We start from the raw sequence: 72,089 nt of genomic DNA, 5'->3' as shown, positions 1-72,089 counted from the left end.
AAAGCATTCTACAGCTATGTCTATAATCATAATGGCAACACTTAGATCTGCTCTGAGCTACAGTACAATGCTACTAAATATACAGAACCAACAGATATTGCCAACATCCTGGTAGATAGGTTTAGTGCTAACTTTACACCCCACTCACCCTCAAAAGGGCCCTTCTTAATACCAGAAGAATGCAAAGCCCCTGTAATCATGGATGAACATGTAAAGACTGCACTCTCCAAAGCCAAGAACACAGCATCCATGGGACAAGACAACATCCCAGGCTGCATACTGCACGAACTACAGAATGAACTGGCACTCCACCTAAGTACCATGTTCAATCATAGCCTCACCTCAGGCTATGTGCCTACTGAATTTCACACAGTGATGGTTAGCCTACTCCACAAAGGGGGTACCACCATGAACCCCAGAAACTACCACCCCACTAGCCTGATGAACCTGGTCTGCAAGGCCGTGGAATGTATCATCTTGGAGCTTATAAACAAAGACATAGGTAACCTCCAAACCCTTGATACCACTCAGTTTGAGTTTGTAAAAGGTAGAGCATGTCTACTAAACCTGATTGACTTCCTTGAATCAGTCACTAGAGCCTTAGCCGAGGTCAAGGTAGTGCACACAGCCTACCTTGACCTCGCCAAGGCTTTTGATACCATCCCCCACTCTGGAATTACAGATAAACTCACTAAACTGGGCATTAATCCCTATGTCACAAGATGGGTGGCCAACTAGCTCACTGACAGAACCCACAGAGTAAAAGTAGCTGACTCCAATTCCAACTTCAGACCAGTGATGAATGGAGTACCACTGATTTCGGTCCTTGGTCCTCTCCTGTTCAGCATCTACTTCTCTGAAGTGCAGACCAACACAGAAGGTCTTTGGCTAACAAAGTTCACAGATGACTGCAAACTGGCAGCCATAACAAAATCTCCTAATGATATAGACATTCTACAAAAGGGCCTCACAGAGACAGATGCTTGGTGTCAAAGTTATGGCCTCAAGCTCAATGCCAAAAAGTGTATTGTCATCCCCTTTGGAAAAAACTTGGTACCCATGAACTACCACATAGGCAGTAGCTCACTAAATACCGAAAGTGTGATAAGAGACCTCGGGGCACAGGTGGATAGTAGTCTCTCCTGGGATAACCACATCACCACAGTAATCAGGAAATCCTTCTACGTGTCAAACTTCATCACAAAAGATTCTCCTCTAGAAAAAAGGAGGTCATTGTTCCTCTCTACTCATCCCTCATCAGACCCATTATAGAGTACAATGCCCAGTTTGGCATGTATCTCACAAGATACCTACAACAATTGGAAAGGGCACAGAAATACCTCACTAAGAGGATTACTGGCCTCAAACAGATGCCATACGCAGACCGTCTCAAAAAACTCCAGCTCTGCTCCGTCACATATCACCTACTCAGAGGCGGTCTCTGCTAACATACAAAGCTATGTCAAACCCAGAGCTGTTGGACATGCTACACTTAAAGAAATCCCAATCTTTCCGAACCACACACTCCAGGAACCTAAACCTTGTCACCACAATAAACAGAACATGCTGGAGGGATAGATTCCAGTCCCAGAGACTTCCCATACTCTGGAACAAAATACCCATTCATGTCAAGCAAAGCTCCTCATTGGCCCTCTTTAAGAAAAATCTAGATGACTGGATGGTAAATAGAAAATTCACCCTGGCGATCACTTCTGTTGCACTGCTTGACAGGGGCACAGGAAAATAATTTTCTTAGGTGGAAAAAGGCAAGGAACCTTTTTGGCTTGGCTTATATAGGCCCCAGGGCCAATAGCCTAGTACCTACTTATGAACCTATAAGGCTGCACTACATTCTGAAGGGCAGGATTTTTCTGGTTGGTGGATAAGAATGTGTAGAGTGAGAATTTGGTTATAGGTAAGCAATGGTGTTCTCTATAGTTGAGGTTTGTAGCAAACTTTGCTATTTTTTTGTAGCAGCTTGCCAATTTTGTGAGGTCACCCTTTTTTAGGTTAGTAAAAGTGAGTGAGGCATAACTTAGAGCAGAGATTAGATGGGTAGTTGCAAGAGTAGCTTCAGTACTATTTGTTAGGTACTGTTTGTATTGATAAAGATTACTGATTTTATTATTAAACTTTTTTGATGGTGTGGGTTATGTGTAGGTCGAATTTAAGTGAGCAGTTGGTAGTGACACCTAAGAGTTTAGTATGAGGTACTGGAGAAATTACAGTGTGATTAGCAGATGATATAGAGAAAGGAGGCAGAGGGTCTGGTGATTTTCCTGGGAAGAAGAAGAATATATGTTTTATCTTGTTTGGATTTAGGATGAGTTGTAATTCAGATAACCATTTTTCCACTTCAGAGAATGCTTCTTGGGTAATTATCTGTAACTGTTGAAGAGAGGATGCAGCACATATTAAGGCAGAATCATCTGGATATTGGACAAGGAATGCTATTCCCATGGCAGTATATAGTTTGTTAGTGAAGAGAGTAAATGATAGTGGTCCAAGGATGGATCCCTGTGGGACACCCAAATTCACAGGAAGTAATGGAGATGTACTGTCTTGCCATAATACTGCTTGTTGCCCGTTGCCTGTGTTGCACAACATGAACACAGTTTTATCGCACTGTGTAGGCTGTATTGAATCCAGCTGACACAGATATAGATATATCTATAGCAGCTAGATCTTTATCTATATAGGTATATATTTGTTTTCTAAATTTTATATAAGGTGCCACCAACATTTGTGATTAAGAATGGCATATTCTAAAAAAGTCAGCATTTATTTTCTCTAATTATTTTATAACTGTGAATGTAAATGTCAATGCTAGTTCATTACAGTAATCTGTGACACTTCATCAGTTGTTCATAAGAGTTTCCAATGAACAGAATCCCATATTATAACATATGTAAAACTGTATTTTTTTTTCAAAACAAGCCTAAGTGAGCCTTAAGTTTGTTATACATGAAATAAGTTTATATCTGTAAGCCTTGCATTGTTCAGATTAATGAGGAATCTTTTACAGAGAAATACTTTGCAGCTCATATACTTCATTTTTAGTGTGTCATGAAGTTCAGTCCACTGGTATAATAAAATATTTAAGTCAACCCAATAAATAGAATATGCAAACACATCCCCCAAAACACACCAGTTTTGTTTTATAAAATCTGCCCTTTGACAAAATATTTTGTAGGATACAGGACTACTGTATTCCTACTATTGAACTATATGGAAAAAAAAAATATATATATATATATATCTATATATATATATATATATATATATATATATATATATATAGTACAGATATACAATTAAATAAGTTTGCAGATGGTAGCTTGTGGCATAATGAATTGGAACAAGATGATTAACTGTTTTCATCCACAGCCAACATTCTCATCCTCCATTTAGAGACTGTAATTTTCAATGATTTGTTATGAACAACTGATTTTTATGATGTACATACTAAAACTATAAAGAAAAGTTAGGTACAGTCTGTGATATCAAGGACGGTTTCATCTTTGCTTTACTCAAAGACTTAGCAGACAATAAATTCTTCATACAAACCTACATTAGTCATGTAATCCAGATTGTAAAATAAGCAAATGACAGCTGTTAAATACAGCAGGCCCTCCCAACCACATTTAGTAAAGTCATCTTCAATTATTTGACATAAAACCACAGAGTTTATGAGGCACATGCCAAAAACATTAGGAAAGTCAGGGACACTTTTGATGTAAAGGACAGTTGCAAATCTGATTCAGAAAAAGTCTTGGCTGAAAATAAATAATCCAGTGTATTTCATACAAACACACAATAGCCTGACAAAGACAAATTTTAAAAGCAAACATCGTGGCAAGTTGTTTTCAAACATCCCCCCATTAAGTGTCTGCAGTTTTCAATGATTTATCGTAAAATATATTTTGTGAGACACAGACCAAAAATATATGGGAAAAGTTACAGATACACAGTGATATCAGGGACAATTTCAACATACTTTCACACCACTGGCAGAAAATAAATATCCCAACAGATTTCTTACAAATGCACAGTATTCTGGTGATGACAGATTTTAAAAATATGAAAAACAGGAGAGTAAGTTGCGTTCATCCACAGCTAACAATCCCTTGACCCATTTAGTGGCTGCAGTCCTCTATAATGTGCCAGAAAGGGTAGAGACCAAAACAAAGTCAGGGACAACCTGCAAAATCAGGGATTTTTCTAATACATGCAAACAGCAGCCAGAAACTATTAGTACCTAAAAACTACTGTATACCTTAAACTGAGCAAGCAACAAGTTGCTTTCATCCATAGCCAGCCTGCAGTCTATAGCTCTCAACCTCTTTGCTTAAAAATCAGGGACAGAGTAAAAGTAATTAGGGACAATTTTAAATATTATTATAATTCAATAAAGGTTTTGCATCAGCATGCATTTTTCTGAAGAATAAGAAGCACAAAGCTTTAACTGCAAAAGGACAGTGGACGGAGTAAAAGACCAATAACCAAACACTATATGCCATCAATCTCTGAGGAAGACCAAAATGATTGCAGACAGATCCACAAAGTATAGAAAAACAAAATAAGCAGTGAAAGCCAGATGTTTTATTAAGGATTTTCAGGATTAAGTGTTTTGTGTTTAAGTATGACTCTTTAACACCTATAATTTTATATAGACTGCAACCCTCAGTGATTTACCAGAAAACCAAAAGTTTATTTTATGAGGGGCACAGGAAAACCAGGGATGGCATTTTGCCATAATAATATTCCATCATTGGTCAAGGGGCCTTTGTCAAAAGAAAATTATATTAGGTAAATAGCCTTTGTCTGTTCCAGTTTTTAATATGGCTTATTTACAGGCATGTTTAAGTTTTCTCTAAGTTTTGGACATATGGAACTGCTCTCTTAAATGTGCCCAGAGATAAATTTGTCCAAAATACAGTAATGGCTACTTTTGAAACTAGTTTCAAAAGTATTAAAGAAGTGTGCCACTAATATATATTTTTATATTATGAGGGGTATAACAGCAAATAAGCATAAACATATATATTTGGTGTGGGTCTCTATCATATGCTTGAACGTCCTATTTAGCGAACGCTCATTAGTCGAACACTAATGAGCGAAAACACTAAATAGTGAATTTTCCTTTCAATGAAACATTTCACTTTGTTAAAATCTAGTTGGCCTACCCAGCAAACCACAGAAAATCATCAGCAAACAAAACCCATTTTAGTGGGGGGATTGGTATTTGTACTTTCACTTCAGTTTGATTGCTAGGCTAACATTGTCATGCATTCACATACTGACTGCATATGATTGCAATAAGGCATACTCTAGGACATTAAACTCCTTTTCTTTGGGACACACACACACACACACACACACACACACACACACACACACACACACACACACACATGTGTATAAGGGTCCAAATAAAAAAAAAATGTCCAGGCAGCAAATGGTGTAAGCAGGTACATTAATAGGTTAAGCACTTTTGTCTATTCTTGTTTTGTAGACTTCTTCAGAGCCATTCAAAATGTACTTAAAAATAAAATTTTTTACACATTTAAATACACACTCCTATATATTTGTGCCAATAAAAACACAAATCACTTAAATAAAATCCATGAAAAACTGAAACTGATACAGCAATAGCATTGCATACATACCAGTATTAGCCTATGAATAAATGGAAAGCATTCACATGCAATTGATTGCGAATCCCCTAAAAAAATATTCAGTCAAAACTCTGTCAACCTAAAAAGGATGAAGCAATAAAACCACTGCTATAGCACAGGTCATAGTATAACCACTGCAAGAGTTCGATGCATTCCTGAAAAATCTTTGAAAACCATGAAAACCTTAAAAAAAACATGTTAAATTAGTAATATCATAGCTAAATTGGATGTACATTTTAATTCCACTGAGGATCGATATGTCATTTAATCCAAATATTTTTGTGGCAGCAGCCTGTATTTGAGAGATCCCTTCATTGTCCCTTCATTATTTGTCATCAAAAGACCTGAACCATTTAGGTAAACAAATAAAAAATCTACCAATGATATTTCATACATACCAATATTAGCCTGTGATTAAATAAGACAACATTTATAAGTGGTTGAATACATATACCCTAAAAGGTAGCCAATCAAATCTCTAAAACTCAAAGAAAGGTTAATGACAGAATAGATATGGTAATACAAAACAATGTGTAAAATACTTTCATAGCTTATTAGCTCTGCATTTAAGTTCACTAGATATCGATATACTGTCATTAATTCCAGGTGGATTTGTAACGTTAGCCCATATTTGCCAGATCATTTTCCTATGTAAAAGTTTATTCTCCCAGTCACCAATATACCAGCTATATTTAGCCCTTTCCAACACTGAAAATGTAAACCTTTAGAGTTATTGATAGTATATCAATATCCAGTAAACTTAAATGCAAAGCTAATAAAGCTATGAAAGTATTTCACATCTTGTTTTTTATGATCTTCAAAGGCATTTAGAGCACCTATTGTATACTTGCATTAGGCTTATCAGGACTGGTGTATTAACAATAGAGTTACCGTTTCTATCCTGTCATTGGTCTTTCTTTGGGTTTTAGAGATTTGATTGGCTACCTTTTAGGGTATGTGTATTCAACCCCGTATAAATGTTTTCTTATTTAATCACAGGCTAATATTGGTATGTACAAAAGCAGGATAGTGGGGTCTGAGAATTTGCCTTTACTCTGCTACTGTGCATTCTTGGAGTTGGCACATATAATTAGCAGGGGGTGTGAGGGCACATGCAGGATTGCTCTCTTACAAAAAAAATCTTTTTTAATCTTTTTTAATAATTTGATCAAAAAATATTGTTCTTCTTTGCATACTTTCAAGGGGAAGCTCATTCATTCATGAGACACTATAATACATCTATTATTATTCTGGGTAGATATGATAAAACTGCATAGTGGGCTTGAGTGTAAAAGCTATTTGTAGCCAGTGCAGCACTTCAAAGGAAGCCTTCAGTGCACCAGCTGCGGAAGTGATTTTAGAAGACATGCTGAAAGCAGTCCGAGTACTTATCTATTCATTGTAGGATAATTACTCATTCTGTGCACTCCCATTGAATTCCAAAACACATCTTGCATGTCCAACACAACTTAAATGTGACAAACTGCAATGCCAACTTTGTTTCTGAATTCCTCAATGTATGCTATATGGCATCACAAGGAATGGAAGCTTTAATAGAGAATGTAATTAAATCCATGATAATACTGGCAAAAAAATGAAAAAAATGCTAGCTGTAGTGAATGCATTACAGCAGGTTGCAGTACTATAAGGCATGGATTAGGATGTGGCTGTCCACCCTTGAAGGCAACCAGCTAGAGTGAGACCAAGGCTGCAACTAAACCAGTTGTCAAATCGACACACAATTGTCAGGTACTGCTTAGACAGACAGCTGGTGCAGGCTATGTGTGACATGTGTGCACCACACGTCTGTGCATTCATTGAGAAGCAACTCCATCCTTTTTGAAACAAAATTATGTCTCACCCTAGGTGTACATACATCTGGGACATATCAGAAAAAACATGGGGGATGCTGTAGGAGTGTCACAGATAGCTGCAAGTCATATCCTGTCAAAATTACTGACAGCAATGTGCAGCAAGTTAGATGACTGCATACACTTTTCATCTAACCCCCATGGAGTGAAGAACTGTAAATGCATCAGCTCTATATCGTTGCAAACTTCCCAGCTGTACTTGGTGTAATAGGTTGCACCCATATCTCTATCAAGACCCCAGTTCATCTTGAAGCAGACAGATGCAGTAACAGAAAGGACTGGCCATCCCCAAACTGCTAGTTTGTGTGTGCAGCAGATAGCAGCATAACAAATATTATGGAAACAAGTGTTCATGATGCTGCCATAGGGAGGGAAAGTGGTCTGTGGGATGCATTCCAGCAAGTTGAAATACCTGAGGGACTTCTACTAGGTAAGTACAAGAACACAGCTAGGATGAAAGCTATGGACATCTCTCCCAACAATATGCAGTCCAACAGCATGTCTGTTTACTCCCCACAACAGATGACTGTTGTTATCCACTTCAGCCTTGACTAACAACCCATACAGAGAACCATCGAACCCTGTGGGCCTCCTCTACAAGTGCTATTACTAGGTAAGTACAGGAACACAGGTAGGATGAAAGCTAAGGGCATCCCTCCCAACAATATACATGGCAACAGCATGTGTGTTTATTCCCCATACCAGGTGTCTGTGGTTACCCACTTGAGCCTTGGCTAATGACCCTGTACAGAGAACCATCAAACCCTGCAGAGGAGACCTACAATAGACCACATACAACAACAACAAATACCACTGAATCTATGTTCAGTGTACTGAAAGCTAGGTTCAAGTGTCTGGATACTTCCAGGGGTGCACTGTAATACACACCTGAGAAGGCAGCACAGATTCTAACAAGAGTACATGGTGGTCTTCAGCTGCATGTGGGGGTTAACTACTCCAAAAGTCCCAGATGTCTGAAGAGGACATCCCACAGCTATCGGAGGAGGAGCAGGTGGACATAGGGAGGCAGAAAACACAGGTGTGAGTGACAAAGGGTGCAGGCCCAGGCAAGGTGGCAGCATCTGACACACAACTTTAAATCATGACAAGTCAGACATACAGAAGTACACACATTAAACATTGATGTTCAGGAGTTGCCCCACAAAAGCAGCACAGATGGCATCTAATGAACATCAGACAGAACAACATAATCATAACATACACCAGTATGAACATATACATGCCTATCATAACAGGGGTCATCAGCTCAGGGCACAGATGGCACAGGTATGCATACAGACTCATGTCTGTGTATGTCAGACAATAAGGGACCCACATCTGTGCAATACATTCCTATCTGTCCAGTACAAAAAGTTGCAAACTGGAAAACAAGTCAGGACAAAATACAGAACCATTGTCAATATCACTAGCAAAATATATGACTGTAAATTATGGCTAAAGTAATGTAATAAATGGAGTCAACTATGTTTAGTAAAGCTGTTGGACTCCCATAGTATCAGACCTTTCAATGAGCACAGACAGAGGACATTGTCAGTGTTCTGCACAACAATCATCATTGCCATGAGGTGAGAATGACACTGCCTGACAGAGTGGATCAACTGGCAATGTTACTCTAATACAGTCCAGGAAGCCCACACTGATGGCTCATACAGCAGCCTGGTCTGCCCCTACCATGTATGGAAGCACTTATCCCAGGTTTCTCCATAGTGTAGACTGATGCAGTAATGCCAGCATGGAGAGGTGAAGGAGCATGATTGAGACTTGACTGTCTGGTCATGACTGCCAGGCCCACAACAGAAGGGACAACAGCAGAAGTGTGTGTACATTGCAGCATAGACATTGATGCCTGAAAGGCATGGTTTGTTTTGCTGAAAATGGGCCTGCCGCTCCTCTGTGCCAATTTTCTAAACATAGTTAGGGCACACAGAACCCTGCCTGTAGTACATCACTGCTGTAGTACTGTCAAGGCCAGGAATTGTATGGATTGTGCCACAAATAATATACTTTCATTCTGTGCAGCCAATGATGCCATAACCTCACTATGTCTCCTGTCCATTATGCAGCACAACCGGATGGTGTGCAACATGATCTGTGGCAAGAGCCAGTGCATGGATGTCAGACCCATGACATCACTGGGAATTTTCATTTTCCTGAAGGAATATGCAGACACCCTCTGACATACGCCGATGCACACATGCCCACCAGCTTTTATATTGCCCCCTCTCACATTGGGCTCAATAATAAAATAATATAATAACACGCACTGAAGAGAAGGAAAACAATTGGATTATTTTGCTAAAAGCAGATAGAGGCTCAGGATTAAATGACAAAGTATCAATTAAACCAACACTCAGACAACGAAGACACATTAAATAATTTTAGGCACGTAATACAACTATAGACATTTCTATAGTAATATGTACTATATATTTGATTTCATACATACATTTTTAACATATTTTAACATGAATCTAGCATCCATTATACATATTTATACACACATATTTATACATTATTTATGATTTTATTACATATATTTTAATTGATATATACATACATATATTTCTTATATATACACATAGTTTTAGAATAAGTATGGGAAACACTTTAGATTGTTATCAGTAGGTTTACTACACAATAGGTTTATAATGTGCTATATTTATCTGTTGCTGTTTTAAATTTTAATAAGGATTAATTACTGTAATTTGTTGATTGGCTGATTTGAATTGATGAAATGTTTCTTTTTGTATTTAAACAGTTTGTTTTATTAGAGAACGTTTGATCTGAAGAAGCTATTACATTAGCGAAAGCGCTTATCAACTCTCTGCAATAAATATCGAATTATAAATACTTGAATTGTGCCTTGCTTTGCTCTTGTTTAGCACATGTATTTTTATTTCCTTGTAGAAAGACAATACAGTCATGTATGCAGACAATGGAATAGTGACATGATGATATATGACATAGTAACAGGGGCTACAGATGCTCACATGAAATACAGTGCACCTGTTGGCCAGATAGAAATATTGAGATCTCACTGGGGGAGGGTGTTCAATGGTATGCCCCCACCGGTGGCATCCTTTAATCTCTCATACCATTGTACTCTGTTGATTGCATGGAGGATCAGGCCAGAGCAGTATCGGCAAAAGGCCTCATGGGATCTATTCTGACTTCAAACCAAAAAAACGGGCTTACATGATGTCTCACAAAGTTCTGTTTGTTCAGGATGACAGCACTTACATTTATTATACTTCAGTTTATAGTTTATTAAAGTTTGCTTGTTTTTTGAGTTCCTTGGTTTGTGGATGTTTTTTGGTTTGAATCTATTGTTACTTTCCACTCAGGTTGTCCCAGACATCATTTCTCCATGCTCTCTTCACAGCCCATCCAAGGAGTCTTCATCTATATTGTTGCAGAGCATCTATTATAATCTCATTCTCCTGTGGGGAGAAATTGTCACCTCTAGGTCTGTTTGCCATCTGAAAGACAGCGATATGCACATGTTCATATTTGTTGGAAATGATTATGTGGACAGCTTATGCGACTATGAACACTATGCATTCCTGTGCAATGCAAAATTCCATGAAAAACTCAGTGTGACATATAGGAATGCGACATATAAAAACATGCTCCTACATAACACTCAAAAAAGCATTGTAACTTGTGATATCTGTAGAGATGGTCTATGGGATTTTTACCCCTTACAGTAGATACCTATAGAATGGAGGTTCAAACACAACAGCATCATGGCACAGGAGATAGTCTGCATGCATTTCACATTAACGTAGTGCGCAAATATGTGTAAAACAGAAATGTGTGATGGGTGTGGCTGTAATACAGTTGCAGCTTAAACAGACAAGTATTCAAAAGCAATCTGTCATATGACATTATTCATGATGTACTCAGATCAACACAATCAGTACTGAGTAGTGCATGCCATCCACACCAGCAAAGAGTATCAGTAAGTTATCAATTGAACAACTTACAGAAAGCACTGGAAACCATAGGATCTGTAAGCAGGCCACAGCTAGTATGTATCCTGTTCATATTTACCCAGGAGTTCTAAGACTTGTTTTAAGAACCATCAAGGAGTAAACGTCCATAACGGCAAAAGGAATGCATACAGAACAGTGACATATGGATGATGATGGAATTCATAGTTTTTGTACATACCCAATAGGGTGTATGAGTCACCTGCAAGATATACAGATAATCTGTAAATCCATCTGTACATACTGCTCAGTTTTGCTATGTACAACTGTCTGTACACAATTAACTCTATTTGAAAATATTACATGTCCTTGATGCAGATGTCAACACCTGTATGCTTACAGATAAATCACACACCACTCCATTAAGTTAAAAACATTTTTCATAATGCACACATTGTTAAAAGAAATACATTTGAAAATCAGTAATGTTAAAATAGATATATAATGAGCTAATACTCCCCAAAACAGAAATGCTAGCAAGTTCCAAATTACCTTAGCAGATACTTATGACTCAGGTATAACTGAAAGTAAGAGCAGCTATGTGCATACGTCTTTTAAGTGCTAGTTGAGCCATACATATTTAATGAGAGTCCTTAAAATTAGAGGCTTTGTAATCCCATTTACACACATCTGTGTAAGTTCTCAAAATTCAGTGCATAAATCAATACCTCAGGGTAAAGGGAAGGTGCTCAGTGCAGGTACCAAATAGGTATCATTAAGTGGTATCACTACAGATGCAGTGTTTGCTCCGAGAATGTTGATGGAGAAGTACAGAGAAGGTCAGAAGGAGTTGCATTCTGTTAAGTTTAATGAGACAACTGTGCATTTTGACAATGACTATTCTTCCATGGTAATTGCTAAAAGAAAAGTTTTTCTGCCACTAATAAGGGAGCTTAAAAAAGCACAGTTTAAAACATACCTTCTGTTTCCTGCCAAGCTTAAAATCTTCCTTCCTGATGGTCCTAAGGTATTCGATGATTTAGACTCTGCTTTACTGTTTGTCAAAGAAAAAAGGATTTTGGATAAAATAGAAGAAATGGAATGGGCTAGTTCTTCATTAAAGAGATTGGCAACTGAAGCTTCCTGGAAGACTTCAGAGAAGAAGAAGAGACTAAAAACAAATGATTTGTTATATGTTTTTTCTCTCTCATCATTTTAGTTCATTATTAATCTTTTGAATATAGTTCCTGCATTTCCAGAAAGCCACAAATATTTTGGAAAAGATTTAATCAAAGTTATTCTTTATGTGCAAAGAAATGTTTTGTTTCATAACCAGTCAAAATGCCTGAGGATTTAATGGCAGGCTGTGACTCGATTTGTTTTCTTTCTGAAAAAGTAAGGTTAGTAATTTGATACATTTTTTTATCTTTATCTTTTTTTTTTCCTTCTTCTTTTATTATTTTCTTTATTTAAACAATGACATTCTATTTAGATTATGTAGTGGGTAAAGGGTGGGGGAGGGCAGGGAGAGAACAGTAATGAAAATATCATTAATAGAATAATAACATATTTATTTCTTGTAAAAGTTTATAAGTTCTTCAAATGCTATTTATAATTATACTTTCTTGATTATACTGCTTATGCTTGTTTGTAAATAATCTGTCATGCTTTAACTAATAATAATCAGAACTAAATAAGAGTAAATAATATGTTTTATTTTTAACTCTATTAATATAAACAGTAAGTAACATTCCATTGTATATACTTCTTACAGCTTTCTCTTACATTTTTATTTCTGCCTCACTCCTTTTATTTTCTACTCTTTTTCTTTTCTTTATTAATATATAGAAATGCTTTTGACTGTGTGGGCACAGTGAATAATAGGATTGGTATGAAAATTGAGTTGGGAGAAGAATGCTGAGTTTTATTGCTTGTTGGTAATTTTGAGTTTAATTTCACTTGCATAGAGGCTGTGATGATCTGTGGAATACATTGTGGAGGTTCTGTCATGTTTAGATGCATTTACACTGCTAAATGAATGTTTGTCACTAGTTTTTAATAAGTTTCCCACCAAAATGTTAAGAGAGACAATCTGGGATATGGGCTGTCTTATGCACAATGTCCTTGAGTTACCTCAGAATCTTCAAATCACAGAATTCTTACAGAGAAACTGAAAGCAGTTAGTATAAACATTGACAAGGTTATCACACTGACACACCACAGATTCAGGAAAAATACACTGTTCATAAAATATGTCAGTTATAATGAGTTTAAATGATGTAGTTTCTTGTAGTAAGTAAATGTCTTATTTTAGAAGGCATAAAAATGAAACATTTATTTAAATGTTTTTGAAAATCTACTTAACAGCAGCATAATAATCTGTGTTAAAAATTTGTGTTCCAAACATATACTTTACTATAACTCATTTAATTCATCTGATTGACAAACATAAATAATCTTATAACTCTATTCTGGAAGAAATGTCATGTGATATATTTTAAAGCAGTAGGTTAGCATGATTGTAAAATCTGGTTACCAATATGTGTTTGCTGTGCATTATTTTGTATAAAGCAGACAGATTTATTCTAGGGACAGCAAGTAGGATAGTGCTCTACAAAGACACAACTCAGTGAGATCAGATATATATATATATATATGTGTGTGTGTGTGTGTGTGTGTGTGTGTGTGTGTGTGTGTGTGTGTGTGTGTGTGTATGTGTGTGTGTGTGTGTGTGAGTGTGATGGCTTTTTTTCTGAGAATCTGCATAACTGTCCAATATGATTTATAATAATTTCTATGAATACAATATTTTACTCTATTGACAAAATGAATGTTTGCCACAAGTTTTAATAAGTTTCTCGCCAAAATGTTAAGGGACACAATCTGGGATGTGGGCTGTCTCATGCACAGTGTCCATGAGTTTCCTCAGAAGCTTCACTCACAGAATTTTCACAGAGAAACTGAAAGCAGTTAGTATAAACATTGACAAGGTTATCACACTGACACACCACAGATTCAGGAAAAATACTCTATTCATAAAATGTGTCAGTTATGATGAGTTTAGATGATGTAGTTTCTTGTAGCAAGTAAATATCTTATTTTAGAAGGCATAGAAAATGAAACATTTATTTAAATGTTTTGAAAATCTACTTAACAGTAGCATAATAATCTGTGTTAAAAACTTGTGTCCCAAACATATACTTTACTATAACTCATTTAATTCATCTGATTGACAAGCATAAATAATCTTATAACTCTATTCTGGAAGAAATGTCATGTGATATATTTTAAAGCAGTAGGTTAGCATGATTGTAAAATCTGGTTACTAATATGTGTTTGCTGTGCATTATTTTGTATAAAGCAGACAGATTTATTCTAGGGCAGCAAGTAGGATAGTGCTCACAAAGACACAACTCAGTGAGATCAAATATATATATATCTATATATATATATATATATATATATATATATATATATATATATGTGTGTGTGTGTTTGTGTGTGTTTGTGTGTGTGTATGTGTGTATATGTGTGTGTATATGTATGTGTGTGTGTGTGTGTGTGTGTGTGTGTGTGTGTGTGTGTGTGTGTGTGTGTGTGTATATGTATGTGTGTGTGTCTGTGTTTATGTGTGTGATGGCTTTTTTTTAGGTAATAACGCAGGTGTTTCTGAGAATCTGCATAACTATGCAATATGATTTATAATAATTTTTATGAATACAATATTTTACTCTATTGACAATAATGAGTTTAAGTAAATGCTCATATACAAACAATTCAAGATTTTTTTGCAAGCTGTTGATAGAATTCACATGACAGAAAATAGATGCATCTTAATGCATGTAATCTCTGAATCATATTAGCCAAAGTTTTTGATTTAAATGAATGTTAGAACATAATTTTCTCTCCTCTTGATTTCTAACATTAAGATTATTTGAATGCTATTAGAATACAAGTGTTATATATTACATAGATCTATATAATAGTATGAACAGTTTTTAAAAAAAAAAAAAAAAAAGTTTATTTTAGTTTATATGATGCTGTTTTACCAAATGTGTAGTTTTGTCTTGACAGATAATTGAATTGAAAACTGTTAACCTCAGTTAAATATAACTAGTATTAAATTGATAAGGTGGTAGCTGAGGTACTGCTGCTTAGGGTAGGGGTTAACTTGAGTAGTAAATACTGCTCTAAGTTGGAGTTTTCAACTCCAGGCGGATGCAAGGTTTAATCCTTACATTATTTTCACTTGTTCATTGTTATATGTATATAGTTTTGACATCCACAATATATTTTGTACACTCATTGTCACTACAAACAAAATTGAATCCTATACAAAATCCCATAAGAGATTTAATAAATACAGCTATATTTAAAGGTACACCTAAAAGAGGAGATGTAACATTATTTATCTTGTTATTTGTTATTTCGATCATAAGATTCTTGAGTTTTAAAATGCCAAATGACATCTTTAAAAGGAATTTCTTTAAACATTAATGGATTGAATAATCCGTGTAAAAGGGCAAGCCTAATAAGATACATTAATCTACACAAGGCCAATCTAGTCTTCCTGCAAGAAACCCATCTCTTGAAAAAAAGATATTGATAAACTAGCCACTAATAAGTATACAGTATTGGTTAGTTCAGAGCACACTCAGAAAAAGAGGAGTGGCTATTTTATGGAATAAAAGTATGCCCATTCCTAAAACCATTAAGTCTTATCAGGATGACAAAGGAATGTTTTGTATGGTTACAATACAAATTAATGGGAAGACTTACACTTTAATTAATGTATATTGGATACCTGGAATTGGTATTAATACAGTGAAACATCATATTGATAAGATCATATCATTCTCTGTAGGGGATATTATTTTAGCTGGTGATTTTAATTGTATACTACATGAAAGTGATACTACCACTATAAAGAAAAGAAGAATTACATCTAATGCAAAACATTTAAATGATTTTGCTAATTCTTATCATTTGAATGATATTAATAATCAGATAGAGTCAAAATCATTACCATACACCTTTTTTCTAACAGATACAAAACTTATTCAAAAATAGATAGGGTCTTTATTTCTAACCAGATGGTAACAGATTTAATTAATTCCAAAATCATTTCATGTCCTATATCTGATCATAACTCAATTGTTTTTGAATTCATGATAAAAATACTCATAATGTTCAGATCAAAAGGATACCAGCATACTTAACTCAGCTAAAAGACTATAAAGAATATATACTTTCAGAAGTACAACATTTTCTAGACATAAATAATACTCCTGAAGTCTCCATTGTCTATGTTTGGGATGCCTTAAAATCATATCTATATGGACAAAGTATCAGATGGTATAATAACAAAAGGAAATCTTGGGATAAGGAATTGTTAGATATTCAAAGTAAACTAGACTCTTATAAACATAATAATAAAGAAAATATTATGGACAAGAAAGTTATTGAAGAAATAAACAAACTAAATGAGAAATACAAAGAAATTTTAACTCATAAAGTTAAAATAACTTTAGAGAAATACAAGTTTTTGTCTTATTCAATAAGCCCCAAATACTTACATAGACTTAAAAATAAAACAAAAAGATTGAATAAACAAAACCATATCAAAGAAATCTTTTATAAGGAGAAGAAGAATGTTTCTAGTATACCAGAAATACTGGATGAATTTAGAAATCACTTTCACAAGATTAACCATAACAACATTAACATGGAACCTAAAGATAAAATAAAGGAGTTTATAACCACAAACATGAATAAAAAGCTTAATAAACAACAGATTAAACTATTGGACAAGAGTATTTCATATACAGAAGTTATTACACAAATAAATAAGCTTAAATCAAAGCACCGGGTAATGATGGTATTATACCAGAGATATATAAAATCCTTTCTAAAACTACATATTCATTAATACATAAGGTTTTTATTCTGGCCCAAACTGAGTTAATAACCCCCCCCATCTTGGCAATATACATTTATTTCACCAATTTTAAAACCTAATAAAGATCCAACTAGATGTTCTTCATATCGACCCATCTCATTACTTAATGTTGATTATAAAATGTTTATGAGTATTTTTGCTGATAGATTGAAGACAATTATCCCCGGCATTATAGACATAGATCAGACGGGCTTCATTGTAAATAGACATACTTTTGATAATATAAGAACTTTAACATTAATTGTTTTTGCAAATAGGAAAAAGAAAGATTTAACACTTATTAGTCTTGATATTGGTTCAGCATTTGATTCAGTAAGTTGGGACTATCTGTTTACCTTACTGAAATGCACAAATTTCTCTGATGCATTTGTAAATTTAATTGAGCATTTATACAAAGGAACGCTGGCTTATATTAAGGTAGGAACATATGTTTCACAAAAAATACCCATTCTTAAAGGTACAAAGCAAGGATGTCCACTTTCTCCACTATTATTCACTTTAGTAATGGAGCCTTGGGCTAATTTGATTAGAAACAGTACTGACATAGAGGGTTTTGAAATAGAAGAAAATACAACATCAAAAATTCAACTTTTTACAGATGATGTTCTAATTACATCAGCAGGATCTAATTCTTCTATGCAGTCTTTATTTGATAAAATGATGAATTTTAAAAGTATTTCTGGTTTAATATTCAATGAAGAAAACTAAAATACTACCTATATATACACGAAAAATACTCTCATTAGTGATTTTACTAAATATGTACCCAACTCAGGTCAGATAACTTATTTAGGTATAATACTATCTAAAGATATTAAATCTATTATATATAATAACTATAATACCTGTTTTCTTAATATACAAAATCTTTTTAATACCTGGAATAATATGTTTTTTACTATGGAAGAGAGACTTACAATTATTAAAATGATAATATTCCCCAAGATTTTATACTTAATACAATCAATAATACTTTCACCTACAAAAATAACTGTCAAGAAACTGAATACACTAATGTTAAATTTCTTATGGGCACCTAATAGACCTAGGATTGCATTAAAGAAACATACTAATAGCTGGTCTCAAGGGGTATTTCTTTTCCAGACTTTAATTTATATATTATCTCTTCTATTATAAAAGTTATTACTTTATTAATAGATCGGTCATATGTCGCAAAATGGAAAGATTATTGGGAGCTAATTAGTATGCACTTCATGAAAATCTCCTTAACACATAAAAATATGATTATAAATAACTCCATGTTGTGGTTGCTAAAGGAATTTTGTACTTCACCTATTACACCTAAACATATGGTCTGTTACCCATTAAATATTATTATTAGTTATCGTAACTTTATATTCATGCACCCTAAGTATAGGGAATGGAATTTTATTGTATTCCCTATAATTTATACTCAGGGTATGCTTATGTCATCTACTTCTGAAGGAGTTCATTTAGCTATAGATAATAATCTAAAGTACTGGTATCAGCTGATATCTGATAATAAAGTTAAAATCTAGATTTCTTAAAACAAGAATTTGATCTAAGAGAAACTTGCTGGTTAGAGGTTCAGATCTTTAGACAACATCTCATTGATAGAATAGATCTAATGTCTATAACAGTTAAAGAATCTATTCCAAAACTGATTGATTACTTGATAATAAATTTACAGCATAAAGTTTCTGATAAAGGTAAACTTTCATATATACATAAAATTATCAGACAAGAAACTTTTTACAATGTAGATTCATACTGGAATTATTTCACCTCTATTAATGGGGACCCACCAACTCAACAAGATAAACAATATATATTTGGAACTGGCTATAGAACTCCATCTTCCCTTGTCTGGAGACTTTATACATGGAAATTTTACATAGATCTTTTTATACACGTTTGATGATGAATAAAATTAATAATAAAGATAATCTATGTAAGAGATGTAATGTAGAAATTAATGCTGACTGGGCTCATATGTTTTATGACTGTATGAAGTTGAAAGAATACTGGAAGTCAATTAATGAATTTTTGCAGGCTCTTTTTACAGATAATTTCATTATTTCTAAGTCTCTTATATTATTCAACACACCTGTACCTCAATGTGTTAAAAAGATTAAGCTTCCCCTGTTATGGTCTATCCTAGCAGTGGCTAGGAAAATAATAACTAGAAATTGGATTTCAGATACACCTCCTTTGTTCAATGAATTTAAAAATGTTATGAATATAATGTGTCATATGGAAATAAGCACAATTAGAATGAGAACAACTAGAAAAACATCACATTTTATTGTATGGGATAATTTGCAAAATTTGTTAAAAAAATTCTAATTTCAATAGCACAGTATTTTAGTTTAATTAATTGATCTGATTGTAGTGGATGTCTTTGTAAATACTTTAGTTGTTTTGTTGAATATTATAATAATACCTATTTTTAATTATTTGTATAAAATTGTTATGATATTTCTCTTATATGTTAAAACAATAAACTTGTTTTGAAAAAAAAAAAAGAAGGAGTTGCATTGTGTCTTTGTGGATTTAGAGAAAGCATATGACAGGGTGCCTAGAGACGAGTTGTGGTATTGTATGAGGAAGTCAGGCATGTCAGAGAAGTATGTACTAGTGGTACAGGGTATGTACGAGGGTAGTGTGACAGCTGTGAGGTCTGCGGTGAGAGTGACAGATGCATTTAAGGTGGAGGTGGGTTTACATCAAGGATCAGCTCTGAGCCCTTTCTTATTTGCAATGGTGATGGACAGGTTGACAGACGAGATCAGACAGGAGTCCCCGTGGACTATGATGTTTGCAGATGACATTGTGATCTGCAGTGAGAGTAGGGAACAGGTGGAGGAGACCCTGGAGAGGTGAGATATGCTCTAGAGAGAAGAGGAATGAAGGTCAGCAGGACTAAGACAGAATATATGTGTGTGAATGAGAGGGTGAATAGAGGAATGGTGAGGATGCAGGGAGTAGAGGTGGTGAAGGTGGATAAGTTTAAATACTTGGGGTCAATAGTTCAGAGTAACGGTGAGTGTGGAAGAGAGGTGAAGAAGAGAGTACAGGCAGGATGGAGTGGGTGGAGAATAGTTTCAGGAGTGATTTGTGACAGATGAGTAACAGTAAGAGTGAAAGGAAAGGTCTATAAGTGGGTAGTGAGACCAGCTATGTTATATAGGTTGGAGACAGTGGCAATGACAAAAAAGGCAGGAGTCAGAGCTTGATGTGGCAGAGTTGAAGATGTTAAGATTTGCACTGGGTGTGACGAGGATGGACAGAATTAGGAATAAGTATATTAGAGGGTCAGCCCAGATTGGAAGGTTTGGAGACAAAGCCAGAGAGGCAAGATTACATTGGTTTGGACATGTGCTGAGGAGGGATGCAGAGTATATTGGGAAAAAGATGCTAAGGATAAAGCTGCCAGGTAACAGGAAAAGAGGAAGGCCTAAGATAAGGTTTATGGATGTGGTGAGAGAGGACATGCAGGTGGTTGGTGTGACAGAGCAAGATGCAGAGGACAGAAAGAAATGGAAACAGTTGATCTGCTGTGGCAACCCCTCAGGGGAGCAGCCGAAAGAAGAAGAAAGAAGTGGTACCATGTGTATGCATGCCCATTATCTTCCTATGATATGATAACATGATAAGCACCACTTTTAAATACTGATTTTGATACATTTACTGACCAGACCATTACTACCTGCGATGTAAGCATTATTCAGATTTGTGTACTATTCCATTGAACTATCAACATTATCAAGATGACTTTCCAGGAGGCTTTGATGTGTCTGGGCGCCCAATTGAACAAGAGAGGATATCACCCTATGGTGCATTGGAACATCAGATGAAAGCCAGGCTACAGAATTTTGTGATGATCGACATTTTCAACAGGATTCTGAGGTAACACTGATGACATATTGTGATCTGCTGGACTGGGTTGTAGGTTCACCGTCACTATGATAACCTGGATCAGAGGGACACAGAGCAGCTTCATCAAAGGGTAGCCAAGGTACATCAACAGCTGGTGAATGCCTACAGTAAGTGTCACAATCCTACATATACCTGAACTTTACTACTGAATTTAGAGGTATAGCTGTGTCCCAAATTTATGAGTAATGCTTATTAAAACAATTAAGTAGTTGTCCTGACAATGGTGACTGGTGTCCATATAAGTAATGGTTCTATTCCAGTAGGGTTTATTTATTCAGTAATGTTTATAATGTATGCAATATTGCACATCTGTTTTCAAACATAACATCACTTCACACATCCACTGTAGTTGTGTATCGCTGATGTCTATAGTGCCTAGGCCACTGATGACTATGCATTTCTTAGTTCTCCATAAGACTTTGACAGTGTCACCTGGTCTACCTGTGTGTGTGGATAATCACTCAAAAATAACGTTGCTAGTCCATTCCTCTTAACAAAATGAACATTTTTATTACAGTCCCATTTGTTTAAGCCAAGATGAATGCCTGTCATACTGCCTACAGATATATTTTCATTTGTAATATGTGTTGGTAGCAGTTTGTGTAGATTATGATGGCCAATAGTAGTTATGTGTCAGATGTTTGCATATTCATCCATTATTTGCAGGAATATGGCCTCACACATGCATTAACTGCTGGTTAATGCGTAGCACATGCTGGCTGGTAGATTGGCCTGTAAACAAACAGGCCAGCATGCATATATGTTTGCATGCTTGGGTTCATTTCCACATAGGAGAAATATATTATATTAATATTGTTGTGTCCTTCATCCATTGTCAAAAATTCTGCTCTACATACCTGCTTATTGATATTAATGGTTATTTTGTACATGTTTGCAAATAACTCATTTGTTCAAATTTCTATGAATATCTTTGTAATCTATAATGTTATGTGAACAGCACATCTTGAAGTACAGGGTTATGTGTAAAGCTTGGAACAGGCTGCTATATTTCAGCCAAAAATCTTTTTGAATATGCTATGATTTGCAAAAGTGCCATCATGTGTAATTTTGTCCTTAATGATTAAATTCACTTAAAAAAACACCTCATTATTATCTTTAGAGGGAGTCAGATGATCAGACAGACAGCTGAAATGCAGAACTGGGAGATACAGTGATGTATGTATTTGAGCTGCGATGTGTACTTTGGCAAGGAATAACTTTACATGTAGTCTTCCCACATACAGTGCTGAGTCCCTGATGTATAGCACCTTGCATTTCTCTGTCAGCAGAAGCTATGTGATACATGAAACTGTCCCACTGTCTGAGAGATGAAAATTTGAACTTGCTGTCACTGATTCTGACCACTGTGCTGACATGAATTCAGTCTTACAAATTATTTACCTAAATGTCCAGGATATTATATTTTTTGGAAATCATAAGCCGTGATCCATATTAGTAACCCATCCCTGCACATTCTTTTTTTAAACAGCTTTATTAAGATAAATATTGTCAAATAAACATAAACTAGAGATATGTACATTTTGCAAAATGAGTGACATAACAAAATTAGAAAATTAAAAAAAGATTTTAAACTATATAAAATGCCATTCTCCACAAGAATCAAATATTAATAAACAAGTGCATTAAAATAAGAAGATTATAAAAGAATTTGCATTACTTCTTCAATAAAGCATATACTTTTTTCCACATATTAGATGAATTAGTATTCCTAGAAGATCTTGCAGTATTGGTCAAAATTTCTATGTTACAGACTTCAAGAAGTAAATTTTTGAATTCAATTATTGAGGGTGAAGTATGAGACTTCCAATTTATTGTAATGATTTTTCTGGCAATGGATAGAATTGACCAAATCAGAGGATGATTAGATTCACAGATGCAATTAGGAACAGGTGTGTTAAATATAACTAGTGATTTAGAAAGATAAAAATTATCTGTAAAAATAACTTGTAAAAAGGAATTAACATCTGTCCAAAAATTATTTAATTCTAAACAATCAAACATCATGTGTGCCCAGTCTGCATTAACAACTTTGTTACATCTCCAGCAATTGGTATCTTTTTTATTAAATTTACTTAGAGAAAATGGGGTAATAAAAGACCTATGCAAATACCTCCATGTAAAAATGTTCCAATTAAGTGATGAAGTGGTTACACTTGCTGACTGTATGATATTTATTTTGTCAGAGTCAGTAGGGGGATAATTATTAATTAAAGTAAAATAGTTCTAACATTTTTTTGAAGGGTCATCTAAATCAAATTTGATTGCTTTATATAAATGAGATAAAATATATTCAGATGTAGAAATATGTTGTAAAGCTGTTATCATAAATTGAAATAATTTAGGTATTTGTATTTTTTGTTGTTAAAGACATAGAATCCATTTTGTTTAGAACATTTTTCCTAGCTTCCTGTAAATCTAACCAAGAGAAAGAATCATACTCATATTGATTTTTTAATATGTTTATAGTTTTCAGATCATTCTTAGTCATCAATTGAAACTAAAATATTAGGTTTTTCTTTTGTAAAGAAAGCATTTTATTATAATCGGATGAAAAGATGACACCTTGTGTGAAAGCTATAGCAAAAAGAATATATATCCACTCTTTATAAATATTGAATTTATAAATATAATTTCTAAATGATTTCAGAAGAAGAATTATATAATTGGAGTTAAATTTTTGAGAGGAGTAAGATAAGAAATATTCTTTTAGAACCCAAATAAAGGAGTTACTTAGTATAGTTAATTTCTGAAGTTTGTTGTTATTTATAGAATTTCTATGGTATTTTTCCAGTTTGCCGTATAAGTATTACCTATAAGTTGGTAAATAGTTTTGCCCATTGAGGAAACAGAATAGATTTCCAAATTAGGCATTGCTATACCATCTTTTTCCCAGTTTTTCATATGATTAGATAGAGTTATCCTGGATTTAATTGGACACCATAAAAATTGTGTATCAAGGAATTACATTTTTTAATAATCTGATTAGGAGGAGATAATGAGATAGATTGTACAATATATAAAATTTTAGGTAATAGAATCATCTTTATTATTAAAAGTTTTTCATCCATGGAGAATTGAATTTTATTCCATTTTTAATAAGATTTTATATTGCCAATAAACTCATATTATAGTTTATTTTAAAGATATATTTTATGTTTTTTTGTAATTATAATACCTAAATAAAGTAGTTCATCAGATTTTGGTAGATATTTACTATAAGCGACTTGCATTTCAGAGTTATTATGACCAAGTAATAAGATTTGAGTTTTATCATCATTGAATAATAAACCAGATTTATTTTTGAAAAAGTTCAATATTACTAAAGACAGCATGAATAAATGAATCATTATCACCAGGGATAATAAGAATGTCATCTGTGAACATTTGTATTTTGGAAGATTTATTGGAATTTAATTTAAATCCTTGAATATTTTCATTATCTCTTATCAAATTGGCCCATGGTTCCATAATAAGGGTAAATAATAAGGGAGATAAGGGGCAACATTGCTTTGTTCCTTTAATAATAGGGATTTTTTGGGAAATAGTAGTACCTATTTTAATATATGATTGGCTATCTTGATATAATTGAATGATTCGATTTATAAAGCTCTTTGAAAAGTTTAATTCATCCAATAATATAAATACATAGCTCCAATTAACAGAATCAAATGCACAATTTATATCTAAACTAATTAGTATTAGATTATTATTTAAATATTTGACTGATTCTATTAGAGTTAATGTTCTTTTAATGTTATCATAAGTATCTCTATTAATTATGAATCCCGTTTGGTCATCTTCAACTAAAATTGGTACAAATATTTTTTAGTCTATCTGCAAATATTGACATAAGCATTTTATAATCAATATTTAGCAAAGAAATAGTTCTATAGGATGAACACTTACTGGATCTTTGTTAGGTTTAAGAATAGGAGAGATAAAAGTATACTTCCAAGAGGGGGAATTAACTTATTATTTTGGGATACATTATATACTTTATGAAGTAATTTTATAGCATCAGTTGTTAAAATTTTATATATTTCTGGGATGATTCCATCATTTCCTGGGGCTTTATTTAATTTTAAATTTTTAATCTGGGTTGGAATGTCTTTAAAGGAAATAGGCTTAATTATAGAATTAGCTTGTTCATTTGTTAGTCTTTTTTAGTAAATCTATTAATACATTTTTAATTTTGTGATTAGAATCTATTATTTTTGATTGTTGATTAATATTAATAAAACATTCTCTGAATTCAGCTAGAATGTTTTGTATGTCTGAAACCATATTTTTCTTCTTAGGGGAAACTTTTCATTTATATGATTCATTTTATTTAATCTTTTGGTTTTGTTAGCTAATAAATTTAATGGTTTGGGATTTGTGGAACATTTTTAAAAATTATATTTTTCTAATATAATCATGTTTTTATTGGTTAGGATTTCAATATATTTATTATTCAAAGAATTTTTTTAATTTTTCTTATCTTTATTATTTAGATCTGACTCTTGATTATGTTTTAATTAATCTAATTTAAGTTGAATCTCTAATAACTATTTATCCCAACATTTCCTTTTTATATGATACCAGTTAATAATTCTCCCATATAAAAAAGCTTTTAGGGCATCCCACACAAATTTTTTTGAGGTGTTATTATTATTATTTAGTTCTATACAATATTGTGTCTCCAAAGTTAAGAATTCTTCAAAATCTTTCAGTTTTGTGATATAAGCAGGTAGTTCTTATCTGTGTATTGTAATTTGAATTAACTGAAATTTCAAATATTATTGAATTATGGTCTGATATTGGGTAAGAAATAACATTGGTGTTGACCAGAGAGCCGAATAAGCCATTAGAAAATAAGATTCTATCTATTTTGAATATTTGTTATATCTATTAAAGAAAAAAAGTATAGTTTAAAGAATCAGAATCTGCAAATGAATTAATATCTTTTCAGATGATATGATTCTAGAAAATCTTTTAATGATTTGGCTGAAGCTGCAATCCTTCTTTTATTTAAAGATGTTGATTCTTTATTATCCAAAATGCAATTAAAATCCCCGCTATTAAGGACCCCCTGGAATGTTGTACTATGAGATCCAGATGTTGTTTTACTGTATTGATACCTATTCCTGGTATCCAATATAAATTCACTAAAGTATAAATTTTCTTATTAAATTCAACCGTGATGAAACAAAGCATTCCTTTATTATCTTTATATGTATTGGTAATCTTTGGGCAAGGTAAAGTATTATTCCACAGAATTGCTACCCCTCTTTTCTTCTGAAGATGTTCTGAACTAATTAATGTTGAATAAAATTTAGTATCTAGTGTAATTTAAGATATTTGACTAAACTTCCCCTCTTATTTGAGTTATTTAATCCATTAACATTAATAGAAATACTCTTTAGTGAAGTCATAAGAAGTAAAATTTGTGAAAAAGAGTGTATTTTGACCAAAAACATATCAAATAGTTAAATATTAAAGGAATATGAAGAAAAAGTTTAGATTGATAACATAGGAATAGATATGAAAAATATGAGTGTATTACTATACTATTACTTTGCATTGTGAAGAATGTCAAAAAAACTGTAACAAACTTTTATAACATAAACTAGTAACATCAAAACCCTTCATAACCTTCCTGGAGTAAAATAATCCTAATCCAAGTGACATATAATCACTCAGATTAACCCCTCGTCAAGTAACAACCTCTGATCAGCATCTGTCTAAGAGAAAAATTTCCGATCATGGTAAATCAGTCTTAGCTTCTATAGAAAATCAAAATGTTTAATAATTTTAAATTACTAACAAAAATATTATGCAAAATGCAAATATGATACAATATTTAAAGAGAATCACTTTGTGGTATAGTAGTATTACTTAATTCCTATTAACATAAATTAATCATCTTGTTTCAATAACCTTTAAGTGAAGAAAACTTCTAACTTCATAAAGATTTTATACATATATCAATCTTCATTATTCTATGATGTAGTTACTATTTATCCATGAAAAAATTACATTGACTATCCTAGAAGTGAATTTAAGCTCTATTAGTCTCACTATGAATCAAGATATTGAAGATAAATAACCATAGCATATAGTTGATATGATTGCAAATAAAAATAGTAAAGCAATTTATAAATAATATCTTTTCATATGTAAGTAAGGAATTGATACGTTATATACAACTAAATCATAAAAACAAGTAAATTAATATTCTAAAACTCTCATATTTCTTAATATGATATTCTAAAGAAATAAAAGAAGTTATAATTAATGATCTACTAGTGAAAGTATGGATTATTCTCATTTGTAATAACTTAAACAAATGTATTTACTTTAATTGTATTTGTGTATTAATAAAGATTTTGTAATAATAAGTGAGGTGTCAATAAATATTATTTCTAATTGATTGCTCAAAATATAAGGAATAAATTAGTTTTCATCTATAACATAAATATTTTATAGACAGTGTTGCTTATACTATTTCAAACCACCAATTCAATGTGCTTATTTGTTTCTTTATTTATTTTAGTAATCATCATTCTAATTAACTATGCTCATCCAAACCCTAGTAATGTTATCAAACCTATTAAGTTGTTGTGAGAAAGTATTATTTTGCTGCTTATTAAAATAATTAAACAGACAATTAAATATGTATGCAAGCCAGTCACAATAATTGGCACTTACATATCATCGCACCCAGAATTCCTACTTCAGAAGCATCTAATTTCAAATCCATTCATTTGTCAACAAAAAATACTGAAACTATCTAGGCAAGAGTGTGTCATTAAACTCATATTTTTCTGGGACCATGAGAAGTTCTGCACATATTATATTTTTCAAATGATCAGACTGTAACATTATTTGTGACATTTTCAAAGTAAGAACTACCACCAACCTATGTAAAGAAGTCTGAATGACACTATACCTTTTTGGTACCCCTCCGTTGAACCCCGACCACTCAGCGGCTCCATCTGTGTAAGCAATGAAATGTCTGCCAGATGGCAGGGAGTCAAAACTAAGAGGCAGCACAAAAACTGAAAAAGCATCTGGACTTTTCTAGCTGAAAAGCACTGCAAACAGTTCGAAGCATATCCAAGTTATTTATAGTTTTGGGTAACATTTTAGCTCTGAACCCTATACCTATTTTTTGAGTAGAGAAGTAAAGTATTATGCACATGTTGCAAAAAGCAGACCAACACAAAACAGTAGAGGTCCATCGGAAAAGCACCAGTTATTCTGCCCACATATTAAACAATTACAACCGTATGCATTTCAGCATGATGTAACATCACATTTCTTAAGAATTACTGACTTCAATAACTAATACAAGTATCTAAAACAGGCTGATGATAGCTCTCCACCATAGAAAAGTCAAAAAGCAAGCTGCTTATGCAGTTCCTTCCAAACGTGGTATGATAATACACAAGTAACCAATAAATTAATTACAGGTTATAATTATTAAACACAATTTGTTTGCATATAAGTAAATATATCACATCACCCATTAATAGCAACAATGTTTAATCTCCATTGTGTTTTTCTCTTTTTTCTTCCCTTTAAAGCGTTCGAGTGTTCTGAAGCCTCTGACACTTTATTTGTGGTATAGGGATTTATGGTTTCCATGGCAACAATCTAGAAGTAACTCAAGGGAGAATGTCCATATTAAGAGACTGATCGTGAAGTAGGTCTTGAGCTGAAGCTGAATAAGTGTAGACTTTCAAATTTTCAGCGGAAAAGATGAGTAGGAGACACTTTAACTTTAAAGCAACTCGTGTCACTGAAGTCATTCGCAGGTGGTGAAACAATGGTTTCTGAATGTACAGCAATCACAGAAGCCACTGTGCAGCTCACAAACTATTCCAAACTGCTTATCTAACCAGAGGCAACACTGTGAAACACAAAACACCCCAGTTTCAACCACAGAGAAACAGAGCAACACCATAATACACCAGCAAAAGACACATAGCCAGAATTAAATAAAAAAAAAGAAAAAGCAAACATTCTAAAAGGAGAGGAAAACAACAGCAGCAGCAATGTCATCCCCATATGACCAAATAACTCCGTACATTTCCAACAGCAACTTTTGAGCCCACCACATTCCCGGACATTACCAACAATAACCCCATAACACAAATTCAGTCCGGACATCATCTTTATCCACATATCATGTTTTATATTAGCTCCAGACACTACCAACAACAAAATTTATGTTAAAAATAGCTCCAGATGCCAATAAGAGAAAGCATATGCAAAAATAACTGTATATATATATATATATATATATATATATATATATATATATACACACACACTAAAATCATGTCTATAGAAACTTCTGAAGACAATATAAACTGTTTCTATCGATATAATACTAAACTAAATATAAGCACCAAAGCATTGAGACATGTTATTAAAGAAGATATTTATCTAAACAAAGTAGCAACCTATAGATATAACTGTACTTCAATATAAATGGCAACAAATAGACTACAATAATAACAATTTAAACAGTAAGCCATACCTATCAAAAATAAGAAACAACTAAATATTTGAATAATAAGCATCAAAACAAAAACAGTAAAGATTATCATTAAAAAGTATACTAAAGAGTGATAAAATCTTACCTGTTGCTCTGGTTATCAATTTCCCTGACCTTATGGGTCATTAGTATGTGTAGAACAAACAAACTGAATTTCCATTGTGAATAGAAGCATATAAGAGCAGTTTTTTTATTTTCTTAGCTTCTTCTTGTGCTCATGGGTTTTCCAAGTTTCATTTTCGGCTTATCCCTTCTAGTTAGCATTTGCACAATCCATTTCTTCTATTTTGTCCAAATGTTTGTTAGATTTAACAAAAATAAAAGCACTGTCCAGATCTTCAAATAATTTAGATGTATCCTGGTAAAATATTTTAAGCCTTGCAGGAAACAACAGGTGAGATTTTATTTGATTTTTAAGCTCTCTTATCAAAGGTAGGAAAACTTTTCTTTTTGCAATTACCACAGGAGAATAGTCATTATCAAAATGAACTAAATTATCTTTTATTTTAATTGGAGATTTTGCCCATGCTGTCTTTAAGACAATTTCCTTATCATGTGAGGAAAGAAATTTTACAATCACACATCTTGCAGAATTACTTTTTTTTATTTTTTGATGAAACCAAAGATCTGTGTGCTCTTTCAATACCATAAGAAAGAGCCTCAGGTAAATTTAATATTTCAGGTATCTATGTAGACCAGAACTTTTCAATGCTATTTCCTTCTATTTTTTCTGGCAAGCCAAATATTCTGATATTATTACAACGTGACCTGTTTTCTAGCTCATCTATTTTAGACAAAAGGTGAGTATTTTGTTTTAAAAGGAATTCAATATTATGCTCACCTTCATGGAGCCTAGAATCCGTATAATTTAGGGCTGTTTCCATACCTGAAATCTGTTCTTTCTGTTGTTTTAAGTCTTCATGTATAATGTTCATTTGTTTAGTACAGCTCTCCTTAAAACTATCTAATTTTAGGTCCATTTTATCTATCTTACTAGTCAGTTCTTGAATGTTAAGTAACAAAGATTATAATTCCTTTTTGAAATTTGTATCCTGGGGAGAAGATTTGTTGAAGCTCATCTTGTTGACTGGAGTAGTTCAGAAGATCTCTGATATTTTTTGACAGGAAAAAATAAAATAATCAAAAAGATTTTTTATACTATCCTTGTATAAGGTATAAAGTATACTTTTATTTTAAAAAATCCAGATTTCAGATAGATATATTTTAAAAATCCTGTCAGAGAAAATTGGAATAGACAGAGCTGAAGAGAAGTGCTGTTACTCTGAGTGCATCCTGGCCACAAACCCCCTGCACATTCTTAACCCCAAGTCTTTCACTGCATTCATGACAGACATTCTCAGGCAAAATGGATTAGCTAGGCAGATAAGTGTCAGGAGTAGAGTGTGGATGTAGCTTACAGTAGTTTGAATCTCAGATCCTTAACTCTGTTAAAGGATGTAAGGGTCTGTGTCTGTAACACTGCAAAATGTGGATGGTGATTTCTTATGTTCTTCAAAAGGAAAATGTTTTAGAACTTGTTCTAAGCAAATTGAAGGGCTAAATCATTCATAGCTGTTCTTTTCTTTTTGCAGGTGACCAGGCTAGGACCCAAAATCATGCCTTGTGCATTGAGTGGGTGCTCAGGCTGGAGAAGCAGTGGAGGGAAAGAGGTATGTTGCTTACTTTGTCTGTTTTGTTAAAGAAAATGTATCAGATCCTTGTTCCAGGCCAAGATTTTTTACATTACCACGTATATTGGTTATAATGCAAGAATACGCATCACTCATCAGTAAGATAAGTACAATAATCGCACTATAAATGTGCTTACAAATCTGATTGAAATACAAATATGTTTAAGTATCTTTTAGCAGTAAGCCATGTTTTCTTGAGATAGTTTTTGAAATGTATGCCACAACCTAAATGAAAGTCAGGTTTGAAGTAGATGTTTTATATATAAGTTTTTTGTGCTTTGTGTGCTCTTTATAATGCATGTGTTGGCACACTTGTATGTGTGGATGTGGTTCTCAGTAACCTGATCTGTTGTGCATAGCCTGCCTATTCATATAATGAATGGGTGTCTGCTGTGTCAGTGTTCATGCTGTCAGACTGTGTGGAGTGCCCTTCATTTCAGTATTGCTATTGCATCTGCCTACAACACCTTGGATGGTTCTTGTAAAATATACTTTTATCCTGTGTTTGTAGATACTTATGCACATAGGCATTTGTTTGCACAATTTCATAATCAGCAAGCTTCATAAGGATGCTTGCATTTTGCAGGATTGCTAATAAACGTAGGCAGGTCATGCATACAGTTGTAGACAGACAATATCATCATCCCTGCTGCACCCTGGTGGAGATGATACCAGGAACAACAGAGAGATGATTATCAGGAGCAGATACCACAGGTGGTAAACAATGTGCTTTCAAACACAGATGAGGGACATGATGGGGAATTGTTTTCAGGGTATAGCATGGGATATGCATGACTCATTTAGGGAAATAGCCCAAGATATAATTTGTGATGTTGACCCCATCAGGGTGGTCCCTCAAGTCCATAAGTATTATCTGCTTGCTCCAATTGTGTAATGCTGCCACAATGTTGTTTGCCATATAATTGACTGGAGTGTATATGCACTCTTTTGCATGTATGCTATTTAGCTGCCATGCTTATGTGTTACATGTGCAAACATACAATGCAGATATCATCATGTGACATTTAATTATATTTAAACATATGCATGACGCACATTAACACATTAGACTTTCCTTCGACATTCAGATGTCAATGCATTGTGGCAGTCAACATGAAACTACTGCTGCAACAATTACCCTTCAGACATGTGTTTTAGTGTCAGAAACTTGCAGACAACATATGTTGTCCATACTCCAGCACTACCACAGCAGTATGGTTAAGATTTGTATATTGCCATATCATGTATGCACAACAGAAGGACATGTTGTTGCCCATGGATTTTGGATGGCAGTTGTCATGCTGTCCCACTGGCATGGTGTCATGTTGTGTGGCATGTGCCGGGAATGCTGATGCAATTTTGGGCCATAGAGTAATATGCCATACATATGGGCCGTTCTGCACAGAATGCCAATTTAACATTCATGTATACCCAATGGAAATGATAATTTATTCAGTAACACTATAGTATACTGTATTTGGTACTGACAGAGGTGTGTGCATGTCTGTAAGTGGGTGAGTGTATATGTATGTGTGAGTGTCTACCTGGGAAGTCGCAGTAAGAAGGTTAGAAAAGGGGAAGGGTAGGTAGGTGTGTGTATGTGTGTATGTGTGCATGATCGTGTGTGTATAAGTGTGTGCTCGTGTGTGTATGCGTGTATGTGTGTGTGTGTGTGTGTGTGTGTGTGTGTGTGTGTGTGTGTGTGTATACAAACGTCTGTTCATGGGTGGGTATGTGCTTGGAAGAGTAAATGATGGAAGGTGCTTGTGCTGACACGATGCATCAGCTGCCAGTGTTAAATATTCCTGAAGTGCTGATTAAAGCTCACAGTGTATGAGTCTTTTGGCTTTTCCCGGTTAGGGGTCGCCACAGCAGAACTCCGGTCCGCTAATGATTGGAAGTTGATTTTTACATGCTGAGTTGCCAGCCCTGATGCACAACCTTCAACGAAGGTACGCCCATTCACGCATGTCTCCACGCAGAAGACGCTCTAACTGAGAATCGAACAGGACAGCATCTTACTGTGAAGTGACAACACTACCACAGCACTACAATCCATCCAAATTAGCTGATAATGAGGTATTTCTTCTTTGCTGCTAATGTGTCTCTAAATCTATTAATGCTGCATCACAGAATGCCTTAACATGAACACTAAGGTTATTTCTGAATCCTTGAGTATATTACCCTGAAAAATATATTATGATAGAAACGTATGAAAGTTTTAGACTCATCTAGTGAATCATGGTTAACTAAATCTTAAACTCTTCCTAAACTCCCAAAAATCAAGGTAATTCTCTTCACTCCAAAGCAAGCCACAGATGAAAAAACTAACTTCACAATCATCTCCTCAAACAACACCATAATAGAGGTTATCTCTCATACCAAGCTGTTAGAATGAATCCATGGACCGTGGTCTGCTCTTCTCCCAAACGGTACAAAACCCATCATTGCCTGGCATCTGATTCACTTTCCTGGCTCCTTTTCTCTCACTATCCATCTCTATCACAGCTACCCATGCTCCACAATCTCATCTATAATCCTAACCACCGTCTTGGCCACACTAGCATTCTATAACTATGTTCCCCCAAGAGAGCTCACCATTCCACAGACAAATCATTCTTTGCAACAAAGCAAATATGCATACCAGAAACCATCTCTACTCCAGTCATGTCTCTAGGCAGTGGAAACATTCATCTTTTGACATCAAAGAAATAAAGACGTGTAAACCTTTCAAGATCAGACTCAAAGAAAACCTAAAAAGCAAATGGCCATGGGCTCTGCTCCAGCCTTGACCAGTCCAGTATCCTCTCTAACCCAGCTTCACATTTCTTGTCCCACTCTTCCTCTACATCCATGCCACTGCCACCCAAATTTCTGGGTGCACCTAATCTATCTTCTCACTACTACTTATCCAATTCTGTAGCTGTGACTCTAAATATACAGTCTATGTTCATTGAAATGAAACTACCACTACTTTGTTACACATCTTCCACTACCATGTAAAATACTGACTGCATCAGGTACCAGCTAACAAATACTCCTTTTGTGTGCTTACAGCATTTTTTTTTATTTTTGAGTTTTGGTTATTTTCCCAAGCCTATCTTAATCTATAAAATGTTGTCTATTATTACACCAATCTATAAAGCTGCATGCAGCAACCTAACTATGTACAGAAATCTATCAACTGTCAGAAAAGCATTAATACTCTGAATGTTTACAGAAATGTCACTGTTATTTCATGCTGTGTATTGTATTGTACTACTTTTGTTAAAATTTGAATAAAGCTTTCCTCCATGAGCCTCCACTGGGATGGAGTACCTATATATAACCAGTTGGACCATCCTGGTAGACAGATAATAAAAATATAATGAAATCTATAAGTAATATTTGGCCAGCAACATGAAATTAGGAATAGAAGAATAGAAGAAATTATTTTATGCTTTTCATGAGATCAACCAGCATTTAACATTTAAAATTCACACTTGTATCCTCTATTTTATAAATGTAATGCTCTCATCAGCACCTAAGGCATCCCTCCATTTATAAGACATTTTGGTCTTCTTGCTAAAATGGCAAATTTTTCTCATCTTATCCATACCCTAGCAGAGGCCTGACTATAGTGGGGTGAAGGGACCAGCAGTGATGCAGTCACAGTCAGAACTGAAACCCTGTAGCACTCCTTGTTTGGCATAATCTGTAGCAGCTGCTTCATTTGCTACAATTTAAAAGGAAAGGTCAGATATATTTTTTGGCTACTGAAGTTGCTGAAGGGGTGCCAGATTGGGGGACAGCACTTAGTTGTGAGAACAGCTAGTTACACCTCTGCTAAATAAAGATCAATTGCTTGGCTTTCAAGCTGTAAAATTCTGTTTTTATTAGCTCTTCCCTGCCACAAAAAACTAATAATGTTAGCAAAACTAATTCCAGAGATGTCATCTTAATCACAACATTAAAAGAATTTCTTGGTGGGATAAGTTTATTATACAGAAGTTTCTTCTACCTGTGGGACAGACTTCCCTTGCATGCTAAATGGAGTAACACCTTAGCTTCTTTCAAGTTAAATATTGAAGACTGGATGAGTTCACATAAACTTACCCAAAGGATTGGTAGTAGATCTCCATTAAAGGAGGGATGTATATATACAAATAATACTTCCTGTGGTGTCTGGTTTGGTTATAACTGTTCAAACAGTTTGTCTAATATTAACCTGGGTACTTAAGAACATACAAGATTTGAACCTGCTGAATCAGTGCCACAAAAAAAAAAAAAAAAAACAGCGAAATGTAACATCAAGATTTGGGGAAATCATACTGAGAAAGAATAAAAAGTATGTCAATCTTCTTTTATTTACCATCAGAGGACATCAGTGAAAAGACAGCTGTGCATCTGCAGAGTACCATGATGACAGTAGGAACTAAATAGTATTCGTGACTGAAATTTTTCTAACATTTTTCTTTTTTCTTTTGATTAATTTATTGCCTTGTAAGACATCATTCATATGCTTAATTTCAAAAAGGATGACAAGCTATTTTTTAATGCTTTCATTTTCCATTGCCTGCTGTCAGCCATACCTTTTCCTTGGGAGCCATCATATAGGCAGCCATCAGGGGCTTTGTGGTTATTAAATCCTTAATGCTGCCTATCCAGTAACTGATATGTGCACCGTCTCCACAGGGGCATACTTTTAACTCAGATGTTCTCTACAGTATTATGATATTTGGCTGCAGAGTTGGGAGTGTGGGAAGCACTTGGTGCACCTCTGTATAGAATGCAGTCCTGTGTGCACTTCATAATGAATGTTTCATACTTCTTCACACCATTATATGGACTGTAATCCAGGTCTGTGAATCATGCTCCACAACTATGCAGTACAAGGCATGTTGTGCCTTGGAGCAATATGTACATGGTTACCAGGATAAGTGTCTTTATTTCCATGATTATATTTGATTTTTCTGCTTCTGGAGAAGAAAAAGAATGTGCATTTCATTCAATAAACATAAAATTATTTTATAAAAGATGAATGGTTACTTACTTTAGTGGTATTAAGTTCAACACTAAATTAATTCTGTTGTTATTATCTTTTCAGTTTTACAGATGAACCATACTTGTTTACACATGTTGTATTCAGTATGAATTTTATGCTCCATTTCCTTGGCAGCATTTCCTATGTTCTTTCGATCAGTTTGCGTATTGTAAAGATTGTATTATACTATGCCAACTGGATACAGTATGGCTGTGCATTCTATGGTGCCACTAAATGGCAAACTCTAAGCTATTTACCACTGTGTTATAAACTAGTTTGCCATTCTCTGAAACAAACACGAGTTGTTTTATTTCTATATATGCAATTCAGAAATAACTGTTCAGTAGATTCTCAAAATAATAATTGCCTTGTATAAAAATAGAATTGAAACTAACTTTTATTTTCTGGGAACATAAAATCTTGATATATACCTGTGAACACTGAAGAATGAATTGCAGTGTAAGGAAATGCTCTTTTTATAGCATGAGGGAAAAGTGAAACAGTAGAGATAAAACACAATGAAAAGTTGTTTGCTTTAGAGGTATTGCATTGTGAAAGATTAAATTATGGCTGGTATGTTTGCCAAACCATTATGAAATACTGGCCATATCATATCTATTTATAAAATGTATAAGAGAATGTTATAACTACAGGTTCTGCCACAGAATAAAAATCAAAAAAATAAAAATGTGCAGTGTGTGTTGTATATCTACAGGTAATCAAGGTGAAATTTTTCAAACATCAATTGCCCAAACAACAAGACACCAAGGAAAACAATGTTGATCATTGTTTTGCATAAGAAAATCATTTTCATATGTGGTTTCTAAATGTTCATTGGGAGAGATTCCTTTCTTTCTGGGAGATTTCTCCCTTCTTTGACGTGGTGCAACTATGCTGTTGGTGTATATAAGTTTGAGGAAAGTAAAGGGTTTTGCCCCACATGAGAGGGTCTAGGGGCATGCCTCCCTGCAAAAACAATTGCACATTACTTTTGTCATCCTTCTGTTTTAAAGCATTAGTTTTTAACATTTCTGAAGCTCAAGATGTTGATGTTCAGTATTCTGTAGCAGAATCTATGCAGATCAAATCACAGTTCTTACAGACAACTGGGAAAGGTAAGGAATGCTGAAAGCCTGAGAAGAGATTGGCATGTATAATATGAAAATGAGGTATCTGTTCATATCTAATTGTAAAATGTATAAAACAAATCAAACCACACATCACATCAGATGCTCCAGATGTGAGATATTCAAGATAAGAAAGTTCAGATATGTCATATTGAATAACTTGTTTTTTTCAGTTACTTTATGTTCTGTCTGGCAATGAAGTTCTGTATACTTTATTGCCTTAATAGTTTCAAAATCCTAAGACATAATTATTGTGCATGTACAAGATAAACCTTGGGATTCATGAAGCTTGCGCCAGGTGCTGGAGTAGCGTCATTTATCTACTGCCAAAAATGGCCGCCGAGCGATTCAGGTATGAGCTGTTTCCACGTGCACTACCAGCGTACGCCAGAGCTGCGTAGCTCCCAGTGCATGTATGCTAATTACCCCATGCACAGTAGTGTAGCATGCAAATGAAGGTATATAGCGATTCATGAAGTGGTGCAGGCGTAGCATAAGCATGAAGAAATGTAAACCAAAAAAAAAAAAAAACGGTTTACATTTTGTCAAACATAAAATCGGAGCCATGAAAGCAGACCAAACTTACGTATTATAATGTTAATATATGCCAATGGCTAAATATATAGCCAATGGCATAAAATAAAATGCACAACATATAAAAAATAATATGTAATGTCATGGCCACACTAAAGCAAAGTAAAACCGCAGTGCATCTGTGCGCAAATGGGATCACAAGGAAAATATATTTAGATGTCATAAAACTGCAATGTAACACAATTCATGATATCCCCATAATAGTCAATGGCATGCATGCTACACCAGAACAATGGCGCAAGGGTTGCTAAGGGTCTGTGGCAGTGTTCTGTGTAACTAGGAATTAGTAAAAACACAAAAATAAAACTAGTAAACAAAATGGGTAGCAGCAATGCCAAAGCACACCGATAAACACAAAGAAAATTTTAATAAAATAAAGTGGTTTTCATTTGCTACTATTAGCAAACTTCTTCAGACAATATACCAAATCACATTCAGGTTATATATACCTCCCCCTTTTTACATTAATTAACTAATTGTTTAATTAGCTTACCAAAAGGAATACTTCTCTACATTACTTCACAAGTTCCAAAGCCATCCACTGACATAAATAAATACAAAACTATTGTAAAATACCTTGATAAAAAACTAATCTAGACTAATAAAAAATGATAACAAATAAACCAAAAAGTGATATTTATAATTAGTGTTTTAAAAAACATATTTCCATATGAGTCCTTTAAAATCTTATTAACATTTATAATCATACTAGTGTAAACTTCAATATAAACCACAAATATTAGCATTTGTTTTTTCATCATGGGTATTTAACCAATATTATTACTTTATCCTAAAATCATCTTTTCAAACTTTTAAGCTTTAACACACTACTCAAACTGCAATTTTCATTTATGCCTGGTAAGTTGTATGCATTAAGCCTAATCTGTCAAAACAACTCCAGTTCCTCTAATTTCAGTGGTGTAGGGCCACCTCTTACATCTAGGTCTGGTTGATCAATCACTAAAAATTTAATGCAATGCCCAGGAAACTCCGCTACATGTTTAGCCAGTGCATTATCTTGTTTATTCCTGCTGATGGCATAAGAATGCTCATACATACGATCCCGGAGTCTTCTCTCCATCTTACCTATGTAAAATGCTTGGCATCCCTGGCATTGGGCCACATACACCACCATTCTAGTGTTACAGTTAGCCCTACACTTCAACTTATACTGGACATTGTGTACAAAAAATCTATTAGATTCCATTACTAACTTACAAAAGTTACAATTTTGGCATTTGTACATACCAGCAATTATTGGCTGTTTTTTCTTACGTTGTTCATATAGTGCCTTCAAGTTCATCCCTTTCCTAAATGTAGTGCCAGGATATTCTCCTAATTTGTTTGATATATTAGGGTTACTTGCAAAAATAAACCAATTTTTTCTTAGTATGCCTATACAATGGTAACTAAATATGTTGTAAGTTGTAATAAACTTTGTTTCTGGTAAATCAAGTGTGGCAAGGGCTCTCAAATTTGTTAAAGAGGAGTTTCCCATGTTATTTAATATGACTTTTTGTATGGTGACCATCTTGTCCATAGACAAAATAGGTTTGTACATTCCCTTTGCACGTTTGTCACTTACTTCCAAAATCAATCCTGAGATTAATTCCGAAGGGTAACCTCTCTGTGCGAACATCCTTCCCAAGAGTTGACATTCCTCTTTGAAATCATTCTCTGTGGAAATTATATGGGCTGCCCACACTAGTTGGCCTTTGACAACTGAGCGTTTTTGAAGAAAAGGGTGGCAGCTCGTGAAATGTAAAAACGTGTTAGAATATGTTTCCTTCCTATATATTTTAGCCTCATAACATTCCTGATTAAAATTTTTTGTTAAGCAGATGTCTAGGTAGGCTATTTTATAAGTGTCAAAAGTGGAAGTGAAACGAAAAAAATCAGTTGAGGTATTAAAGGTGTTTAGTATTGCCTCACCAAAATTTTGTCACCATCAAGCAGGATACAGATGTCATCCAAAAGCCGCATATAGAAAACTAGTTTAGTTTTGATATTGTCATTTTTAAACACATACTCAGACTTCCAGTGAGCCATCACTAAATTAGCTATACTAGCTCCACATGGAGAGCCCATAGCCACACCTGTTTTCTGAACAAAGAAGTTGTCACCAAACATGAAGAAATTATTATATAAAACTATTCCCAAAAGTTCTTTCACAAGTGAAATTTCCTCTGTTGTAGCCCTATTCCTAACCATAACTCGGGTTACCCATTCTATTCCAGTATCTTGTGGTATACTGGTATAGAGATCCTTAACATCCACAGTAAGGAAGTTATGGTTAGGGTTAAAATCTAACTCATTCAACTTCTCTAAAAATGACCAGGAATCTTTACAAATTTGTGGCTCTAGTTTCATAATCTTTTGTAAAATTGAACCAATCACCTTTGCACAGGGGTAAGTAGGTGACCCACGTCCGTCCACAAGAGGTCTCATAGGTGGATTCTTCAAGTCTTTATGTATTTTTGGAATTCCAAAAAGGTAGGGGTATCTTGGAAACTGCATGGACATGTAATTAAATATATTTTGTTCAATTCGCCCCTTTATATACATATCTAATAAACTGTTCTTTATTCCCAAATATGCTTGATTAATCTCTGAACGAGAACTAATTTCATAAGCGGGGTCGTCTAACAAGTCTACCATTCGATTATAGTAGTCCATATTGTCGAAGATTACCAGTCCCCCTCCCTTATCAGGTTTACAAACTCTAATGTCATGTAATTTAATGAAATCCAAAAATCCCTTCTCCTTCTGTAAAGTAGGGTCATTAGTATGAACTTTACCCCTGTGTTTAACATTAAAGCGAATGTCTAGTTCGCACATTTGTTCAAACACTTGAATAAGTGGATGAAGGGGTGGATTAAAGGTACTTGAAATTCTAAACTGGTCATTTTGTACGGTGGTTAAATTTGAACCCATCATCAGGTTAAAATTCAATTTCCTCGTGAAAGTTTTAAGATCTATAATTGTTCTAAGCCACAATTTTGTTTAGGAACATATGTGTTACCCTTGGAAAGGAAATCTACCATATCTAAACCTATACTGGTGGAAGAAAAATGATAGACTTTAAAGTCGTTTAGTCTATTAGTAATTATTATGGGTTCACTTCCCATAGGTGCTGAATCAGCTAAACATGTGTAATGACTAGTAGACACAGTCTCAGAATCTTCGGAGGGTAGAAGGTCACAAAAATCTTTAACAATCCGACTCCTATATTGCACTGGATTGTCATACTGTTCATTAATCCCATATGACATTGGAGTCAAATCTTGTTTTTCTCCTAGTTCTATTTCTTTTTCTTTTGATTTCTGTTGGACCATTGCTTGGGTCTCGTCCCCATTTGATTCCCCTCGCGAAAATTCTGTTTTTTTGTATTACGCTGATTATTGGTATTAGCCAGTCTTTCACTTCTCCTAATTTCTGTTTGACTTTGCCCGTCAGTTTGGTTAACTTCTTCATTTTCTTGTGCCATAGTGTTAAGCAAACAGCTAGTGTGTTGAAGAGTAGGGAGCTGATTAATATAACCAGTAGTGGAACTTCTTTCAGGGGAAGTTTTCCATACTTGGGCTGTAGAAGGAAGTGGATAAGCTTTCCCTTCCTTATACGCTGTAATATCTCTATCTAATTTTTTAGTCTTATTATTTTTAAGTTTCACCAGGTACTGATCAATACTTGTAAAAATACGACTGTATTCATATTTGTACCTGGAAAAGTCACTATCAAGTTTTATTTTAGCGTCTAATTCAGCCACTTGATTATTCAATTCCTCCACCCAAATGGTGTAATGCTTGACTATACACTCAATCAACTCAAAGCCTTGGCGGTCAAACAGCCCCAAAAGTTCCTGATGGAAAGCTGAATTAGGCACCAACCCAGTAGGAAATTGGTGGTGCCTTAAACCTTTAGGCACTATTCTACATTTCAAGCACTCTTTAAAATATGAAATTTCCAGGTGCAGTTTTTTAACTTTCAATAATAAATTGTCAAATGCTTTAAGATGTGATACAATGTCAAAAGTAAAGTTATTGTTACCTCCTTCCCCTGCAGACTGTCTCTCCATTCCAGGGGAGGCCATGGTGAAAGAAAATCTCTCCGCTAACCAAGCAGAAAGGTCAGGCAACGCTAAATAATTATTCCCTTGCTGGATATCCATGTTGACTCTCGGTACTGTTGAAGCGCGTTGGTTAAAAGACAATGCTATGTTCGATGGGTTGCCTGCAAGATTAACTGAAGAGTTACATTCTTGTCCATTAAGGGGCAATAATCCTTTCGAGTTGTTAGTGGCATGTAAATCCTCCATTGATGTTGGTAAGGCTGTTAGATTAGCTTGGTTGGTATTAGGATCCAACTCCTTCCTGTTAGTCGTTTCAGTGGATGCCTGTACAATTGGGCACGTAAGTTGTGTTCCAGTAGTGATAGAATTATCAATTGTTAAAGGTGGCAAGCTCTGTTGAATTGCTTGCTGTTGTTTGTCCAAATAGTCGAGTCTCAAACAAATTGACTCGACTCTGGTAAGAAGAAAATCTAGTTGATTAGCATTAGATTCTTTTTCTGATGCTGGCTTTGCTCCTGCAACGCTATAACAGCTCTTCAGCATTTCTGGTGTTTTGTTTGGTTCAAAGCTGTTGGTCTCATTGCTCGCTGACCCAGAAGCCATTCCAAACTCCAACAAGTAAAAACACGAAAATAAAACTAGTAAACAAAATGGGTAGAAGCAATGCCAAAGCACACCAATAAACACAAAGAAAATTTTAATAAAATAAAGTGCTTTTCATTTGCTACTATTAGCAAATTTCTTCAGACAATATACCAAATCACATTCAGGTTATATATACCTCCCCCTTTTTACATTAATTAACTAACTGTTTAATTAGCTTACCAAAAGGAATACTTCTCTACATTACTTCACAAGTTCCAAAGCCATCCACTGACATAAATAAATACAAAACTATTGTAAAATACTTTGATAAAAAACTAATCTAGACTAATAAAAAATGATAACAAATAAACCAAAAAGTGATATTTATAATTAGTGTTTTAAAAAACATATTTCCATATGAGTCCTTTAAAATCTTATTAACATTTATAATCGTACTAGTGTAAACTTCAATATAAACCACAAATATTAGCATTCATTTTTTCATCATGGGTATTTAACCAATATTATTACTTTATCCTAAAATCATCTTTTCAAACTTTTAAGCTTTAACACACTACTCAAACTGCAATTTTCATTTATGCCTGGTAAGTTGTATGCATTAAGCCTAATCTGCCAAAACAACTCCAGTTCCTCTAATTTCAGTGGTGTAGGGCCATCTCTTACATCTAGGTCTGGCAAAGTTTATTACAACTTACAACATATTTAGTAGGGTTATTTTTGCAAGTAACCCTAATATATCAAACAAATTAAGAGAATATCCTGGCACTACATTTAGGAAAGGGATGAACTTGAAGGCACTATATGAACAACATAAGAAAAAACAGCCAATAATTGCTGGTATGTACAAATGCCAAAATTGTAACTTTTGTAAGTTAGTAATGGAATCTAATAGATTTTTTCTACACAATGTCCAGTATAAGTTGAAGTGTAGGGCTAAATGTAACACTAGAATGGTGGTGTATTTGGCCCAATGCCAGGGATGCCAAGCATTTTACATAGGTAAGACGGAGAGAAGACTCCGGGATCGTATGTATGAGCATTCTTATGCCATCAGCAGGAATAAACAAGATAATGCACTGGCTAAACATGTAGCGGAGTTTCATGGGCATTGCTTTAAATTTTTAGTGATTGATCAACCAGACCTAGATGTAAGAGGTGGCCCTACACCACTGAAATTAGAGGAACTGGAGTTGTTTTGGCAGATTAGGCTTAATGCATACAACTTACCAGGCATAAATGAAAATTGCAGTTTGAGTAGTGTGTTAAAGCTTAAAAGTTTGAAAAGATGATTTTAGGATAAAGTAATAATATTGGTTAAATACCCGTGATGAAAAAACGAATGCTAATATTTGTGGTTTATACTGAAGTTTACACTAGTATGATTATAAATGTTAATAAGATTTTAAAGGACTCCTATGGAAATATGTTTTTCAAAACACTAATTATAAATATCACTTTTTGGTTTATTTATCATTTTTTATTAGTCTAGATTATTTTTTTATCAAAGTATTTTACAACAGTTTTGTATTTATTTATGTCAGTGGATGGCTTTGGAACTTGTGAAGTAGTGTAGAGAAGTATTCCTTTTGGTAAGCTTATTAAACAATTAGTTAATTAATGTAAAAAGGGGGAGGTATATATAACCTGAATGTGATTTGGTATATTGTTTGAAGAAGTTTGCTAATAGTAGCAAACGAAAAGCGCTTTATTTTATTAAAATTTTCTTTGTGTTTATTGGTGTGCTTTGGCATTGCTGCTACCCATTTTGTTTACTAGGAATTAGTAGTCAATGCCATGGAAATGAGTCAAGTAATACTGAATCGCAAATGCCCCAACGGCGTAAGGATGTACCGCACGGCGTAGCGGTACAACACCGAGGAGTGGCCTGGAGGTAAACATGACATCAAGAGAGGGGTGCGCCACCGTAGCTGTAAGCACATTGGATCATTGCTAATCCGGGTTGCCTGTTACTAAGCAAAGCCACAGGATAGGGGTGTGGAAGCAGCCATAGCTTTGCTTAGCTGAGAGCACACAAGGTAACCAAATGTTCATGTGAACGTGGATGAAAACGCGCTCGAAACCCAGTAAACGGCTGTGCGTGGCACGCACCACAGCTGAAACAGGAAGGATACAGGAAGACAATAAGGAAATGCTGCAGCATGGTAATTGGAGTACAAATGAGTAATTATCACCTAGGAACTCACAGTGAGCCATAGACAACAGCTAACAAGGCTACTAGCAGCTATCTGCAGAACAGGAAAGGGGAGGTGCTGTACAGCAAAGAAAAGAGAACTGTCACAGCAGAACAAAGCAAACTTGCAGTAGATCAGCTACATAACACATTTCCCAACACAATCCTGGGTTGTGAAAGTACAAAACAAGAAAGCCAGCAGCTGGATGCATGCCTGACAAAGGGAGGGGAATCGGGTTGAAAATTGAAGTAAAGGGCAATCGATGCATCATGGCAGCCAAGCGTCAGTCAACACCAAAGGCCCCACAATAACAGTACCTGCTGTGAAACCAATAAATAAAATAGCACAAAACACCCAATTACACCAGCATCATCCATTGCACAATAGTATAACGTATGAAAAGCCCCACACACACACTTCTGTATTCCCAGACACTGTGCACCATTGGTGTATACAGATGGGGATCTTTTAATATGTACATGTTAGGGGCCGTCATAGCTTTGATTCACCAGCATGTCTTGGAGACTGACGGTGGTGTGGAGGATGATGCTGACAACCATTTCAGGCACCGGAGGAGGAGAAGAGTGTTCATACCCAGGGTAATGCTAAGCCCGATGCAAGGCTATTATTGAACATGGTGCATAGGTGGGGAGCCAGTACGTTCTGAAGTCCATGTAAAACGCAGCCCGGGATGCTGTGATTTTTGGCTTTAGAGTGTGCAGCTTTGAGAGGGAGGGGGTAAGGTACCACTGTACCTATCTGCCAGGATGTTGCCAATATCAGTTGGTTCTGTAATGTTCGTGCCTTTGTGCTGTAACTCAGAGCAGATCTGGTTGTTGACATCGAGATATGTGACATAGATATAGAATGCTTTGTGGTTGTTGTTGGAATTAGTGGTGGTTTTGTTTTCGTAGCTAGCTTTGGAGGATCTTATGAGGGATCTCACCTTCTTACTGAGGCTGACCATGGAGCTCCTCCACACATGGGATTGTACTCTCATTTGCAACAGTGTCTTTCTCCTGTAGTACAGTTTGTTTATGGCAGGGGACCACCAGATCGGTTTCCTTAATTAGGAGTATAGCGTCTTGGTTCTGTTTGGGATAGCACAATCCATGTACTCGTGTAAGTGCTTACAGAGTTCATTTGTGTAGGATTCAGCAGTTGCAACAGTATTGTCCATCTGCATGGGTGTCATGACGTTCACCACATCTGTCTTAAGAAGCATGAAGTTGGCTTTGTAGACATATTATACTGTGGTTCCCTTAATAGGTGGAGGGGCAGGATGTGGATATCAACGGTGTTCCGCTCATGGTTGGATCGGACCAACAAGGAGCTTACTTCACGTGTGGAGCACCAGTCACTCATGTTGTTAATGCCTAGGTCTAGGATATTGTTGCCCCTGGTGGGTGTGTGGATATGTTGATTCAGGGCATTGATGATTATGAATTCCAGAAAGCATTGAGCTAATGAGTTGGTACACGAGTAGTTTTCCCAGGTAATGGTGGGGTTGATTCAGTGAGACTATGTGATGAGTGTGGTGTGGTGCGAATGTTTACCTTCTCCACATGACTGTCAGGGTCAGGCTTGGTTGGAGAGAGCTTTACCTCCAGTTTGGCTAGATGAGTGCATCTCTCACAGGTTATAGTGTTGGGTGATAGATGGAGAGGCTTGTCTGTGTACATGAGGCAATGTGTACATTGCCTCAAGATGTCCATATTCATCAGATAGACAGGTGAGAACACTGGCAGTTGACTCTTGGACATGCCTGAATATAGAACTACTTTCCCCTAGATAAGTGAGGAAAGTGAGTACAAGAGCTATTTTACAATAAGCAAGTGAGAAAAGTATGTACAAAACCTGTTTACCTCTAGGTAATGAAGAAGACTGGGTGCTATAGTAATTATTAGCTTACGTAGTGCTTAGAAGTTCTGAACAAGTGCTGAGCATGAATAAGCATTCCAGATAGGGTGTTGGATAACATAAACACACCCCCCCAACATGTGCACAAGCATATATCCATGTACACCACAGGGCCCCTGTACCCACAACTATGCAGGTACAAGCTGCACTCAGGCTACATGGGACCTGTCCACATCACAGGTTGTATCATACACATATGACAAAACAAGATGCTCTCCATGGACACATCATGTAAAACATAGCTCCATGTCAGGCTGTGCACACACTTAATGGTGCACACCAACAGGTATCATAACCTACAAAGGGGGAGACACTACTGATAATGGGAAGTACTGCACTACTACCCTGCTGAGTCTGGTCTGGAAGGCCATGAACCATGATCAAATAATTGATGTCAGCAGTACAGATATAGATGACAGTAAGGTTGATGTCACAATGCATATCATAACCTTGCCAGGTCATAGGACATCATCACCCATACTGTGTACCATCTACACTCAGTATACTAGATGTACATTCCTATGTCACAGGAGTGTTTTGCAACTGGGACTGCTGGCAGAACCAACACTACAGAATGTGTCTGAATAATACATGCTCATCACACCAGTGGCAGCTACAGTATGTCAGGGTTAATGAATTGCATTCCCCCTCATTGTAGTCCATACCTCACAGACAAACAGAAGGCATCTGCCTATTGAAGCATGCTAATGACTATGACCTAGGAGCAATAGCCGACTCAGGAGTATTGTGGACAACATACAGAAGAGGCTTTGTGGGTGAGGTGTGTGTGACATATGGCCACAATCTGACAGCTACATATTGCTTTGTCACCCCTATGTTAATAACCCTGTACCCATGAACTACCACCTAGGCAGCAGTCAACATAATGGACACTTGTGTGTAAGGGATGCAGCTGGGCAGTTGCCTTTCCTGTGATAGCTACATCACCACACCTGTCAGGTAGTCATATGTGGCAGCCCTAATAATGACAGGGTGACATCCATGAATTTAGAGATCATTGTCCAGCCATACACAACACTCAAGTGACCCATATCAGATCACATATTTCCTTTAAGGGGTATTGGCCATGTGCAGATGGCCTATACCAGCCTTCCCATTCTCCATCTCCACTATGTAGCATGATGCATACCCTGAACAAATCCATGTCCATCCCAGTGATGTTGGACATGCTACACGTACACATCCTGATCTCAAACACATACTTCATGGACATCCACCTTCCACATGCTGGACAGATCCTTGTCCCATACACTTTACATAGTCCTGCCATACTATGCATTCCTGTCCATCAAAGCTGCACATCGCTCCCTCTCAGACATGGTGTGATGACTGCATGGTAAATGTATCATTAACCCTGTGGATCAGTAATGTGGCACTGCTCCACCTGTCCCCACAGACCCACCTGTCGGCTACTGCCAGGTAACCTTTCATCCTAGATTCATACATGGCCCATGGCATATAGCTCACTAGTTGACTGTGACTGTACATGCTATAGTTGATATCCATCCCTGCAAATACCATCTGGCTAGCCAGTGTCCCATGTGTATCACATGTGCAACACAGGTGATACATGGCAGGATGTTGAATTGCTGTACAGTGCCGTGTAGATGTATATGGCAAAACACATACATGTAAAACCTTATTTGAGCAAGTCTGCAGGGTTACAGGTCATGTCTGTTAAGGCAGTGTAAGTCTTTATATGTGACATATACACAGAATCAAGGTTGACTGCATTAATGTGGACACATCCAGCCATGTGCTGATAGGTAGGAACACCAGTACAGGCAAACAGACATGCCCACATCAAGACAGCATCCACATGGAGTATGAGCAATGTAATTAGGTGACACACACACATATATGGTGAAAATATCCACTCACCATTGAGTGTCACATGTGTGTGACACAAACACGTCAGTGTCATGTAGGTTTGCAAATACAACTATTTAAACGTAATAAATGTGATACACATGTATGTTCAGCTGTAGCTCTGTATGTCTCTGTGAGTTACTGTGACCTGTCTCCATCATTATATCTTCCAGGTATGCCATGTGCAAGGCTACCCCCTTTTACCCACTTGGAGGATGAGGCCCTCATCCCATACATACTTGACAATCATGATATCCTGTTCAGCCATGTGCCACAGGATGCACAGCAGCAGAATGCCCTGTGGATGGAACTTCGCAGGAGGGTTAATGATGTGGGTGGCCACAACCGCACATACCAGCAGGTGTGCAGACACTGTACAGACCTCATTAGACAGGCGAAACAGCGTGCAAATGCAATCGCCAAGGAACAAGGTGCAACAGGTGGTGGACCACCAACCCAGCCCCCACTCACACATACCTAGGAGCTACTGGACAACCTGGGGACACCTGCAGAACCACATCCACAAGCATTAGCTGATATTGTAGAGGTGGGTGTCTCTCAAACACTGAGCCTGGAGTTGCCTGATAAGTCAGTACTGCACCTATAACAACTATATTCCATATAGCTGCATGTGTCACTGTACAATATGTAATGTAACATCATATGCAAGGCATGTATACACACATGCCACATACTATAGTATGCTACTCTGTTTATGCACACATGTGCATACACCATAGTATAGTCTAATGTACTCGTGTATGTGTTAACATGCACATTGCACCCTTTAGCCATTATACAGGCATGGATAATGCTCATACTGCTGTGTTACTCCTATTTAGGTACCTCTGATGTTCCGCTGCGACAGCAGCCTGTTGCATGTGATACTGTTATTATTTATCAGGAATCATAATGCATAGATCTATCTGCCATGTGGCCATTTACAACATGTACACATAATATATGGTCTTGTCACAATATACAGGTCGGACCTGCAATGCATCACAATGCCTACCCATATGCATCACTTGCAAACTATGTGAATCAGCTCACCAACATGAATCCTCACAAACTGTCATTGCCAGATGTGTGGACAGCTGTGCATACAATGGTGGAGGTGCTGTTCACTGTCGGGACATGTACTATAGATCAGAACTACACATGTGGAGAATACAAATGGTACTACACAGTGGGCTGGAGTATGGCCAGCTCACAGGATTCACTAGTGTGGATCATAGCCCTGCTATGAATGTCACACAATGTGATGTGCAATCTTGACATGTCCATGACATCTAGTGGCCTGGCTGCAACACTGCCTACCTAACCTGAAAACATATCCCACATACCACCCTTTTTCTGCATAACCCTGTCATCAGTGGACCATATGACATCTATGGGTGTATAACATATGGGACAACACAGACATGAGAAATAGATGCCCATCACAAAAATTTGGCCAACACATGTACACACGTGGCCATGAAGGATGGCCAGAAACATGGAGCAACATACACAGTAGACGTGATGTGCTTGTGTGTACACCCTGTTGTACAATGGCTACACATCATCCAACTATGGCCTTTGTGTAATGGTTATATTGTAGATGTGGAACACTAGACATCCTACAGGCCTGTGCACATCTTGTGTAGGCGTAACATCAATCTACCACATAAGATGTGTTGAACATCTTGAGGGTGTCACAACATGACAGCAGTCACCTGTACAGTATCCACATCAGCCCACAGATACAGTACATTCCCCTTGCTGGTGTCAGACATCAATGTCATACTTGCTCCTCGTGTGTGTGTGTGTGTGTGTGTGTGTGTGTGTGTGTGTGTGTGTGTGTGTGTGTGTGTGTGGTACACAGATGTCATGTGGAACATGGTGTACTGACGTGTTCGCCATGTCTGGCTATAGTTGCCAGGCAGCAACAATATGGTTGCAGATGTGTAGGGGTGTCATCCATATACCCATCAGTGACCTGTGTCACAACTTCCACATCATGGTTTAGTGTGTATACACCTCAGTGACATGGGTCACATTCCACAGTATATATGTACTGTATCTGAACACAGTCATGGCTATGAACTGTGTCTGTAACTCACACTGTATAGCAATAGAGACACCTCATGATTCCCTGCAATGGCCATGCACATCAGCTAAATGTGCAGTATATCTGTAGGGTGGACAGACAACACTGCATTTGGAAACCATTGACCCACTGTATATTTGACAGCACACCATTGTGTTACACATGTATGCTTGTCATTGCACACATCAGCAGATCACATGTTATACTACATGTTATTGTCATGGTCATATGCCACACATCAGGCAGGTGTACTGTTAACCTGTGCTGATATACATGGTGTAACACAGGGATGTATGCTAACTACTACTATGATTGTGTAATTTGCATGACATCTGCTATGACACATGCATGCTGTTGTGTGCAACCCAGGGATGTATGATAACTACCACTATTATTGTCTGCGCTGCATGCCATCTGCCATATCACATGCATGTTGCATGCCTTCTGTCATATCACATGCGTGTGTGTCTGTGTGTGTGTCTATTGTATAGATTGTAATGTACAGTTCTTGTCTGCCCTCACAGGTGATGTAGGTGCGTTGCCCTCCTGTGGTACATCTGATCTTAGTGTCCCCACAGACTCTAGCAGTGATGATGAACGTATGATTGAGTCACAGGCAGAGTTGTCAGGGGCTGAAACTTTGCCATTGGTTGCCATTCCAGCTTTATTTCCCTCATCCCTGCACACAGATCCTATGCCTGCACATACCCCATCACCAGTGGCTATAGAGGAAGGACAGTTGGTGCGTGGTAGCTTGGAACAGGAAAGGGTGGGGGGCTATGAAAGTTGTGCCTGCACACCATGGTATCAGCCAACTGACTGGTAGTGCCCCACACAGGCACGTGACCAGTGCTGCTCATAGGAGGACCTCTGGCCAACATGCTCCTGCAAGACTGAGCGCAGCAGCTGGTGTCACCAGACACATACTTCAGGCTGTAATGGAGGCACAGGCATGTGCTAAATGGCACAACAGAGAAGATCAGAGGCTTCAGAGGGCTGCTGTCTGTTCTTAAACAACAACATCCAGGCAATGGTAAATGCTCAACAGCAGATTGCTGAAGCTTTGGATAGATGGTTGGGTGACATGGTTGGAGTCCTGGACCATGGCATGACAATCCGTGAGCATGAGCTGTCTGTGTTGGAACATCTGGTAGGAGTGAGGCATTGGGCATGTGGACATAGGCCTGCTACATCACCTGTTTCAGGTCTACGTGTACGAGCGACTTCACATGTCCGCTCCCATAGTGGCGGTAGCAGCAGCAGTGCATCTGGTGCTGTGCTGTCCACACCATGACACAGCAGGCCACATGCACATGGCCTGGGATGGTCCCAACAGGGACACGGTTCCAGTGGACAAGTGACATCAGACAGTACCCAATCTGCACCTCTGCCTGGTAGTGCCCATGCACCCCCTGGCAGACACAGGTCACATGTCCGTGGCCGAACACTGTGAACTGTAAAATCTCACCTGTACAGTCTGCAGCTGCCAATAATACCAGAGACATGGCAGAACTGTGTGCATACATTCATGCACACACTGGAAACATATGTAGGGCACCGCAACACACACATGCATAACATCCACACATGCCCAATTAGATCAAAGGCCCTAACCCACAAACATGATGTCATCCAATGGTGCAGCCTAGGCCTCTGGCAAACATTATCACCCTGTGCATATGATGTTGCCTGTGCAGCATCCCTGACATCCACACCATCAGTGCAGGGACATGCTCATATGGTCGGATGCACAGGGTGAACAGACTAGGAAGATAAGTGTAGTTTACAGTTGTTGAGTACTGTTGACAGGCAGCAGAAATACCATGTACTACAGATGTACAATGCATTTTGTACTGTTAAAAGTATGTGTCTTGTGTAACAACTGTAACTGCATGTTGATCATGATGTTCTGCTGTCCTCCTTCAGGTCTAATTGCACTGCTGGTGGATGTCAGTGTTTGCAGTTAGTGTCCCATATGTCAATGTGGACCACTCGCAGGTATGTATGAATATACCAGCATGCATCGTGTAGCTGACACATACCAGTGAGAATGTCCCACATTACAAACATGTCTACTGATCCAAGAGCATGATAGCTGTGTATTAAGCTACTGTGGTTACAGACGTGACATCCATAAAGGGTGACATCACAGGTACAGTTACATGGAGTGGTGAGGTAAGAGAGTGGTCTAGCTGATTACAAGGGTAGAGGCCAGTGGGAAGTGTGATGCCTCATTGGGAATCAGTAATACACGTTCCCATGACAGGATGCCAACACACAACTGCACCCACGCACTCAGGTATTGACACACATGTATTCAGTGACACAGTAAAACACCCACACCTTCACGGATTCACCGACACAGTAACACACACTCACACACAGTTGCTACTGGTGAGGTGAGGACCCCTGTCTATGGGAAAATCATCATTACAGTACTGCGCAGCTACATGATCCACCACAGAGAATACACATGTACAGGTAGTCAGTATGGCCTAAGATCAAGGACATCAACACGAATAGTAGAATGCATCACCTGGATGGGGGGAGGGGTCTTATCAGTTCAGTATGGTAACATACATACACACACTGTGGCATTCAGTATTGAATACACCTATGTCACGCACATACAAATGCCTCACATGTGTGAGATACACACCCCTGCCTATGTCCTGCTTTCTACATTGCAGTCTGTACAGATGTGTACACTAGTGTACAGGAGAGTGAGTAAAAATTGAGATGTATTCCCCACCATACATGACATATATGGACACACACACAACCACACATGCCAATACTGTGAATCTCAGACCTGCCTAGCTCATGATATTTATGACAGACGTACAGCAGTATTGTATGTGTTACAAACTGTACTGATGCTTCCTGTGGCAACAGTGCTAATGTATGCGCATGGGACATCTTAACTATTAACAGGTGTCAAGTGATCTACCTTTGCTGTCACCCTGACCACTGTCTAAGCTGTGTGTTATGTCTTTCAATTAATGAAGCCATTGTTTACTGGTTACACAGGTGATTGTAGGACTGCTAGTGACACACCTGTGAGCTGTCCACAGCAAACATCCATCTGCAAAGATGCCCCACTACTTAGTTATTTCCACACATCTGTCAATACCTGAGGGACATCTTTCCGTACATTCAGCATATCACCATATACAGTTGGCAATGTTGAGGCTGCATTACAACTGCATGATGTACTAGGATACATGTCACCTGCATACATCAGCAACTGCATATGCATGTTATCTGAATGCACAACACTACGTGTACAGGTGTGTAGGTCGTACAATCCTGACATTTAGGCATGTGTGTAAGTATTGCAATTGGTGGACATGTGTAATGACATACATGACACATGGACTGTTGCATGATATGATGGGTGTAATTTGTGACTGGTACAGAGGGAATGTTACCTCTGTCAACATTGATATCACACCTTATGTACTGTTAGCATTCAGCAGCCATGGACCTACATTCCATGTGCATGTGTGTAATGGCTGTAGCCACCTGTTTGCACAAAGGACAACAACAGCTATGCTATTTACATGTATGTTTTGTGTGTGTGTGTGTGTGTGTGTGTGTGTGTGTGTGTGTGTGTGTATGTGTGGCATGTATATACCTAGGGCAGGTACACGTATGTCATATCCATACATGAGGGTGTGTACTGGTGTACAGCAACAATCATCTGCTAATGGTGGAATTACCGAGGGCCCCCTGGTATGTGTACAGCTGACCTGGTTACAGACAGTGGTATCATTGCATTGCATAACACATGATGCAACTATGTCAGTACATGGGTACTCTCTACAGTTGATGTACAGTTTGGTACAGTACACAGGTCAAGGGTCACATGGTGGTGTACGCTTATATGTCCTACAATATGTATGGATGAGTGTTGGTGGTCCGAGGGCATGGTGGTGTCTGATGTTTACATCCTAGAATGCAGCATGTGACACTGTGTCCTGCACATGATTCATCTGTGATGCCTTTCGTGGGGGTACTGGTCAGTACATGTGAGTGGCCTTAAGTATGTGGGGACACCACCTGGAGTGGTCCATACTTGTGTTATGGCCCACATGTCTGGTTCTGGAGTATATGGTGGTAGTGCCAGGTTCTGAGGTATATGGTGGTAATGCTATTGTGCACTACAGAGCCATCAGCCATCAGCCAGGTGTTCCTCACTGCACAGATGTCAGTACTCCCCATTATTGGATCAAAAGTCACCAGCTGTGATTATGGACGCTACACATCTAGCACTGGTTAGCATAGGAAAACAATGCAGTTGTCCTGTAGGTGTCAGGGAGTTATCCTGTGTTTAGGACATTTGCCTTGAAATGGCACTGTGTGGGTGGATGCGACTTGGGTATTATCTCCACTACCTTAAATCATGGATGCATGTGATATGTGTCAAAGGCCTGTTTACTGTCAGCCATGTCATCCCAGAATGACAGCAGATGTTGTGTAAAAGACCGGTGTCAATTATATGTAGCGCAGCGTTCCTGCTAACAATGACAACTACTGCCATCAGAGCCCATTACAATGTGTTCTTTATATCTACCTGTAATAGCATGGCCACTGTGGCCTTCCATGTTTACTAAGTGTATGAGCATGCCCAGTATATCCTTGTGTAGATGGACACATAGTAGTGCATTCAGAACAGCCCTGTGCTGCTAGATGTGTGAGCATGCCCCCTGTGCTACTAAGTGCATGAGCATGCCCAGTATATCCTTGTGTAGATGGACACATAGTGCATTCCGAACAGCCTTGTGCTACTAAGTGTGTGAGCATGCCCAGTGACACCTTGTGTCGGTTATGTGCCTCTGTGTATGGGCATGGCCATTGTAACCCTGTATAGTGGTAGTAGTCATCCATTCCACAGATGGGCATACTCCAGGTCAGGATGGATTCCTACTTTAAACACACAGGTTCACAGGTATGTACATCTTAACTGCCAGCATCCCTGTTGATGTCCGCATTCATAGAAGGTCATAATGACAGCCTTGAAATGTGTAGTCTGTGTGGCGCGACTCATAAGTATGTAGTATTGCAATAGTAATATGTAAATAGGCAGGTGTTTCGTTCCCACTACTGGTGTGTGTGTGTGACTATGTCTGTCCCCGTTTGCCAGAGGACTGTAAATTGCTTTTAGACTGCTCACACTCCATACAATTTGTATACCCACCTTTGGCAGGGCAGATGATGACACTCACCTACAAATACACCTCTGGGAGTGCTGTATCCCAGTAATCCCGGTAGCGCGTTCTTTAACTGTGTAATGCTGTAGTGTAATAAATTAGTTAGGTCGGTGTTCTAGTCCCACACTTTTCCTTGTGTGTGTGTGTGTGTGTGTGTGTGTGTGTGTGTGTGTGTGTGTGTGTGTGTGTGTGTGTGTGTGTGTGTGTGCCCCCATTTGCCTGAGGACTGTGTAATGCTTTTAGACTGTTCACACTCCATACATTTCTTATACCCACCTACCCACCTTTGGCAAGGATGATGATGTCACCCAACTATAAATACACCTCTGGGAGTGCTGTGTCCCAGTAATCTCAGTAGCACATTCTGTAACTGTGCAATGCTGTAGTGTAATAAAGTAGTTAGGTTGGTGTTCTAGTCCCACACTTGCTGTGTGTGTGTGTCTCCCCATTTGCCTGAGGACTGAGTAATGCTTTTAGACTGCTCACACTCCATACATTTCTTATACCCACCTTTGGCAAGGATGATGATGTCACCCATCTACAAATACATCTCTGGGAGTGCTATGTCCCACTAATCTCAGTAGCATGTTCTGTAACTGCATAATGCTGTAGTGTAATAAAGTAGTTAGGTTGGTGTTCTAATCCCAGACATGCCAAGTGTGTGTGTGTGTGTGTGTGTGTGTGTGTGTGTGTGTGTGTGTGTGTGTGTGTGTGTGTGTGTCTGTGTCTGCCTGCCTGCATGAGACAAGTACAGTGCTTTGTAGTATTTGCCATAGAGTGTGCCTTAAACGCATATTGCTGCAGTGTGATATGGTAGGAGTTTGTATACAGGACATGGCAAGTGTGTGTTTGTCTGTCAGAGCCTGTGTAGAGGTGGCCGTGACTGTCTTACCATTGGACATGTTTGGGAGCGGGTTTTGTAGTTTTCCTATATGGTATCCGTCTTATGACACATTGGCCACCTCACGAGGAGTACAGCTGTCAGTCAGCCACGGGACTGTGTCAACAAGCCATACCCATACATCTGGCAAAAGGACTGGTGAACTAAGTATGCAGCCCTACTAGTACCTGGTATATGTCCCGCACCAATGGGCCAGGCACAAAGAAACTTGCCTAGGATATCCCACTATGTTGCTAGTACCATGCACATTGAGGACAGATAGTAGGCATGGTGTGAATGCAGTGGCCTGCAGAGGACATGGCACCCTGTACAGCAGTACAATAGGTACATATATGCGGACATTGTACCTTCACTATGTTCCACACTGAATGCCTGCAACATATGTGGTGCCATCAAATGTGATCCACAAAGGCCAGACAATGCTGTACACATGTTCCCTGTATGGACCAATGCCACTGACACCATGGAATACCTGTATCATACTATCTATGCAGGTGCAGGGCCGACCTGCTCACTATAAGCAGGTTTCGCCACACCAGGCCAGTATTGGCATATCGCGTATAACAGGCTCTGTACACATGTGTCTGCCAAACCAGGTACACCTGTACATGACATTGTACAGTATTGTGGGACATGCATATCCCAGGCAATGTCCATGTGAAGGACTATCAAACACAGACATGGCATGCATTGCAAAGCTATGGCCCTACACATTGGTAACCAGGATGTCAGGCCAGATAATGCAGTACCCATCTGTGTGGGACATTGCAGACACTACACCCCTGCACTACACACCATTGTCGGGTGATGTGATGCCAAGGATTACCCCTCACCTGGCCTTGTACAGCCATTTTGCACAGTCAAACACTGCACATCCATGGATCAATGCATATCTGCATGACAGTACTGGCACCTTGTGTCTGCATGTGGGTTGTGATGCTCCCAACCACAATCACTCACAGTATAAACCTCATTGGCATACCAACAGTTGTCAAGCACTTTCACATGCCTTAGCCCATAGAACATCCAGATATCCCCTGTGGTGCATGTGGTCCTGTGCATTACTGCAGTGTGGCAAACTAAGTAGTTGCATTGTGTATTTGTGGCCCTGGCAAAGGTGTCAGTACGTGTCCATTAGAGAGTGTGGTTGTGGTGACAATGGCATCCGTTCACATGGACAGACGTGTGCCACACCTAAAATATGTCTGCTACATCTGTTGCTGATGTCACCTACACACATGTTCTTACAGCACAGCAGCATGTCACCTTTGTGGCACATGTTGTAACGTCATGCACATATAATAGTAATGAGTAGTCAGGGGTTTGACCCCTGTACTGTTCGGCATGTGGCAGATGATGCTTATGGTTAAGTCTCCAAGCCCTTCCCTGGTGTACATTGCCTGTCCCACCCACACACTGATAGAGATGTGTTACTGGCATTGCACCCCTGACTGGACATGTGTCACATGAGACAGTGGTATGACAGACACTGTGTGGGATTCCCAGTGACAAGCCAATGATGGGCAACTGTTCATAGCTGCGGGCACACGTCTACTACACATTGTACAGTTGGCATGCAATATATATGCATGTGTTGTGCTCCCTCTGCAAATGTACACCATCTGTTGTGTTGGGTTGCTGGTGATATCTATGCATACTGTCATAGGTAATCCTGTATGCTGTTGTCTATCACTAAGCCATATGTGGGTTTAAAATGCAACACCATAGGCTGAATGGGTTGGGAGGTCCCAGCAGAACCTCCTATCCCACTTCAGCTGACCATGGCACCAGGCACTAGCACATGTGGGGTCCAGCCATAGACATCAACCTCTGTTGGGTCTGCACCACCTTCTGGTGGTACCACCACTGAGGATGGAGCATGTCCACCCTGGGAGCGGGACCAGACAGGTACATATCTGCTGTCATGTGGTCCCGGAAGTGTTGCGTTGGTGGCTCCCTAAAGGGTTATGAAGCCAGATACGCCAGTTCAAGGGTGGAGTGTCACATTTGCAGGGTGATGCTGCCCCTCCTGGACAGCCCCCAGCACTGCCTCCTTTGCAGCTGTGTAGGTGCAGTGGCAGTTGCCTATGACTGGGGACCTCCGTCCCACTGTTCCCATGGGCTTTTGAATGCCGAAGACCTATCCCCGTCCAGGGTGTATCCCCCTCACATGTGTCATATACCAACCCTGTATGCTGTCTTTTCTGTGATCCTACCTATACTCCACAGCCATACCCACACTCCTTCCTCAACATCTGACCCATACTTACAGACACATAAGACCAATTGGCTCCTAGGACAACATCTGCCCTATACATAGCTGTCCATTACACACACATGCCTACGGGACACATGAAACTCTTGTAATGTGCATCACAACATACTCCTGTTATCCTCACCCCTGTCCCTCAGGCACACGATCCTGGTATGCACATCACTCCTACATGGTCCAGGTACACGTGATGAGGATGACCCCATTGTACACACAACACTACTTCTCCCTCTATGGTTACCCCATTTACCTTTATCATGATGATGATGTTGCACACAGCACCTTGCAAGAGTACTGTTCACACATAATGATTGGACAGGTACTGTTGTGTTAATGTACATTACATGCAGAGAGTGATGTATATGGCCAATGTACAACTATTTGCGTGTATGACGACACATGTCTGTCTGAGGGTGTCTTGTGATCACATAGAGCAACACCACTACATAATACAGGCATCACTGGTGTTTCCCATTACATTTGTTTGTAATGCTTTGTTGCCACATGGTATGTTCCTGATACATCTCTATATATGTATGTACCTATATGCTGGACATAAACACTCACATATACATCTACATGAGGGGGTACATTCCTATACTGTTGAATGACTGCACTGTATGATATGTTTGTGGCACTGTTCATTGTCTGTATATCTGCTATGGTGTATTGGTAATACACATTAGCTGTGTGTGCAGGGTCCTGTTTCTGACCCTTGCAAAGGATGTTTATTTGGTTGCAGGGCAGAACAAGCCCATTGGATACAGAGGGAGTAAGGCACATTAAAGCAGGTGGGAGAGGGTGTGAGTGGGTTTGCATGGTGTTAAGCACTGATGACCTCTGGTTACAGCCTCTTATACTCAGTTAGCCTCTACATTGCTTTATCAGTGCAATACTCGCATACTGGTAGCCAAACATGCTTACACCCGCTCGCTCCTGCACTTGCAAATGCACCAACATTGGTGCTTACATCTGTCACTCACACCCCTGGGTGGGAGCGAGGACCACACTATTACCTTGTGATGCCTATTACATTGGACTATGACTACAGTATCTGGACTGGCTGTCCATTAGGCGACTGCATCGCGTTCGTCTGTACGGAATCAGCGACCTGTCCAGTGAATCATTCATATTTGTGTGTACCTCATACAATGTGCTCCCACCTTGTGATGCCTATTACATCGGACTACATGAATACATTATCGGGAATGGCTGCCTATTAGGCGATGGCATGGCGTTCAACTGTATGGAATCAGCGGCCTGTCCGGTGAATCAATCATATTTGTGTGTTCCTCATACAATCTGCTCCCACCTTGTGATGCCTATTACATCGGACTAAATGACTACAGTCATAGCCGGCCTTAGGCATAGGCCAACTAAGCGGCCACCTAGGGCACTTTACCAGTATTTATTTGGTGTAGGTAGACCAGGATGAGGGCACTGGGTGGTGTGGTGGGGGGTGCCATTTTGCCCTTTGCCTAGGGCACCAGTTGACCTAAGGCCGCTCCTGACTACAGTATCGGGAATGGCTGCCCATTAGGTGACGGCATGGTGTTCAACTGTATGGAATCAGCGGCCTGTCCAGTGAATTAATCATATTAATTGTGTGTTCCTCATACAATCTGCTCCCGACTTGTGATGCCTATTACATCGGACTACATGACTACAGTATCGGAAATCTTTGCCCATTAGGCAATGGCATGGTGTTCGACTGTATGAAATCAGCGGCCTGTACAGTGAATTAATCATATTTGTGTGTTCCGCATGCAATATGCTCCCATCTGGCTGATACATGGGAACTGAGACTCTTCAATACAGACAAGCAGTTGGGTTGTGGGAGCCACATCTGTCGGCCGAGTCATGCTACTGCATACCTATTATAGGTTTGCCACCTTTTCAATTGGCCAAGGTGGGACTTTAGGGTTACCACCTGTCCCACTTTGCGAGGGACACTGCAAAAATAATCAAGACATAGCAAATGTCCTCCTTACAGGACATTATTATATACTACATTTCATTAATAGTTGCATAAAACAGTTATTTTATATATGAAACTATATGTTATGTGAAGTAGCATAAGCAATTCAAATGTAACAAGATTAAGCTTTTATTTGTGCAAATAAGTATAATCCTGTGCTATGCACAGTTGTAGGTATGTTTTGTCCTGGAAAGTCTGACATTTCTACAGAACATGTCCCACTTTGGCCATTTGGAAAGGTGGCAACCTTATAGGACCTGTATGTAGAGATGTCAGACTTTGCAGGGCAACACATACCCACGGTCAGTAGAAAGGGGAGTACTTCACTGTTTTGCCTAAATAAAATGATACTCTTGTAGAATTATAGTTGCTTATATTGTTACTTATAACATTTAGGTGTTTCAGGTACAAAATAATTGTTTTATGCAACTACTACAGACAATATAGGTAATCTTTGACCTAAATCATAGGACATTTGCCATAATTACAGTTATTTTGCAGGACACAACTAACCAGAGGGGAGTGTCTCTCGCAAAGGTGGACAGGTGGTAATCCCATCCCAATTATTCTATCAACTTAAGGCAGTCGGTGGAACATGCGCTTTCTCTCACTATCAGACCTCTCATTCAAAGGGAGAAGAATGAACACTGAATCAGTGACACTGCATAACAACCTCAGGGACACATTTAGAAGGTTGGTGCTATTAACCTGACACATTGACGGACCCAGAGCACATATGTATTCATACACATTGTCTGAGGTGCATGCTGTTTAGGACTCTTACATGTTGTCATTATTCAATAAGTGTATTCCGCCACCTTTCCTCCTAATATCACTAGTTCTAGGAGGGTTTAGTTGGGACTGTGTTAGATTCTGATTTGTAATCACGGACGTCCCTGGTAATCGGGGACAGTTCAATGATATGGTCCCTATGTGTTCCCCAATGGTTTATGGACTGTCCAATAGATGTGCTCTTAGGGTTTGGGAGGTATGGGCGCCTGCTATACCCACATCAGGATATTACTTACACCCATGGGGCAGTCCTAATATGCTTCTGCTAGCCAAAACCTGCATGCCTAGGCCCATAATCGCATACTCATAGTTCCCCTACCTGCCACTACTCTACAGCACTCATCCTTACTGTGGGTGCAGATGGGGGCAGGTGGGATATGAAACTATCTCTACACACTGCCCACTCTCCCCATGTCAGGACACATGTAGTACGTTGTGTCAACCCATGTGTTATCAGGCTTGCACAACCTACTGTTCTGTGTACAGCTACATCCTGGTCACAGTAGTCTTTACTCGCATTGCCTGGAAGAACAGAATTTTTGGTGTCCCACAAGGGACATCACTGTCCATGTTTAAAGTATAGACTGTGTATTCCCTATGCTGGGAGCTGCTTACACCCATGCAGGTGCACTCACCTATGCTTACTGTGCGTTACATATGTTTACTGCCAATCATTTGTGCTTACTTGTGCCTTATTCATTATGACAGTACCACTCTGATTGAAAGGATCTGGTTAATAGTCCCATGCAATACACACATTCACCTTTACATGTTTAAATGTCAGCTTTACAGCAGAGCAACATTCATTCCACAAGGAAAATGATATGTGCTGTTGTTGAACTTGAACTGTGAATGCCTTTTCATTAGGCAGATGCTCAAACCACTACAAAATTGGTGTTCTGCTTCATTTATATGTATACCCATGGTTTATAGTTACCCAAACACACGCCTCATCATTTCACTTACACAGCAGGCATCCATTTTCATGTTGGGAAAACCACACTACTACACATGCGCCATTCCCTATTCCCTACTGCTCTGGACCCATGCTGCATGTTGACTCACTCTGAGGATATTCAGACCTCCAAAGCCTATAGTCCTGGCACATACATGTGTTTGATTGTCAGGGTGTTCATATGGTCATCTGGGTTTAGGCTTGTCTGACTGGGGACTGGGACTGCCCTGTATGTAGTTCAATGTCAGACTTAGCATGGGGAGATCGTTCGTTCCACTTTTAGCATCCTACCTGTGGTTGGAGATGCAGAAGTGTGCTCACCTATGGCCATCCTGATATATAACAGCACTAAATATTACGGGGATTTCAACTGCTGTTTCCTTTCACATTCATTATGACTGCTATATTGTGACCATGTTCATTCTTCATATCTACATATATATGTAGATATATATATATATGTGTGTATCATATATATATATATATATATATATATATATATATATATATATATGTGTGTGTGTGTGTGTGTGTGTGTGTGTGTGTGTGTGTGTATATATATATATATATATATATATATATATATATATATATATATATATATATATATATATATATATATATATATATATATATATATATATATATATATATATATATATATATCGGTCTGTACATACACATGCAAATATACCTACATGCTTATTTACATTTTCCATACCATTGAATCATCGCCACTTACCATTGGGCATACACGCTTGTATACCCGCTTACGTGTAGGGTTGCCACCTTTTCAAATGGCCAAAGTGGGGCATTTTCGGGACACACATCAGTACAGGCTGACACATACCCATGGTCAGTACAAAGGTTAGAACTTTACTTATTTGCCTATATGAAAGCTTATTCTTGTAGCATTTTAGTTGCTTATTCTGTTTTTTGTAACATTTAAGTATTTTACATACAGAAATGATTGTTTTATGCAACTTTTAAATGAGATATGGGACATAAGTATTTCCTACAATCACAGGACATTTGCCATTGTATTATATTTGGTCAGGACACAGCTGCCTAAAAAGGGACTGTCCTTCACAAAGTGGGACAGGTGGTAACCCTACTTACATCTGCTTTAAAGCGCCTTAATCACCCTATATCCGACTGCCACTATGCGAATGTGTAAGGTATATATTCCTGATAATGTACATGGGGAGACGTGCATCATTTTCAGGTGTTTAATCCCAAGTTGTAGGTTCGGCAGGACTGGCTGGAGGCTGAGCAGTCCTGTGGACAACTACTGCTCATACAACTTGTGTCCAGGTGTATACAGGATTGGACATTGTGTCGTGACACCAACTCTAATGTTTAGAACAGATACTTATCCCATGAGGGATATCCAAAAATTGTGGGGACTGATGACCTTCTTTGCTTTATGAAAATAAGGTAGGGTTATACATGCAAGGGATACATAGTTTGCAATCCTGAAATTGCCTAGGGTGAGACTGCCTACTAGATATGGGTAGGGGTCACTATGTGCAGATATGGCTGCGCCTATCTAGCAGCCTGAGTATGGGTGGTTTTGGTGGATGTTCAGGAAGGGGGGGGGGGTGTGCTGTGAAGGGGATGATGGGTATTCAGTTATGTATCCAGGTGTGTTGGGTTGGATGGCTCAGTTCAGGCCAGACCATTATGTGGGTATGTGCCGATAACGTTTCTGTACATGTGTATTGCACTTTTTAATGTTAATATGTTTGTGGGATTGTATTTTAGATGTGAATATTTGTTCTTTGGTTACCTTCCTGATTCACCCACTGCTCCCTTGTACACCTCCAGTTCACCTATTGTGCATCCAACCCAGTCTCCCCTTGGTGACATATTATATTACCCGTCACCCCCCACCCCCATATTCCACAGACACCATCCATCCCTTCTCTAGTTGATGGCCCATGGCACAGTCAACAGAACACATTGAGTACACTACATATCTCTGGTACCAATATGGTTGTGAGGACTACCCTAGCATTTCTGATCATCCACATGCTGTACTTCATGCACATAGGTACACACAAATAATTATCTTTCATGATATGGTAGGTAGACCCGGGTAATACCCGTTCATCTATGGGCCACCCTGACAAGGGCAGATATTGGGTGAATGCTCTGACCATTGGTAGGGTTGCCACCTTTTCATATGACCAGGATGGGACATTTTTAGGACACACATCAGAGTTTATAGGCCAACACATACCCATGGTCAATACAAAGGATAGTACTTTGGTTTTATGCCTAAATATAAGCTTTTATTGTTGTAGCATTGTAGTTGCTTATTCTGTTTCATTTGCTTGCTTATTTTGTTTCTTGTAACATTTAGTTATTTTATATATGGAAATAAGTATTGTATGGGACTATTACATAACATATGGGACATAATTACGTCATACAATCGCAGGACATTTTACATTTATAATGGTTTTGGTATGGACACAACTGCTTAGGGGGACTGTCCCTCACAATGTAGAACAGGTGGTAACCCTAACCACTGGGCTAGGCTTAGCAATTGGCGGCGCACTAACACGATGCGTTTCACTTTCACTTGGTATAGCTATTGACACTACAATGGAATATGGGCACAGGGTTTTAAATATCATTTGTTCGAGGGATGGGGACTCAATATTCAGCTACCTGTCTTTGTGTTTACTTTTTATTTTGGTGTTCGCAAAACTGTCTTGCATACTTTGCATACATTTCAGTATCCATGGACACTGACAGGAGTGATTACTGTTAGAGGCAGGCTGTACTAGTCAGCATTTTAGGTTGCGCCTATGCAGCCAACATGTTCACGCCTCCGTGCCCCGCTTGAACACGCCCCCTGCACTCGTACATGTTTCCTATGCATGTGCCCGTTACGGCAGCATGCCTTCATTACTATGCATGTGGTGCTGCTGCGCCATCTCTATGCCACACGGTCGGCACAAGGCTAATGCCATCCTTGCGCCGAGCTTCATGAATCACGGAGAAAATGTTATACATGTCATTCACCTACAACTGGGTGTATGGGATTAAGTAGGCTGACTATCAGTAAATCACTGCAATATTTCAATATCTAAAACCTTATATTTTTATAAGTATTATTTTTTTTTAGTAGTGGCAATGGTAAAAGCTACACTACACTACAATTGGGAAAATGATAACAGCATAGATTATTGTTGACAAGTAACTTGGATTGCATAAAAGGAATACTACAACAGTAATTTCTTAAGTGATGCTGACTTTGTCAGTGGAAATAAAATGTTGACTTTTTTGAAAAAGACATGCCTTTGAAGCCTGTACTTAGTACCATATTCAAGTACTCAAACACATTATTAAATTCTATAAATTTCCTCATTTAAACAGAAGTTCATGTTTTTCAATATTTTAGTGAGGATGGCTCTAATAAATGTTAAAACCATTAGACTTAACAAGTCCTTAATGAACAATGAATTTTATTAATGACATTCTATGCAATTCCTGCCAGGGCTTGAAAATGCAGTGTGACAAATATTATAATTATATACAAAATGTCAAGACTAATTGAAACAGATGTAATATTTTGAGTCCTGTACAGTTCTAAAACTCTTTGCATATATGATTAATCTTATTGAGATAACTTTCAAGTACAAAAGGACTGCATTTCAGCTTCATAATAAATTACACTCCTTACCCTTTATATGTTGTCATTTTATAGGCTAGTTCCAATGAATAATTATCCCTGACAGAAACTGTGCTCATTTCTGCTTGCAATCTGTTCTGTATGCACTGAGTCCAGCCACATATCTGGAAATTGCAGATAAATCATAATGTTTAAAATTATTATTAATGACAGTAGGAGTGATTAAACTGAACTCTGTTGAAAAATATAGAGTGTAAGCTAGTTAACATTTCTTTCAAGAATGATGTTATGATTCTTTAATATAATTTTTCATATCAGTTTCATTGCTGAGGAACACACTGACAGTTTCTTTCTTTTTATAATCTTTTTTTTCCATTGCATTATTTTCCAGTCAGCCTAAATTCTACTCTTAGCAGTCATATGTCCTAAGCACTGCATAATAACTGCTCAAAACTGTCCTTGAAAAGTTTTGTAGTATGTGCAAACATTCGCATGATAACTATTAAACAAGCGAATCTTGCTGCATGGCTACTCCAAAGCAAGCCCTCCAAACTAGCAGTGACATATACTTGGCTTAAAGAAAAGGTATGTGCTTCCACGTATATCACAGTATTTACACCTTTGTTGACAACAGCACTTGCTGTGATCGGGTAGTTGTCTCTACTACCACCGATTATTCAAAGTCCCACCATTCTGGCTCCACTAGTATAATATTATGTCACCCAACATATCCTTTATCCCAATCATCCAATAGCCCAAACTACCATAGGGTGGGGGTTGGCATAATGGTTAATATCTTTACCTTAGAAATATAAGGTACCAGGTTTGATTTCAACCTTTGATTATTAGTTAGGCTTTTAATACTCTGCAGACTAATAGCCCATGGACCTAACATTCAGTGTTGAACAACTTTATATCCCTCCTACAGCCTCTATGCAAAAATGAAAATATTTCATAAACACACACAATGTCTTTATCAACAGAGAAATATTTATCATATGGAAGTCTTACGGTATTATTCTCTTAGAAACTCAAAAACCCAGCTAAATAAAACACTTTCATTAAATAACATGAAACAGCTTCTGACCATTTATGGTAGACTCAATTCTCAATCAAACTCCTTGTTGCACCTTGATATACTTGGTTGTAATTTCTCTGAAAAACATACAGGTCTTAGGTTACTATGAAATCACCATTTTGATCACTGCCCTATACTTTCTTGGTGGTCTTTTAAAACAGAGAAAAAAAAAGTTTAAAATGAGTCTTGTTAAGTCCTGAAACAGAAGACCACAACCTTCTGGCAGAACTGAGCACATTAACTGAAAATATCTATTCAATCAACAATCTCAAAATGGTATTGGAAGCATTTTATAATGTACTGGAAGCTATCCAAGACAGACTGTACACCATCCAACAACTAAGATTAAGAGGCTCTGTTCTTCCAGACCTGGAACTACCAAACAGAGAAATATTGCATAGAAAACTGGGAAATCTGACCCCATGAATGACACCAAAAAAACATCATACATAGATGTAAGAGCTGAAATATGAAACCTGACAACTATGATAAATGCCAACTACATGAGCAATAAGTAAAGAAAAAGCTCTATCATGTGAACCTAAACATTTAAAAAAAATCAATCATGTCCTTCACAAACATGACATATTAAATATTGTCATCCAATCACTCCTGTAAATGTAAATTCCTTCGGATAAATCCTTTACACTGTCTCTCTAGTTACTCTAATGCTGTAATTTTCCCCAATCTGTCAGCAGGTTCACCTCAAACAGTTAAAAAGGCCATAGGACAACATGATGCTTCCAAAAACTCTGTCTCACATTAATTATACCCCAGGTTTCCTAATATGGCCACTTCTCAAATTGCAAACCATTTAACCTACAAGTATAGCTATCAATAACTGGGAGAATTCTGCCTCCCAACTGGAAGCATGCCTTTATTATCCCCATCTTTAAATTCCCATCCACTAAGGTCCTTTTCTATTTTAGACCATTAACATTTTACCCTTACTATCATAAGTTTTTTGTAAAGTTACTTTCTGACCATCCCCTGGAACATTTTATTAAGTATGACCTTCTTGATAAACATCAACAAGGCTTAAGGTATTTTAACCAAACTCCATGAAACAAAAGTCAATTGGTTTAAAAATGTCTAGGCTATCTTTATATTCACTTTATATGTGAATATGCATTTTTGTGAATAGATATAGTTAACTTAAGATCTTAGGCTAGTAGGGAATTATTTCCATGATACTGGAGAAATATTGGAGAAGGATTTTTCATCTGGACATATTTTGAAGGGTGTGTGTATTAACCTATGATCATAAGCTATAGGACAGTACTGCTCACAGAGGCAAATTATAACAGTGAGACCCTGGAAAATGGGCATCTAGAGCATGATCTCTTTCCAGATGTCAAAAACAAGGTTTGGAATCTGTCAATTACAACAGTCAGCTAAGACGATTTAAGAAACATACAGCCCTCCCAGTTATATTCATTACTGAATGCTTTGCTTGTTGCTGCCATTCATAATCGTATATAAGCTTTACTGAAATATACATTTGCATGTGTTTAGGACATGCATTTTGAAAGTCAGCAGAATTTACATATTTATTTTAATAATTACAAAACCAGATGAAATACAAGGCAGTAGGAATTCTCAGCTTCCAGCTTACATAATAAAGAAAACAATTCAGTCACTGATTCTTTATCTTGTTTAACATAGCTAAACACATATACATATTATAAGTACACTGATTTTTTTATCTTGTCTAATGTATCTGAACAGGTAGAAGTATTATCAATATGTTTATTGTGAATTGGTCAACATTTTATTATTTTTGTAAATATCTCAAAAGATTAGCAACAAAAATAGAATTGATAAACTTTACAGGAAAACTCAAAATTTGACAAACAATGCTGCTGACAGTAAATGCCTAGCTCATGCAGTCAGTGAGAGGGTATGTTCTTAAACTCTGTAAAAATTATAACATTATCCTTACTGCAAATGTTAAAAACTAAAATACAGTTTTTAACAACTGCCTTATAATGGACCATACCTTTCAAAGGTTTGTCTGTAACAGACATTTTGTTTTTTTATGTTTAAGAAGCACTTATAACTCCAGAGACATGACCCTTTATTTGTACTTTTAATTTAATAACTGGACTTTGTTAAAAAAACTTTGTATGGACTCCTTTATTTTATGCTGAAAGATTGTGATCTTCCAGTACTCCTGGTCAGACAAGAGATAATTGTTTTTCTATTATAATATTGGCACCACTATTAGACAGTACAGCAATAAACATAACAGTCCTGACATCAACATCACATACTAGAATATTTCTTTGAATTGCTCATCAGTACTGACATAAAAATGTTTGGTTTACCATGTGCAGACATTGGTATGCCCCATATGCTGGATGGTCCTGGAAGATAATAAGTACAGTAAACTCTCAGTTAACTGGAACTCAAACCAGCAAAAAAAAAAAAAAAAAAAAAAAAAATCAAAGAAATACAGTACAATTTTCATGTGCTGCACTTTTTAAAAAGGAAAATACAAATAAATTCCCTCTATCCCCAACCTGAGAACAAGTCAAACCAAACAAAAAGTATAGGGTACAGAAGCAGTCAGGCATATTTTTAATAGTAACTCTCAAGCAACCAGAAACTACATTTATCTGGCATCTACCAATCCTCATGGGTGCCGGTTAACTGAGAGTTTACTATAAAAGGTAAGGACAACATCATCACAATTAACAGTAGCACAAGGGATAATACTTTTTCCCCTTTATATGTCCATTAACTATATTTTCAACAAGAATTTAGATGAAAGTCCAACCTAAGCCCATGTGTAATTAATCAGAATGTGTTGTTAACTGTAGTAATCTTCAATCTCCCCCACCAAAAAAAAAATCTTGTGAAGCAGAACTAACACAATGATTTAAATTGTTTTACTGTACAATAATATTTAACAAATGAGATACAAAAGCCTACCAGGAAGTTCCTCCTGGGGCATGCTTGCTGTTCCCTGTAACAGTAGCACTAATGTCAAGGACATGCTATTCTGCACTTTTCTGGGAGCTTTCTGGATCCCTGACAGTGGACACGAACTCTTCATTTGCCATTAGTGGTGGGTCTGTAGGAGGCCCCCAGTACACATCAAATCATGGGCCATTGCAGCTGCTCTCCTCTGTGCAGATGAGATATGCCAGTGGCCCCATGGTGCACCTGATCATATCTCCTGCTGTGGCCACCTACTACATTCACATCAGCAACTATCTGCTGCCAAATTTCCATTCTGCCTTACATAACCCCATGTCCCCTCTCAAGCAGGAAGGTGCCATGTTGCCTAAAAGCTTCCACAATTACCTGATTTTCAGGGTCAGTGAATCATGGTTTTCAAAGATTGAAACACTTGAGTGCTATAGTCCTAGGTGTCCTAAAATATAACTGAAGGATAACACCCATAACTAACATATAAAATAACTGTTCTCAGATAAAACAGAAAGAGGAACATTTCAGTATTACTCACTGGAGAAACACAAAACAGTCTAGAGATCTGAAATATGTACAACAGGCTAGATGCAAAAAAAAGGAGAGTAACATTAGCAACATATCCTTGTTTGTGCCATAACAGAAATGCAGCTTTGCTTACAATCAAATTAACTATCCCTGAAACATGTCTACAGATTTAACACAAAACATTCCATGTTAAGGTGTTGCCAATCATATATACCTGTGAAATGCCCATGCCATCAGTACATTTCTAACTAATGCATGCAGATGAAAGTGCAGTTTTTGCTAATCAAAAATATACATATAAAACTATTAAACAGATCTTTTAAATTATATATCAGCATATGCAGTATATAGCTGGAAAAATGTAAGCATAACTTCTCAAGTTCAGTATCTTCTGTGCAGATATATCCAAAAGTAATAGCCTCTTGTTTGTGTAATCCACATAAACAAGTCTCCTCACTTTCAGTTTCCCTAGCTGCTTTTTATGTTGTAGATTCAGGACTGTCAGCATGGTTAAAATGCAAATGAGATGTGAACTCATTAGAACTGCTGAATCCTAAATAATTGGTTCTGTGTAGCACATGTAAACATAATGCAAGGACTCCCTCAATGTTTGTTTTTAGTGGATTGCAATTGTGAATAATTA

Source organism: Protopterus annectens, chromosome 2.part0, assembly GCF_019279795.1.
Source record: "Protopterus annectens isolate FY-2018-M chromosome 2.part0, PAN1.0, whole genome shotgun sequence".
Lineage (NCBI taxonomy): Eukaryota > Metazoa > Chordata > Ceratodontiformes > Protopteridae > Protopterus > Protopterus annectens.
Note: the sequence above shows the minus strand (reverse complement) of the source record.